This window comes from Poecilia mexicana, unplaced genomic scaffold (assembly GCF_051168715.1).
Source record: "Poecilia mexicana isolate PSO_F unplaced genomic scaffold, ASM5116871v1 scaffold_21, whole genome shotgun sequence".
NCBI classification, from domain to species: Eukaryota; Metazoa; Chordata; class Actinopteri; order Cyprinodontiformes; family Poeciliidae; genus Poecilia; species Poecilia mexicana.
In genome coordinates, this window is record NW_028263390.1 from 19,472,374 (window position 1) to 19,544,462 (window position 72,089).

Consider the following 72,089-nt stretch of genomic DNA (forward strand, 5'->3'; position numbering starts at 1 on the left):
CGTCCGTCCACTTCCTGGGGACATTCTCTCAGCAGATGAAACAACAGAGCTCGTAGCAAGAAGGTTTGACTCTGTCTGCCCTGTCATTCCTCACAGAACCACTGTAACAAAAGTAAAGAAGAATAAAACCTTCAGCCTGTATTTTTCTGTCTGGACTGGAGTAAAAAAAACAAAAAAAAAAAACAGAAAGAGCGGGTGGCCGGATCGTTTTATGCTTAAAGATTTCCTTTTTGCAGAAGTCTCGGCCTCTGTCTCGGCTCGCTAATTCAGTGTACACTACACACATCGTTTCTTGCTCATTCTGCACTCATACAACATATATTCAAACAGCTCTGCTTTAAGAGATTACAGAGATTACACAGGAATTACACGATCAAAGTCATTGAACCTGCATCACCCCCACACACCAAACCCACCGTGTGTACACTTACTGGGTCTGAACGTGGGAGAAGATGCTTGTGTGTGTGTGTGTGTGTGTGTGTGTGTGTGTGTTTTCACAGAGACCAGAGTGTTAATCTCCCCTCGGGCTGCATGGCCCAAGTGGCGCCCTCTGCTGGCAGGGACGAGAAGAACAAGCGAGAAAAAAACTGAAGAAACTACAAAACAGAAACAAAAACCATAAAACATTCATAGTTTTATATAGTAAACACCTTTTATATCAAAACAAGAAGGTAAAATGAGTGGCTAACAGGAAGGTTGCTATTTAAAAACATACCAACTTCCTTGGTTACAGTATAAAAATCAATTCTTAAAAATAATAAGGCAGCATTTCACTTGTAGTGTTAAAGTTATCATGGAAAAAGCAACAAAAACAGAGGCAGGCATTTGGATAAATGAAAATACAAACCAGTTTATTATTTTTCTCATATTACAGATGTTTTAATGAGTTTATCAGAACTTTCAAGGCTGCATTTATAAATACTGAAAGAAAAAAAACACAAGTAACTTATTTTAGTTTGAATTTTTATTACAAACAAAACAAATTAAATTAAAATTAAAGTTTATTCTTTAAAGTCCAACTGTTTTCAAAAAACAAATGTGTAAAAACTGGAGAAACGAGAAGAAAGGTTTGCTTGAAAAAAGCTGGAATCCACAGGAAAGTTGTTGCAGTGGCAGATTTAATGAAGTTGATGTTGGTCGCTGCCCAGGGCGACATCTGTTTGGGAGTGGCAAAAACCCTCAAAAATGTAAAAAAATAAATAAATAAGGATATCCATCAGCTTTCCACCAAAACACCTTTTCTTTTTTATTTATTTCCAATAAAACAGCACCGATTGGTTTATGATGTCCAGCTTCAAATGACAAAATAAGGGAATATTTCAGTTTTTCAGTTTTGTTTTGTTTTTGTAAGAAAAGTCAAACAAACTGAACGTGGTTTTAAATGTTTGATCGATCACATCCAATAATCAGAAAGATGCACAAATTGTTTCCCCACATGTAACATTTACTCATGATTAGAAAACCTAAAATCCACACTTACAAACACCAACCACTATATTATGCACAGATATTGTTATGCAATATTGAAATGAACCTAATGAAGTCCCTTTGGAGTCAAAGTTTAAAGCACATAAATAAAAAAGTAGCTTATTGAGATCAACACCAAGGTGGAAGAATCAAAGGAAAAACACATCATAAATATAATTAATCACATTTATGCTCATAATTCTAATTTTCTTGCAGTTTTTCCCAACATGTAAGTTTAAACATGCAAAAGTAAAAAAAATCCTTTAACAAAATGATCTAATTCTTTTATTTCTGGTTTAAAAAACTAAATATAGTTTGGGATCAGATTCCAGCGTTTTCTAAAAACGGACTTTGCAGAGTGAACTGGACACTGAGTAGCACCTGATGTAACTCAAATCTTTTTCACTTTTTCAGCTTTCTTAAGCCTTCTTTGGGTTTCTGTGTTCTTTCTAAGAAATCTGCACTGCTTTAAAATGTAAAGCTCTTAGATGCTAACAGGATCATTTTTGCAATGAGCTTCTCTAAAGCTCACTTTCAGAAAAAGAAAACAAAATATAAGATTTTTGGCATTAAGATCCCTCCTTAGATTGAGACAAGAATGAAAAACCAACAATTACCAAATCTTTAAATTATTCTACACTGATTTACTAAAATGGTTCTTAATGCACCATTAAAGCAAAACCATCACTGAGCTGTTAGAACAGGTTGAACTGGGCCAGAACTAACATATCTTGGCACAAAAATCGACTGAAACACAACATTACACCCAGATTAAAGGAAGCTCGTCTGATTGGATTGTTTTCCAGCGTATGCTGGATTTATACATCCTACAGATGCCAGGTTTCAGTTAAAAACCTCCCAACGTACTGAAAATTAATTCAACCCTCAAAGATCCATTTAACTCTTGGCATTGAAGCCTCCATTCAGAGTAAAGCCTGGAGCCACTTCTGAAGCAATAACGCGCACGGATATCACCATTATTCTGCTTTTAATGGGGGTAATTATCCGAATGGATCTGAAATCCCACCGACACAATGGGAGAATCATCAGTCTAAATAAACAGACACGGAGCAGATTTTTACATCTTGTCTGAAACGCTGAAGGATCTCACTTTGGAGGAGAAAAAACAACAACCCAGGATCATAAGAGAGGTGATGAAAATCTTAGAGCGTTGCTCTTTTCCTCCCATCTGCACGGGAAATAGTCGAAAGACTTTTGGCTTTCGTGTGATCTTCAGGAGCACTTCAGAAACTCTTGAAAAGAGAAGTTAATGAACTTCGATCGACGCGCACGGACGCGCGCACACGCAGCAGGCTCACACTAATCCAACAGCTGCTGGAGTTAAGTTTTCCAAATCAATTTTACAGCTTCGCTCCTGCACGGCTGATGCTTGTAATCGTTTATTAACAGTACTGTTAATCATTCCGCGCAGAAGACCATTAATTGATGGCTTGGAAGCAACTAAACCCACCAACCGAACACTCATTAGCAGTCGATCGCGATCCTGCTGCCTTCTCCAGATTATTACTTTAATAAATCAACGTCACACAGGAAGAAAAGACGTCACTGGGCTCCTTTTCTTAAACTCTAAAAGCTTGTTCATAATTACCATCGCCATGTCCGTTGGGAGCAGATTGGCCTTTTCTTTCTTCTGTTTATTCGCAGCAGATGACACGTGTTTGACCTGGATTCAACCTCTCCGCTGACTTCCCGAGTAATTACGGCAACAAAGAAGCAACAATTAAACGCGCTAATTGGCAACACAGACCGGCAATGATACTCGGTTGTTGCAGGTAACCAAAGGACGCGTGTTGTTCCTGTTTTCTGGAGGGTCCGTGGAGTAAACAAAAAGTCCTGACTGGTGGTTGTAAAGGGGAGGGTTGGGGGGGGGGCACCCCAGGTCACGTGATTATTAATATAATATACCATGTGCAGCTGACAGGAGATTAACATGGGCGATAATGTGATATTAACATATTAACAATAACGCAGATTTAACATGAGCAATGGCGCCACCAACAGGGGGCAGCACTGAATGTTTGTTCATTTTGATGCAAATTTAAAAGAGCAAAATGTGAGCTTCAATGATTTTTTTTGTTCTTCCTTTTGTATTTATTTCATGTATTGAAAACAATCTGGCTACTACCTGCCTCATAAGTATGTTATTATTTCTGAATATGTAATAAGCATTAATTTATTATTTGGTGTTTGTCTTTCCATTATTTGGAGAGTTTGTGTTGTTTTTGTATGAATGTGAAGCCTGAAATAAGATAAAAACTAGCTCATTGACTTTTAACTAGTTAGTTAGTTAGTTAGTTAGTTAGTTAGTTAGTTAGTTAGTTAGTTAGTTAGTTAGTTAGTTAGTTAGTTAGTTAGTTAGTTAGTTAGTTAGTTAGTATCCCATAAATGGACTGAGCTGTAAAAACATATTTTCTGACTCAACTTCACTTGTTGCTTTAACTCAATTAATTTGTATCAACTTTAACTGTGGAGCTCAACTTAATAAAAGTTTTTGCTACAACTTGAATTACATGGACTTAACTGTCTTTAGCTATTATATTAAGCTACAATTTAGTATGTAAGAGATTTTTTAAAAGGTTGCCCTAACTTATTTATTCATGCTTTTACAGTATCACATCCATTAAATTGTTAATGTTTTTTAAACTTAACTAATTTCTAAGGCAAGTCAGCTTTGTAATGTTCTTTATTTTTTATTCTTGCCACACATTTTCTCAAAAAAGATAATTTGTTCATTTAAATGTACCTTTATTGTTTGTTTGTATTTTTAGGAAGCTATCAGAGGGAAAGTCTTTCAAAATGTTGCAGAAGCTAAAAAACTAAGACATGAACTTGTGAAATACAGATTTTAAACGACCTGATTGCATTTTTTAGGGATTTTTTTTATTGGTTTGATCTGTTTTGGGTTTTTTGTTGTTATTTTATTATTTTTTCTACAGACCTACATTTCAGAGTTCAGTATTTCCTTTCTGGCCACCCTGACCAAACTTTCTGGAAACGCCCCTGGACCCTTCAGCGGTCTGTTCCTCCTTCAACACCTGTTTCCTGCCTCTTCTGCTCTCCTCGCCCCATGAAAAGAAATTAATTTGCTGCAGATCTTGAAGGCTTAACCGAGGCAGTGACGCCCCCCGCGCCTCCTCCCCTCCGCCGAAACGACACAGTAAATCCCCACAATTAGCAGATCCATATTAGCATATTAACCTGCGCTTCCTTCCGAGGCGCTTCCTTTATGTAGGTCAGACACAGTTTTTCTTAATTACTTTTTTTTCTCTTTTTGGCCAACAGGCTCCGCGCCGTTTGTTTTGCGTTGCGCTTTTATTGTGTCAGACGTTATTTTGGCTGGAGAAAGGTGCAGACGCACCGACTCAACGGACGCTGGTGGCCATATGAGGCCGGCCGGAGTCTGACCGGGTTCATTAGAGCCCAAACTGACCCATAAACCAGGCCAACACATGTGCGCTCACACTGGAAGCAGGCTGGGAATGTTTTTGACTTTCTTTCTCTTCCTGCTCGCAAACTGAAACATGGCTTGTTTTGGTGTTTTTTGTTATTTTTACTTTTGATTATAAGCAGCATTTTGAGGTTTCTGAAAGCATCCGGGGCATTTTTAAACGCAGCATGGATCCGTCTAACCTTTGAATGTATCCTGAGTTGATCTAAGTGTTAGAATCTGACACAATGTGCTGAAAGTTGTGTTAAAGCCTCGCCTGTAAAGGGGATTACACGGCAGTAATAGGCTGGATTAAATGACTGCAGGCTATGTAGTGATCTATTATGGATAAGTTGTGGCTCTGTATTAAACCGTTTACACCAATCCGGTCTGATCATCGTGATCTCCTGGTGTTTTCTCTGCCTCTTCTAAGCCTTGTGGTGTTTTATACAGGTGGTCTTTAAATGAAATAACTAAAAACAATTAGAAATAGTCTCTAATGAGATTAGCGTCACCACTTCCGTTCAGCAGACAGAAAAAACGCCTACTTCCGTCTAAACAACGGGAAATGGTTGTTGAAGATGTCTACTGATGTAATACTGGAAAATGTGGGTGTGGTTAATCAGATAAAAGCTCACCGGAGTTTAACTTAAAGAAAACTGGTTAAAGAAAACAAAACATTTTGAACAGAGTTACTGGATTAAACTACGTAAAATACTTCCAGTGTCTGAGAAGAAGCTCTCAGAGAGACACGTAGACTGAATTTCAATGAGTATTATTGTTGCTTTTCTATTTTTAAAACGAAATATGGTCAGAAATGCTGAGAAATCAGGGATGTTTCCAAACGTCATGTGATTTCATGGTACTGTGGGGAGCTTATTATGACGTTTTATGCAGATGCTGGTGAAATGAAATACGTCCAGTTTGTTAAACTATCTAAAAACTAATTCATTAATAAACAATAACATGATTTTATCCAGGGAAATAGAGGCGATGATGTTGTTTTCTGTCAAAACAAGGTAACATTGTAGATGAAAAGTTTAAAAAAAGACGTCATGGGTCTGATAAATACGCAACTGATTTTCTTTTTTTGTTTTTTTAATGGATGAGAGATACGCGCCAAAAAGTAAAAACAATAACAATAATAACTGAAATAAATAAAACGGACACCATTAGACAGTCTGGATTTTTCGAAATATTGATGAGAAATTACAATATTAGGTCACACACGCGTTCAAATCCCAACCGTGAAGTTATTTTTACTTCCTGTTGGCCCTTAAAGATGACGGGCCCCCTCCACGCACCCCGCCGCCCCCCATCGCTCCCAGTCGGTCCATCCAGAAAACCTCGGGGCTGATCTAAATTCTCGCCTCTGGGCTGAACTACCGAGCGGGATTCGGGCCTTTCCCTGCCTCGTCAGGCGCCAGATGGACTGGCTCCTGTCCGGAGATCAGTGCACATCTGCTGCGGCGCGCTCGGCCCCCTGGTAAAAGAAGGGCCACTCGCAGGCGTTGAGCCCCGTTACGCGCAACTGGTGCCTCGGTTCGGCGATGGACTGTAGCCGCAACGTACCTCATTATCTACTATAATAATAATAATAATAATAATAATAATAATAATAATAATACAAAGGAAAATGTGAGTAATGTGCTTCGTAATGTAGAAATTAAGATCTGTGGGATTCCCTTCTATATTATTTCGTTTTTTGAGTTTTTTTTGGTTGTTTTTTAACTCATAAAACAGTAAAATATATTAATATAATTTCTATTCAACATGTCTCTTTCATGTTTTAAATCAGAAAAGTACGTTGAAATACGGATGGTTGATTGATGCTTTGAATTTACATTTTTGGGAGAAGAGGCACGATTTCTTTTCTTCAAAACTTATTTTGTTTATGTCAACATGCGGCATGTTCATTTTAGACTGTAAATTCATGAAATAAACAGACAATAATAGCATGAAAGAGAAGATAAAATATTTGAATGATAAATAAAATAAGTCTTAGGATTGTTGATGATTTACTTATGTCATTAATGAATGAAATGAATAATTTGGGACCAAACACTCACCCCTGAGGAACACCACTCACAATGTCTGAACATCCACACTGAAATTTATGATAACTAAGTGCATATTACATAATATATAAAGTGGAAAGCTACTTATTTTTGTTCTTGGTTATGTTTCTACATGTTTCATTTAGTCATATTTGTTTTCTTTGTTTTTAAAAACCTATTTGAAACAAATAAATAAATATTATTTTAACAGGAATGTACCATCAAAACAGAGCCGACCCAAGATTTTACGCGGCCCGGAGCTGAATTTTATCTGGTGCCCCCATTTCCACTTCAATTAACTAATTAAGATCCAGGAAGATGATTTACTCTGTCCCTTTTATGTAACTCCAACACAGAAAAAACTGCAGAAATTTTTAACACCTTTAAATTGACATAACCATCAAACTATGACCAATTTCACACAACTAGATTACAACTAGAGCCATAAATTTACATTTTTAGAGCATAGTTTGCTGTTAAATGTCTTGGCTTGGTTTGCCCATTTAATCCACAATAAGCACATTATTACCACATTTATACCTCATTTAGAAGTGAAGTCTTTTCTGTCTATATAATGTAATCTTGTTACACATGGAGCCTTTCTCCATGTGTCATCATGATTTGTTTAAAAACACAAAATCAAATATGTTGCTGTTCTCATGAAGGTTTTGTGTCAAATGACAATTAAAAAACGATGCATCGCCACATTTAATCACTTTATATAGACGCTTTCTTGCTCCCTTCACCTCTCTTTTCCTGCTGGCCTTCCTGTTCATCCCTCCTCCTCTTTTCCACTCTCTCCACCCTCTTCCCTCCCTCTCTTCCTCTTTCCTTTCTTTTTTTTTAATACCTGGCGTACGACAGCCGGCCTTCACCGGTCTGGTCGCGCAGAGGTTTCACGTCGAGCCTCCAGGCAAAACAATCGGTATCGGTTAATTAAAATATAAAAGGCCTTGAGAACTTTTTAAAAGAGGGTATTTACGGCGCCCCCGATGCACCACCGCGTCTCTGCCAGGGTCGCTATTTGCTTAATGTGATGATTTTTTTTCTTTCTTGTATTTGAATGTAAAAAAAAATGGGACAAACTGTCTTTTTGATCAGGAAGAAAGTGAGCGGCGGCACACATGACTCGGTAGTAAAGAGCAAAACTGCAGCTACACATTATTTTCTCCGTCGTGATTATTTAATTGCGGGTTGTTGCTTTTGTTCATTTTGCAACCGATATTTGGGCTGAGATTAAGTGGGATGCAGGAACAGATGGGAGGGGAAATAGTTACTTAATTAAAGCGCAGAGTCAACCGCGGCGTCAGCGCGGCCACAGTCTGCACTTTAATAATATCAGCGAGTCGCTTTGGTTGCAGTTACAGCTGAGTAGGGAAAAAAGAGACATCCAAAACAAGACTGATTAGGGCTTATCTCTGCTCCGACTGAGAGCCGCTGCCCCCTCCTCACTCTTCATCTCTCTCTCTTTTTCTCTCTGGTTTGTTTTTGAGTGGCAGGAAATCTGACAGACAGTAGAATAGCTCTCCTCTCCTCTCCTCTCCTCTCCTCTCCTCTCCTCTCCTCTCCTCTCCTCCGGTTTCTATCCCTCTCCTTTATTTCTATTTGCTCCTCGCCAACAGGCTCAGACCACAGAAACTTCCGCGTTTGTGTTTATGTGTTTCTATTGCTTTTACCAGAAGGCCTGAGGGCAAGTCACTGTCTGTTTTCTGTATGTTTGTCGTGTAGCTTGTATTGTTTTTTATTGCAGGTTTTATTCACCTGTTAGTGTTTAGCTGCGTTTATTTTCCTATCAGATAAAATATTTCATTTTTTCCCCTAGTATATACTCTTAAAAAAAATACATATATTTTTTTAAAAGTAAACAAAAACACCATAATTTGTATGACGGCACCGCTGAGCTGGGCAGGACCACCCCGGGCGCTCAGGTGAGTTACAGCAATAAGAGAAAGGAAAATATGAAGAAAAACACCATAAAATAAAAATTGTATTCACAAAATAATAATAAACACGTTTGAAACCAGACATGCGCGTCTACAGCATTAGTAATGAGTTCATTATTAACAAAGAAAACATTCCCAGACTGCGGAGAAAAACGGGAAAAAATAAATCAAATGCATCAGAAGATTAATGTAGAAGTTAGAAAAAGCTGAAAATGTGGAAAAAAACAACAGATTTGTACACAACAAATAAACATATAAACATGAATAAATTTCCAACTGTCTGCAAAAATATGTTATTCGAATCGTTTATTGCAGTAAATTAATCTGTGAAAATATTATTTGAGAACGCAAACGGATAATACGCGAAAACAGTATTTAATGTAAAAACAATATAAAGGCTAACGGTGCATGCAGAAAGCATAAAAGCATCCAGTTTCATGAGAACATGACCGCTTTCAGCAGAAATATAAGCATGTTCTTACAGTCAAAGCTTATTCCGAAACATTGCAAATTAAACTTACAGTTTTCGTTGAAAATCCGCACGGTTTTCGTTAAAACGACTATTGCAGCTGCGAGTAAAAAACAATAATATCACGACGAAAAACCGAGCAGCGGACCTCGTGGAAACACAAACGAGTCAAAAACGGGGAAAAAAATGTCCACAAAAAGCGTCGAAAACGTTGAAAGAAGCTCTCGGTTCCTTATTAGGGCGAAGATACAATATTTATTCCTTGTCTCCTGGGATGCTCCTTCTCCGTCTATTGTCCTCCCATTCCTCAGTGCTGATGCTTAATTTTCAAAACTTCTATATTACCAAGGGACCTACGACATCAGCCGAGAAATACCCTGCAAGTACAAAATCCGTGCGCCAGCCCCGTCCGTGCAGAGGGGAGACGCTCGCGTTCCGCCAGCTTTCTACCAAAACCGAGAGCGCGCAAAAGGGGAACTTTTCCATCTCTCTCGCTTTTTTTGGAGGATTTTAAAGCACTTTTTAAATTATTATTATTATTATCATCGTTATTGTTACTATTATTATTCGATCGGGTCGTATAGGAGAGTAAGACCAAAATATTACGGGTTATTTTGGAGAAAGAACAATGTCAGCGACCTTCCCCGGACTTGTCCACGACGCAGAGGTAGGCTGCTTTATTTCATTTAATAGGATTTAATTTATAGAATAAAAGCGAAGGGTGCCGAGTTGGGAAAAAATGGTTTTGGTTAAACTGTAAAAGAAAAGTAGTTCATGGAGTGCAAGAACAGAAAAGGAAGTGGCTAAAAGAGTCTTATTTGGGTTTTATTTTTATTATAAATGTGAGTGATTAGGACATTTCAGGGCAGAACTCGCCTTTGTGTCTCCTCCATGGCGAGCAGCAGGGCTGGGTAGTGAATTTGCCAGCAGCTCGGTAATAATAATAACATATAAAAGCACGCCTTTTTAAATGCTGCACAGAGAGTGACAGGCATGCCAAAAGGAGGGAAAAAAACTACCTATTGCTCCTGTTGCAGCGCGATCGTTCCCCTCCCAGGCGCGTTGAAATGACATCTCCTTCAGGTGGTTTAAAGTGAGGAGGAGAGAGGAAGAAAAAAAAACCGCTTTGAGAGTGTGTGAGTTGTGTTTTGGAGTGTGTTTGGGAGGCAGAGAGGAGACACCGGCTGATGCTAAATGACACTGCTCATATCTTTCCCTGTCTCTTTATTATCTTCCAGATACGTCACGACGGTTCAAACAGCTACCGGCTCATGCAGCTCGGTTGTCTGGAGTCGGTGGCCAACTCCTCGGTCGCCTACTCCTCCTCGTCGCCGCTCACCTACCCAGCGCCGGCGGGGACGGAGTTCGCCTCGCCCTACTTCTCGGCCAACCACCAGTACACGCCCCTGCACCACCAGTCCTTCCACTACGAGTTCCAGCACTCCCACCCGGCCGTGGCCCCGGAGGCCTACGGGCTGAACTCGCTGCACTCCGGCCAGTACTACCAGCAGATCCACCACGGGGAGCCCGCCGACTTCATCAACCTCCACAACGCGCGCTCGGCCCTCAAGTCCTCGTGCCTGGACGAGCAGCAGCGGCGAGAGCTGGGCTGCCTCGACGCTTACCGGCGCCATGACTTGTCGCTGATGACGTCACACGGCTCTCAAGCCTACGGCGTAGGCATGCACCACCCGGACCAGAGGCTGCTGCCCGCCGCCGGCCTGGGCCTCCCTCCGCCGGCGGCAGACGACCTGCAGGTACCGGCGGCCTCCGAATCCAGACCCAAAACATAAAAAACAAACAAACAAATCTCCATTGTGATTGCTTTAACAAGAAGTAGTAAACACGGATATATCCCTGCCCCACTGGCCCACTAATCAAAAACCTCCCCCTCTTGTTCCACTGCAGTTCCGAAATGCTGAACAGATTAACAGACGTCTGTCTGTGAGACTCGACGCTTTCCACTCAGGGACTGTAACTTTACTCACATTGGATTTGATCTTGAGATAATTTTGTTTCCGAAGCAAAACGTGAGCGTACAAAAAGCGGGCTAAGTAAATGTCAAGTCCACACGGCACGACGCCTCTGAAAGGCAGGCCCGTTTCTAAAGGTTAATTGACTGGCAGTCTATACCGCCCTATTGTGAAACCATCCCTTTATTTCTCCCAGAAACACACGTGACCCATATTTTACATAATTCCTTTCGATGTAAAGAAATGGCCAAGTTGAAAAAAGGGTGTGTGTGGGTGTGTGTGTGTGTGTCTGCTGGGGCAAAGAAAAGCCGCTGGTTGCTCCATTCTCCGGTAAAGGGCGGATTAACGGATCGGGCTTCGGGACACAATAGCCGACTCGAGCAGCATAAAGCACCGTAGTTTATCCAATTACGGACTTAACGTCAATCAACTTTGTTACTTATGCAGCGACATCTGAGCCGGTTTTAAAGACGCGGCGCTGGTTAAACAAACTGACACGTAATTTCAGTCGCGTAAAATGTTTTTTTTTTTTTTCTCCAAAGCAGAATTTGTTCAACTGGTTAAAGTCTCATTTTTTATTTTACTTTTTTTTCTTTTTCAAAAGTTGTAAATCCAGAACAGTAAATATGGTTTTAAATATGTATTTTGCATGAATTACAAATGATATTATCTAAATAGAAATTATGATGTCTTATTATAATTTGATAATATAATTGTAAGGTTATAAAATATAAAATAGGTAATTACGCATGGACTGTAAATATTATGGAATACTTTGTATCTATTTTTTAGTTATTTTTTAAGTGTCGGGTATTTCTAATTTTAAAATTAGCGCATGTGATTTAATTTATATTTTGACGTAATGAAAATATATAATATCGATGCAAATAATTTTTAGATTGATAGATTTCATTTTTTCATTCAATTTAGAATTTTTATGATATTCTTCGGCTCCTTTTAGTTGTTTTTTACATACCGTTTCACTGGAGGCTTGTGGGATTTTAGAGGGCGCACTTTGACCTTTTATATGCCGAAAAGAAAGGAGCGGCTTGTGAACCTGAGCTTGCACGAGGCGGATGCATGAACCCAACAGATGCGCCCTGCCTTGGTCTCCCGCAGCCCCGTCGCATCTTTGAGCGCGTTAAAGAGATTTTCATGGCGAACAAAGCAGCTGCCACACCTTTCCCCGTCAGCGAGCTAATTCATGCAAGACCTCTGCGTTTTGTATATTGATTTTATAATCACTTTAGCTCCGGAATAAGAAGAAAAGAAACAGAGCAGGAGCTGGTTAAGAAGGCGCTCCATAAACCTTCTATCTGTCTTTTCTTTTTATTATTTTTTTTACCCGTCTCCTCCCAGTTTATTTTAATCAGAGGGGGTTCTGCGTGGGCCAGGCCTGGAGGCTCGCACAGGGATTAAGTGTTTTCTGAATAAAAATCGCGTGTTCTCCTTTTTGATGACATTGTTGATAGCACGCGAGTCTGATCCGGATCTGATGTCAGATCTCCATACATGCAGGCCCAGATCTGCGTTTACCTCCAGATTTCAACAGGTATCAGGATGTTGCTGCCAACTCTGGACACTCAGCGGATTTCTGAGTCAGGATGAGTGAAATTAGGCTCGTTTCTGAGCGAACCGTGAGCAGCATCTTTCATGATACTGTGACCTCAGATTTGCTCCAAGCCTCCTAAGTGGTGTAGTGGTGTGCACTTTCTAACAAAATGGCTTCCCTCTATTTGCTATAGCCCAAAGCTATATATATATATATATATATGTGTGTGTGTGTGTGTGTGTGTGTGTGTGTGTGTGTGTGTGTGTGTGTGTGTGTGTGTATAACCTAAAATTGTCTTAGAATTATAAGTTTTCTGATTTTACTTTTTATAGGTTTCTGTTTGAGTAAAACAAACAATGTACTTTTATTCTATGAACTACTGACAACATGTCTCTGAAATTACAAGCAGAAATTTAGTATTTATTAGCAGGAAATGAGAAACTGTCAAAATAAAAATAAAAAAGATGCAGTGCTTTCAGAGCTCAAATAATGCAAAGAAAACAAGTTTATATTCATTTAGAAACAACAACACCAATGTTTTAACCCAGGAGGTTTTCAATGGACTCTTAATCTTTTCCAGAGCTTTATATTTATGAAGTTGAATTGATGGAGGACAGGGGCGCCTCCAGAAAGTTTTGGACAGGGGTTGGGGGGCGTTAAAAATACTAAAATTAAAGATGATAACAGAATGTCTTGAGTTTCATTAGACATTTTGTTCTGACAGAATGTAAACATTTGGGTCTGTTTTTTTTATTTAAACAAGAATATTAATACTACTTTGTGTTTTTTTTCTCTCCAAAACAATATTTTCACCTTTATAAAAGTGACTTTTCTTTAAACCAAAAGTGACAATATTTTAGGAAGGTGACGACACTCTATTTGTTTTTATGTTTTCAAAAGTCGCCTGATTTTATAGTTTCAGCAAAATCCTAACTTTTAAAATATTTCCCACCTCTTGATTTTTGACTAAAATATGTGATCTTTCAGTTGACACAATGTGGATTAATGTCACATTTTAACTCAGTTTTTTTCTATTCTTTCTGGGATAAAGGGAGATAATGGCTGGGTTTTGAGTGAAATAATTGGATAAAATATTCATCTTTATTCCTCTTTGTTGATATTTATAAAAAAAATATTTTGCACATAAAATTTGTAGGAATTACATTTCCCCCTTTGATGTGATATTGTAAAAGAACAAAAAAAAAAATAGTCATGTCCTGTACTCTAAACTGAAGTGTTCTTGGTTAGGCTAAACCTGGACGAGCAAAAAAGTCACATTTTGGATATTTTTTATCCAAACAAATTAAAAGCAAGGATTTGTAAACTCTTAAATAGTCTTTAAAAAGCTAAAATGTGTAAAAAATTCACTTCTAGAATCTCTCAATTAATTTTTTGTTTTATTTTCACTTGCAAAGTTGGGAAACTCATCCATTAAAACAAATATTCACATGAAATACTTTCCTCACATGGCGGATTTTCAGTTCACAGCTGAATGTTTTGCGCACCTGCGCGTAAAAACAACAAACATATTACAGGCTTTTGCAGCAGCAGGCGTGTTTTTACAGTCTGCCAAACTAATGAGCGCTTGTCTCTGCAGGGCTCCGTGGAGGCGCAGTGTGGGCTCGTACTGAACGGCCAAGGGGGCGTCATCCGGAGAGGTAAGGACCCCCCGTTTATTTCCTCTCTGTGTTGTTGCACCGGAGGCCGTGGAAAACAGTCACGGCTCGACACAAGACAAGACAGCGAGCAGATAGACAAACAGGCGGAACACTCCTCTCTTGTCTGCTGTCAACATGTTACAGCAGGAACGGCACCGCTTTTCTCGCCTGTTTAAACACTACACGCACACACACCCGCACTGCTCCCCACTTCCACCGTGAAACGAACTGTCACTCAACACCTACGTTTTTTTTTTTTTTTGTGCAGGCTCACTAAACTCTCCCAGACAATTAAAATGTCAACAAAGTCACGAACTAATGCGTAGTAATAATAATAATAATAATAATAATAATAATGCTAAATGACACATCAAAAGGCAATGCTAGGCTACCTGTTTTGTTTACCGTTTATGCTAATCCGAATTACCATTATTAGCTGCGTTGTTAGCTGTGAGCACGATCAAGGAGTTTTACTTCCGTTGTCACTCAAATTTTACAGACTTTACAGGAAATAAAATACTAATAAATGATCAACATATGATATAATACGATATGTTTGCAGCCGATGTTTTTGTTGTAAGAAAGGATTGTAGAGAAGCTAGCTGACTATGCTAGTGCCTTAAAAGCAAGGAGAATTTTTCAGTCACATTCAATAGAATAAATAAAAGTTGCTTTACAAATGGAATATTTAGTTCCATTTTGTTGAATTTAAAAACAAAAAGTGATTAAACATTGCTAAGATTTCTTACAAATTAGCGTATTGGGGCTTTAATTTAACAGAATAACCCAGCTTTGCTGTTATCGATATGTAGATTTTGATCAAATTTGTATTTACACTATTCACTGGAGCTGGAGATGCCTTATTGAGTTAAACAAATAAGCAATAAAAAACTTGTTTGTGCTGCCCCTTATAAAATGGCACCTTGGGCAGTGAGCCATAAAAAAAGTCAGTCAGTTATTATAATAAATAATAAAAATACAATTTCTAATCTGTTCAAGTCTTTTATCTTTAATTTTCAATCACTTTAGTAGCTCACCATTGCAGTAATCTAGCATTTATCAATTAAATTTATTTAAAATTTATACAATTGGGTCTACATTTGATTCCTATTGCTTCCTAAATATGCTGTTTACTTTAGATATTATTATTTATCAGACTGGACTGCAGAGCGCAGATTTAGCCTGTGGGTTTGGAGGATGAAGGTGTCTGAATCTACCTGTGCGCGTGTTGTTTGAGCCTGAATAAACACGTAGCAGGCCGTCCTGTTTCCTCACGAGTGGGGCTTAAAACACGCTGCGGATCTTCTTTTTGCTCCATCAAAGCTCGCTTGTGTTTCTTTTCCTGCATGGTGACTGTGTGTAATTTTCCACACAGAGGCAGAAAGGAAGGCTGGTGTCTTTTGGGTTTAATTTTTCATCAGCCCTGCCCTGCCTAGGTGTTGGGGCTTTTCTCTCGGATTGACGCGGGAATCCCTCCGCCATCACTTTCGGTTAATGGTGCGCCGTATTTGGCCCTGAGCTCAGCCGCTGCAACCATCACAACCAATAATCTTTGCTTTACCTCCCGCTCCCGTATCGATAGCTTCTCTCGCCTCGGGCGCACGCTTTGATATGCTAATGCCGAGCGGGGCCCCCGGATTCAGCCGAGATCATATTAATGTTGTTCTTTCTGACTGCGGCTTTGGCGGCATGAATATTCACATAACCTTTTTCAAAAGAAAATCACTCAAGAAATGCGGATCCTACTTAGGAGGAGTCGTCTGTGTTTTTAATCACGCTGCTTTCCCTTTTCCCACTTCTTCAGCCTAACAGCAGCCCGGAAAGATCAAGCTGATCTGTCTGACGCGCGCCCCCGCTACGTTTCCCCGCGCACGCACGCACGCACATCAGCTCTTCTTTTTTTCCCCCCCTTTCTCTTTTTGCAGCTATAAACATTGTTGTTAAAATATGAGGAGAATGGCATTTGGCCCTCGTCTCTTTTTCTTTAATTTTCGTGGCAAACTCGTAAAAGGCGCTTGATTCCGCGTGTGATCCCGCCCGCCGCTCGCGCCGCAGCCCGAGGCTACTCTCCGTTGCTTAAATACCGTTATCGCCTCTGGGCCCGCGCGCTCCACTGACTGCACTACCGGCAATAGCTCTTTTCGATCGCCCTTGGCAACATAAAATACAAACTACTTTGAATCAAAACATTTTTAGGGGAATTAATATGATGTGAACCGCGCGGCTTTCAGAGACGCGCGCCCCCCTGTCAGAGCGCGTGAGCCTGACGGACAGGTGAGCGCGGGTTCGTGTCACATCGTGCCCAGACACGGGGCCGCGCACGCGCCAGCTTAACGAACAGCAGCCTTATCTATCGATTCCTTGAGCCTCCAGTCGTCCATGTTTGACAGGCTGAGTGGAAGTGGATGCTGGTACAAATGGTGCAGCTGGAGTCCAGCCGGCCTTTGTTTCCACTGCAGCGAGGTGTTCCAGGTATGAAAGCTGCAAAGCAGCTGGATGACACCTCTTCTTTATTTATATAACAGTCTTCCTGGAGCCAGAAAATGAGGAAAAGCCACAACATTTCTGCTGACTATGAATAAAAGATTGTCAGTGGAGGAGGAAGAAGAAAAAAAACAGGGTACAGCTTGTTTAGTTTAGTTTATGTTTATTTATTTGTCATCCACAAGAACGGTTTAAAAAGATTTGGCCCCCGGCTAATTTCTATCTGTTCTCCCAAGGCAGGTAAACAAAATGCATATAAGATACAAATAAAAACACGATTAATCGTCTTAATTCAAATTTCCCTTTATTTCATTTGGACGCCAACAGATCTGAGGATAATTTCAACCCACTAACAGCATCAGTGCAGCATTAATAATAATAATAAATAATAATAATAATAATATATGATGCCAATTAAAGCTTCAAAAGTATCAAACTTCAGTATCTAATATGTTGAGGATGGTTACTTTTAAGACTTTTGTTCGTTTTGTTTTGGTAATTCAAAGTGTGGCGGGTCTGGCTGCTGAGCAGCGTCAGGTCAGATTTACTAGCATGCACATTTCTATAGCTAAGCTAAAAAAAACTCATAACATAAAAGTCAACAAACATAAAAGCTCATATACGTTTATTCAAATTTCCTACTACAATAAATTGCAGCTTAATGCTAATCCTGCAGCTCCAAGAGGAAAGTTTTTACCGAAATGATCTTATCTAGTTCTCTACCTTTAGCCAATACATCTGATTACTTCATTGATGATCAGCTTTATAGTTGATTGCTTTAATCCAGAGAAAAGAGGAATAACTTTGTTTAAGGTTACAACTTTTTTAATGACGATATAAAACTTGGGGTCAAAACAGAAAATCACTTCAGTTTTTAGAAAATATTCAATTTTCCTCTTAAAATTCTCATCTTCTGGAAAATGAGAGGTTATTATTTGAGGCAGGAAGTTTCAGGTGATGTGGGACAGAATCTGAAAAGAAATTTATAACTGATGAATTCATGCAAGATCAGGCTGGATTCAGAAAATAACTAAAAAGTCAACACTTTACTACTAAAGGCAGCGCAAACGTTTTAAGAAGCGAGAGGGAAAAACATTTTATCGAGACTGAAGTGTAAAAAGAGAATATTCTGAAAATGCCTTTTAAATTTATGTATAAAGTTTCATTCCAGGACAAAAAACACACATTAATCACCGTCATGCTTACAATTCACTTACATTTTGTTTTATTTTAACTACAAAAAACAAATTTGTTTTTTGCTTACACTGAATCAACACTTTGTAAAGTTCAAAACTTAGTGCATAAATATCATCAAAATATAAAAACAAACCAAATGTTCAAGTCTACATGATTCAAATCTCTTATTTTTTAAGGTTTTTCCTGTTTTATGTCGTCTTCGTCTCGAATTCAACATGTTTTATCTGATTGCTCTGCAGTGAAATTAGATGTAGAAAACGAGGAGATTGAGACGTTTGCAGTTGTTAAAAATATTATATATCAAACATGAGTCAAAAGTAAATTTATTTGGTAATTTAGTGCTTTGAAATTGGGCCTCATTGGTCGAGTTCCCAACTCGCCCGTCTTCCTACATTTAGACAAACTATATAAATTATTCTTCATAAACGAAATAAACATTTCTCTACAATCACATATTGCTACAGATGTTCAGCAGGAGTTGCACGGCATCATTTGTTAGCTTTTAAGTTACAATTAGATTAGTGCAAAATAATTAAAATTTAAATCAAATGTGCATGGAAAGTTTTTACTTTGTTTTTTATTTGTGTTTTTGTGTCATGAATGCAAGTTTGCATTGATGCCAATGAGCTGAGCTTATTTTAAAAGCAAGAAGTAATTCAGATGATTTAATTCTGTTCTGAAGTTGACAAAGTTACTTGATTTTGGTGTAAACACATAATACCGGCCCTTTAACGAGAAAAACCCTGATTTTGTAAAGCTTGTGGATCTGCTTCATTATTATATTTCATATTAGGATAAATATTTTCCTTTTAAAACTGAATTAGATTTACCCAAAAGACACAAAAGTATCTAACAGTAGATGCACTGATGCTTCTACAGTGAGTTGTCATGCAATAAAAACCTTGTTGGTGGTCAAATTACCTCCAGAAAGGATCGTCCGATCTTAGCCTGCAGTGCCGCTCCATCAGCCTAAAAGGCGTCTTTTTATTTCACTTCATCACTTCCAACGCGGCTAATAACAAAGCGACACACCCTGCTGTTAGATCTGATAACGAGGCGGATAAATAATAGAACATAGCCCACAGTGGATCGACAGAAACCTTGCATTTCAGCCACTTAGGCTGTTCGCTCCAGTGAAAGCCTAATAATGAAAACACACACCCAGAGAAGTCAATACATATTTTACATCTGTACATAAATGCATCTCGGTCAGGACCTGCTGATGCAGGTGTGATTAATAATGCGAAGCCGCTTTCTGCATCTTGAAGGCTTCGCTTTTGTTTTTCCCCTCCTGGAAGAAAAACTCTTACATAAACTTTAATTCTGAGCCGAACCTGGAACACGAATACATGCAGATGATGTTATATTTAAATGTCTGCTTGAGGTTTGCCTTCCTTTCTGTGAGGATTTTCCTGAGATGATTGGTCAGAAATGATCTGATAGATAAAAGTTTTGCTTCAGCGCTTTAGAAATGAGTTTGTTTTTTTTTACGATTTAAATTTTCGGGGAACAATGGGTTCAGGCTGGAAAGAGTCGATTTGAAACATGCAGACCTGACTGGATGTTCTGGCTTTAGGGTTCATGTTGAAATGCAAAAAGTTTTCTTCTCATGCGCCAACTTTCCACCCGTCTGACTCTTTATAAATCATTAGAAATGAAACCTGAGCGAGAAACGAGATAAAAGATTTTCTCATTGATCCTGTCACATCTGCACATTTCTTTTCTTTGCTTTGCCTTCAGGATTAAACCAGATTTCACACAGATGAACATGAGGATCATCTCAACGAAACAACAAATCTACACGTTTCTTTTAAACAAATATACATTTACCCTCAAACAAGCCTCTTGCTAAGTATTCTTCTTTATTTTAAAGGAATAATATGTCAGTTTATGACCAGAAATGAGTTTCCTGAATGCAAACGGAGCAGAAGGAACATCCAGATTTCTTTTAATATTAAAATGTCCTTGTGGGCTCCCGTAGCTCTTCAGATCCTTTAAAACACACCAGATATATTAGGTACATTTTATTCTGTCCCTGGGAAAACAAAGCAGGCTGATGGGGTTGTGTTAAAGCTGCAGGGGTTTAATACTTTCATAAGTTGCTCCATTAATAATAATCAAACATGAAAATATTTTCTGCTGCTGTAATTATTTAGGACTGGAAGTGAGTAACAGGAAGAAACACATAAATACGTCTCAAATTGATAAAACACAAAATATTACTCATATATTCATAAATAAGTTGCACAGTTTAACAGATTTACTGGCCTTAATTCTGCTTTTGAATTACATATTTCACTTTTTTGGACAAAATTCAAACATCTCAGCAATTAAAAACTATCAGTTAAGTTAACATGTTGATAAACATTGAAATGTCAAAGACTATAATCTGTCCTAATCGGTTAGTATTAGGGCCATACTATGAAGAAAATGAAGTAGTATGAGAATAAAATCAAAATAATACAAGATTAAAATCATATAATAAGACAAAAGTCAAAATATTAAGAGAATAAAGTTGAAATAATGAAAATAAAGTCATATTATGAGAATAATGTGAAAATATTCAGAGAAAAAGGTTGTAGTATGAAAAATAAAGCAATATATTACAAGAATAAAGTTGAAAAAAATGAAAATAAAATCATAATATTACAAGACTAATGTGAAAATATTGAGAATAAAGTCGAAATAATACAAGAATAAAGTTAGAAACTTATGACTTTATTCTCATAATTTTATATATGAGGTAGCTCTCCCTGATAAGAGCTATCAGGGAGAGCTCTTATCTGGCTCTCCCTGATAATCCTGCACTAATCACATTTATTCCCAAACGTTGCCGTTTTTGCCCCTCTGACCTCTGACCTCTGCGTGTTTGCAGGCGGGACGTGCGTGGTGAATCCCACAGACCTGTTCTGCTCCGTACCGGGTCGCCTGTCGCTGCTCAGCTCCACCTCCAAGTACAAGGTCACCATCGCCGAGGTGAAGAGACGACTTTCCCCGCCAGAGTGCCTCAACGCCTCCCTGCTGGGCGGCATCCTGCGCAGGTCGGTGCAGAAACACAACCTGAATGGGCAAAATGTCTTAATTTAACCGTTTAAATCCTCCCACAACGCGCAGCAGTGGACGAGCGAGGACTTTTCTTTTTGGTGGAGAGGGATTTTTGGGTAGCAGAAGCTCTTGATTTTCAGGCCTAAATCTGGCTGCTGAGCTTCGGAGAGTCTTTGTAGCCCTCAGATAAAACGGAGGATATATTTCTGCGCCCACAAGAAGGCCGGGGCTGCACGCGCCGCCATGCCCAGGGAGCCAGAGGGAGGCGAGACCAGGCCAAAGCACGCCAGGATCACAGGCAGCAGAGGAAGGCAGGAGTTGCCAGCGCTGTATTATTGATGAGCTGGAGAGAAAAGGAGAAGAGAGGAGGGAGAGAATATGGCTACCAGACGAGGCATCAACAAAGGCAGAGGGAAAAAACACCAGCACAAACCGAGAGGCTTGTCTTTATGTGGATTAATATTGATTATGCTCCAAATATTGGTGCTACGTGTTAACTGTGCAGGAGTGGAGGAACTCCTCCAATCCAACCGTCACAACTCACTAGTTTAAGGTTTTATTAATGCCAAAAAGCTCAACTAATAATCCATCAATTATTCTGACGATTAATCAGCTAACTGGATAGAAACATTCTGCAGATTTTCTTTTTTATATATATATGCAGCTCTGGAAAAATTAAGAGACCCCTTCAGATGATCAGTGAAATCTAGAATAAATATACAAATATATGTGAGAGATACCATAAAACAAACTAAATTTGGATAATTTGTACTAAAATATCTGCATTTTTCTGTCTAAATATATATTTATACAGCTGTAGGAAAAATTAAGAGACAACTTAAAATGATCAGATTCTCTGATTTTACTCTTTATAGGTTTATGTTTGAGTAAAATAAACATTGTTCTTTTATTCCATGAGCTTCTGACAGCATGTCTCTGAAATTACAAGCAAAGATTTGTATTAGCAGAAAATGAGAAATGGTCAAAATATGAAAAAAGATGCAAAGAAATCAAGTTTATATTAATTTAGAAGCAACAAAACTAATGATTTAACTCAGAAATCAGTATTTGGAGGAAAAACCTGAAGGTTTTTAATGCGGCTCTTAGTTTTGTTCCAGTGCTGTTTGTAAGAAATACATTAAAAGATGAAGATAAACAAAAACATTTAAGATAAAATGTCTTTAGGCGACACTTGATTATTTGTAGCAAAGTTTGCATCTGCAGCTAAAAAACTCTTCAAACATGTGAAAGTTCAGCCTTTTCTGCTGGATTTATCAATAAATTGACTAATTTTGGATTAACTGAATAATAAACGGACAACAAAAGGTGCTTAATAAGAGATTTTTATTATTTTATTTATTTTTAGCTTTATTTGAGGAGTTTTGCACAGAACGCACTGCAAAAACACAAAATCTTACCAAGTAATTTTGGTCTAGTTTCTAGTGCAGTAAATAATCCCTTATATTGATTAAAAACCTCTAGTTCTATTGGCAGATTATTGAGCTTATATCATTTATGATCTTATAAGTTAAATTATCTGCCAGTGGAACCAGAACTTTTTCATCAATATTAAGGAATTATTTACTTACTTTTGAGTTAATTTGTCTTATTTCAAGTGTAACAAGATATTTGCATTAGAAACTCGACCAGAAATACCTGGTAAGATTTACAGACAAATGTTTTTTTAATATAATGCAAAATGTACAGTGTGTATATTTTGTGTAGTTTTGGTTTAATTACTGCTCTGATTATGTTGTTTCTTCAGAAAACAGCCTTTGTTTTTGAGCTCTACACCCACACAGTTAACGATTAATTGATTACTGAGTAAGGTGATGATTATTTCAATAATCGATTAATCAGATTAATCGTTTCAGCCCTATTTCTCAAAGAATAAGCAGTTAAATCTCAAAATTTGTTTCACAGAATCTCGGTTCAGTGCAGAATTAACTGTTTGATGTCTAAACAGTCTGAATATTTAAGATTTTGATCAAGACAAAAGCAAATAGCTCTGAAAAAAATCATAAAAAAGTTACTTATAAATCCTTTAATTTTGATGAAGGTGTAAAAAGTAAATCAGAAAATAGCTTCAGCATCGTCGGAGGTTATAATACTTCAGAGAGCAGATCAGGAAGCTTTTTTGAATAAAAACTGATTATCTGCTGATGTATTTTATATTTTTTGGCGCCCCTTAGGTCATGCCGCCCTCTGCAGAGAGCCACTTTGGTTTTATCAAAAAAGGTCACTAAATGTAAAATTTCTTTACTCATTGAGTTTCACATTCCTAAATACATCTTAAGAACGGTATGCGAGGGAAATGTGCCGCTACAACTGAATAATTGTTGCCTTCAGGACAACGAAGCGCAAAGCAAAACCTCGTTTTATGCAATGAATTAAATGTTTTCATCCTCACTTTGCCTTTGTCAAGTTAAATCAGTTCCATCACTGAAGCTCTTTAAAAGATCACCCAAAATATCGTCTCCTTCTGCAGCTAAACGTACGACTTTGTTTTGGCAGAGCAAAGTCCAAGAACGGCGGCCGGTGTCTTCGTGAGAAACTCGACCGTTTGGGCCTCAACCTGCCGGCAGGACGGAGGAAAGCTGCCAACGTCACGCTGCTCACCTCCCTGGTGGAAGGCGCGTCACGCCGCTCGTCACGTTTTTAATATTTAATCCGCTCTACTCCTCGCCTCCCTGCTCATTCCTGGTGCTTTTTGTTGGCTGCAGGTGAGGCGCTCCACCTGGCGAGGGACTTCGGCTACACCTGTGAGACCGAGTTTCCCAGCAAGGCGGTGGGAGAACATTTGGCGAGGCAGCACAGTGAGCCGAAAGAGACCAACGCACGCAAGAAGATGGTTCTGGCAACAAAGTGAGGAGGAGACAGGAACACGCTGCAAACAAAAACAAAATATTGCCAAGTAATAATCCGAGTAAAATAAGACAAAACTAATTTACAGCTGACTTTCTGCGGGATCAGAGCTTCTTTTAAGTCAATAATATTGATTTGTTTCACTTGTAATGAGACACTTTTCCCTAAAGTGAAACAATCTGCCAGTTTTTCATTAATATTAAGGAATAAAACGAGCTCCGGCTTCTGCTCCTGTAACTCAGTTTGTTCTTATTTAAACTGAACTAAGATATTTGCTGCAGAAATACTTGGTAAGATTTTGTGTTTTTGCAGTAAACATATAAAACACAATCATAAATAGTCTCATCTCACATGTTTCTGGATTTCCATGTCAGATGCATCTTTGATAAGTTTTCTTGGTGCTTAAAGTTTTTTAGTGATCAGTAAGCACATTTTTCACCTCATATCATTTATCGTAATAAATTTCTCAATAATTTTGATTTATCGCCATCACGAAAAATTCCAGCTGATGATAGTTAAAGACCTGCAAACTGTCTGGATGGTTAGTTTTGCTGTTTTCTGCACTGTTAAATGCATTTGCAGTTTAATTACTCTTCTTCGTGTGACTGGTGTTTGCTGTGACAGTCACACCAATAGTTACCTAAAAGAGAGTTCAATATATTTTACCGTCACTTTTATGATAAAGCTTTAAATCCAAATCGCCCACTCCGGTGCAAACCTCCTCTTTGAAGTGAATTTTAAAACCTGACCACGTCCTTCTCTACATTAGCAGTTTTTATTTTATTTTTTCTGATTTAAAGTGATGAAGATGGATGGGTTTGTGGGGAGAAGTGTGGGTTTGTGGTCGGGGACAGATGGTCAACCCTTCCTCTCTCCCTCCTCCTGCCTGTCAGGCAAATCTGTAAGGAGTTCCAGGACCTGCTGAGCCAGGACCGCTCTCCTCTGGGCTCCTCCAGGCCGACCCCCATCCTGGACCTGGACATCCAGAGACACCTCACACACTTCAGGTAGCATTTACACAAATTAGCACATCAGGAGAGAGAGAGAGACGCTCTATTTGTGTCACTCGTGGTTTTAAAAACTACTGCGAGAAGCTCTGCGCGTTGAGCCAGTGACCTCTTTGCTACTTTCCAAACGACGCAGCTGTGCTTTTGGAGATTTGGCACAAACAGCGAGAGGAGAGGAGCCTCATTACGGGAAATGTCACATTTGAGAAAAGTTACCAAACTGATAGAGAGGGTTGAGATATTCACTGAAGAACTCCAAGCTTGACGTCAGGAGAGTCGAACTCATGTTTGCTTTGGGCCAAATCCAGACCATGAACCCTCTTAAAGGGCCGGTTGTGTATTGATAAAAACCTGATCACTAACTGTTAAAATATCAATGAATTATTAAAATTAAATATTATTGAACATCTTTCCAGTCCCTCCAGGTTTTCGTGATTCTTTTTATGATTTTTTCCAATAAAAATCAAAGTGTTTGTGGTTCTAATTTGGAGATATTTGCTCTTATTTATGACTTTTTATTCCTCGCTGTGTAGATCCTGGACTATAATCTGAGATCAGTTAAAGCTGAGGCAGCTGTTTAGTACAAGAAAGAAAGTTTTTGACAATTTTTGAGAAAAATTTGCAATAAACTCCCAATTATGTATCAGCGCAAAAAAGTGCAGGAATTTGTTGATTTTGTGTGAATTTCCACAATAATTCTTAAGAAACTGGAGGGACTGATTGATATAATTTGGCAGTAAACAGATAAAAACTGCATTGATTTGATTGATATGATATTTAAGCACATTTAGTGTTTAGCCTAGAATCTGTAGGGCCACATTAAAAGCTACGGCGGGCCAGACTTGGCCCACAAGCCTCGAGTTTGACACATTTGCTTTAAGTGATTAATATGAAAGATGAGTATTTTGTTTTTGTGACTCTGCAGTGACTTTTATTCAGCATTATTTGAAATTTATCAAAGGAAGACAAATTAGATTTTAAGCTAATTTGTCCGAGACCTCATCTTCCCTGAATGGATTAAATTTTGCTGCCTGATTATTTCTGCAAATGAAGAACCACCCAGCTGTTTTTGGTGTCTGGAAAGTGAGCAGATTAAAAACCTCCTGATAATCTGATCTCCAGCATGTTTGGTCAGCTGGTTTTACTGCTGTACAATGGCTGCTGGAGAAGATATGTTTTGTTGTTGACTTACCATCCAGAACCCACTTCCTACATTCCTGTTGGTTGTGCAGAAGGCTCCACTTTTGCTTTTCAAAGATATACAGCTGTGTAATTGCGCATCTGTTTGCAGCCATTTTTTCAGGTGGTAGTGTTGACTTTGGGGGCGTGGCCAGCAGCAACCTATTTGGATTTAAAGTGACAAGACGCCCCAAAACATTCTGAAAGGAAGAACTGAGCAGATTAAAATCTCATTATCTAAGGATGATTTTGTGCAGAAATGTAAAAACATGTTTTGTATGCCCCATAGTCCTCACTTGTTCTGATGACTTTGTGAAGAAATCGCATTTCTGAGCTAAATATTTTAGCCACCTAACGAAAACGTGCAAAGTGATAATGGGGAAGGAAGGAATAGAGATGTGTAGGTCTAGAAAATTAATTAAAGTCTTACAAACCAACTATTATTGAATATACTTTGGTGACAATCAAAGCTTTTGGTGTCTAAAAAGAAGCCAGTATAAGAAAATTGACTAATTTACCAAAACCTAGAACTGTTCAAATGGAAGAAGCCAGTAAATCCTCCCACATGAAGCCTAATTTAAACATTCAGTGGACATGAAGAAGCAGCAGCAGCAGCTTTCACTGCAGTTTTGAGAGAATCTGCCGTGATTTAAGAGTCCTAAATAACCCCAAACTCTCCTCTGGCTTGTCTGGACTCGGTTGATCTCACGTTTCTCCGTCTCCTCCCTGCAGCCTGATCACTCACGGTTTCGGCACGCCAGCGGTCTGCGCGGCGCTCAGCACCTTCCAGACGGTCCTCAGCGAGATGCTCAACTACCTGGACAAAAACTCGAGCGGCAAAACGAGCGGGCCAAACGAGCAACAGATCAACAGCAGCTCGGAAAAGACGCAGCTCCGGAAAACAGCCGAATCCCAGAACAAAGACGGGAAGTCAGAAAAGACTGAGTAGCATCTCTTACCCCCGACACTCACACACCTGGTTGCCGTGCCTTGGAGCGCTGAATCTTAGGAGTGTATCTGTGTATGCGTGTGTGTGTGTGTGTGTGTGTGTGACTCCCACACATCTTTTTTGAATAACTTCTGAAGGAAATATTTATTCCTATTTATTTATCTTAAGTGGAAGTCTAACACTAATTTAAGTTTCCCGAACACAGAAAGTGAGAAATACAAAACATTACAAAGTATTTTTGGTCTAGTTTCTGGTGTAAATAACTAAATACATTTGAAATAAGACAAAACTAACTTAAAAGTAACTTTTCAGTTCTTATAAATTATAGAAAATGTATTGAGTGAAACTGATTCTTGATTTAAAACGAGCTCCTTCATCTTATTGGAAAGTTACTTATTTTGTTTTATTTCAAGTGCACTAAGATATTTTCACCAGGAACTCGACCAAATATACTTGGTGATATTTTGGATTTTACAGTGAACATTTAATTCTTTATTTATTTATTCTGAAAAAGTTTTATTTTTCCAGGTCAGGGTGTGAAGCTCTACAAATCAGTGCATTTGTTCTGCAAAACTGCAAAAACTCAAAATGTTTTCCTGCTCTGATAATTGATCTGTTCAGATCGCTTGAGGAGCAATTGATTACAAATGTTTACATTTTGTTTCTCTGCGTTTTTAGCAGATCAGGTCTGGATGCAGAACTCTCCTGACCTCACAGCTCTTGAACCTGTCAGGGTTTTTATGTCAGAATCGTCTTGCAAACGTTTTTACACCGCTTGAACTTTTTCACTTTTTTTGTCTTGTTGCAACCACAAGCAGAAACGTTTCATTTGGATTTCATGTGAAAGACAAAGTTAAGCATAGTTGCAAAAAGAAAAAAAGAAAGCAGACATATATTTTAGTTTTTTTATTATATCCTGTAAAGAGATTCCCCCAAATTATTTCCACAATAATTCTCAAGAAACTGGAAGGACTGATTGATATAATTTGGCAGTAAGAAGATAAAAACCCATTGATTTGATTGATAACATGGCATTTAATCATTTAATGTAGAATCTAGAGGGCCACATAAAAAGCTACGGCAGGCCAGATGTGACACATGTGACAATGCAGTGAACGTCTTTTCAGATAATTATGAGAAAACGGAAACTGTGTGTCATGACTGCAAAGGGCATTAATCCAAGAAAATATAACAGTCAAAAGGTCACAGCAAACGTAAAAAAATAATTTTCTTGACAATTTGCATGAGTTTGCGTTGCGCCTCATTCTGAACACCATGGTGGTGGCAGTGTTATGCTGTGGGAAGCACAGGAAATAAAAACCAGTCAGAGCTAAATATGCAAAGCTGGTAGAAACTCAACACCAAAGATTCGCTGCTGCTGCAAAAACAAAAAAATTTACTTTAGTTTCCAGTGCAAATATCTTAGTACACTCGAAATAAAACAAAACTTACAGGAAACTTCAGTGAGATAAAGGAGTTTGTTTTAAGTCAATAACATCTGATGTAGGAAATAATCTGAAATAATCTGCTCCACTTGCAGATTATTTCATTATTTCATCGATATTATTGACTTAAAACAAGCTCTTATTTTTGCTAAAAGGTTTTGTTTTGTCTCATTTCATGTATACAAAAATATCTGCACTAGAAACTAAACCAAAACTACTTGGTAAGTTTTTATGTTTTGAATATTTTTCACATTTTTTTTCGTCTGTGAAACATTTATTTTCCATCCAATTTGTGCTTTGTTGTGTTGATATAAGTTTGTGGTTGTAAGTTAAGCAAACGTGAGAATGTTGGCGGTATAAACACTTTTGCACGGCGTTCTCAGCTCAGCAGGCTGCACTGGGGTGTGTGTGTGTGTGTGTGTGTGTGTGTGTGTGAGAAAGAGAGAGAGTGAGCTAAAGCAAGAGAGAAGGGTCCAACTCAGCCATTTTGTAAAAGAGTGACTTTGCTTTGTGCATGTCTGTCTTTGTACACGATCCAGATTGCAAGTTTAGCCGACACGAGCTCTCCGACTCGCTCATGAACATTTGTACAGATATATATAAATATTTAAATAACTTTTCTTGTAGGCTTTCGACTATATAAATGTTAAATCTCTACCTTCTAAAATGCTGGTGTTCAATAAAGACAGTTGTGTTCTACAGTTTGTTTTTTAGTTTGATTCTGTCACGCAAACATACACGCTTCATATATAAACACGTGTGTGCAAAACGTCAGGAAGCAACAGAGTGAGTGGAGACGAAAACTCGCAGATCAAAGCCAGAGAGTGTGAGAAATCCAAGCGAGTTCACAGTGTCAAAATTATGAAAAGCCAGAGTTCTCGTCTAATGTTGCCACAGAACGCTCTACCTACAGGAAACTTCAAACGCCTGTGTGTTTTCCTCCGGTTTGAGCGACTTCTGTCACGTTCCCTGTTTATTCTGATTCTCCAAAAATCTAATGATAAAACAGAAGGAAGAGCAGCTGCCTGCTGGCGTCTCCATCCGGGCTGCGCCGCTTCTGTTTGCTCGTTAATATTCCAGTCATTTAGAAAGGAGGTCACGTTCGCCGCACAATGCAAGAAGAAAAACACACACACACGCAGTCAGAGAGGATGCATTTACACTGATGTCTGCACTGATTTGTCACCCACAATTGGTGCAAATGGAGCCTCGGGTGGAGAAAACCGAAGGAGAAGGAAGGAAGTGACTCAGGTGGAGGAAACCAGTTCTGTTTTTCCTGCAAGATTATCCAGAATTATTCAGCAGATTGTTGCAAATATCTGCAGATTATATTCCTTAAAGCTGCAAAGGGCTGGAAAACCATTACATTTATAACACATTTACTGGTTTCCAGTCGATTTTGTGTCTTTTCAAACTTCAGATTCTGCTGATTTCATTCACTAGATGATTAACAGGTCAAAATGCCTAAAAACTATTTTAAAAAGATCTACATAAATGGCCATTTTTACAGTTTTTACTCCACAAGATGCAAAATATTATTTAAAATTCTACAATATTAACCCCAAACCTTCTGCAGTTCATCGATTTAAAAACTTAAGTTACGTTCTGAAAGATTCCTGCTTGATGTTTCTGTGCTGCAGGGCAAAAACCATCAACACACAGTGATTACAAATTACCAACCAAACTGGACAAAAAAATGAACTTCAACAAAAATATTTTACTTCCTGCATCTGTGCAAACACAAAGATGCACAATGTCAAAAAAATAAAAGTTTGTATCATTAGGGATGGAACTGACTTGTTGGAAAATCTCACTTTAGTCAAGTTTTGGAGTCAAAAGAGGTGGAATAAGACGGAAAATTAAATTTGAATTCTGAATTTATATATTTTTTCTGTTATTCTTTGCAAATGAGCTCAGAAATGTCTGGTGTTTTATTCCACAGTGATTTAAAGGACCATGTGGAAACTTTTCTGCATCTTTAATCACTTTCTTTTCAAGATTCAGTTCATGTTTAGTCTCGTCAGTTTTAATTTAATCTATATTTAGTTTGTCATTTTTGACACTACCTTTGGTAGAAACAATAATCTGAAGATACTCTGTTTGGCATCTAAAGAGGGTTTAAAGGACCTAAAGCGTTGAATATTTTTATCTTTCAATCAGTGGCCATTCATATGCTGGCGTCAGTAACTCAAAAGCCAAATTAAAAGTTAAAGATGTAAATTTAATGTAAAAAAACATTCATTCATTCATTCTTTTCTTAACATAGTAGAACCACAGATTTATTTAGCAAAGTCAATTTTGGCTGAATAAACCGGTGAGTGAAAAAACATGCTGCTGCATTTGCAACAAAAAATGGCTCCAAAAAAAAATCTGGCTGAGAGCAGATGAATAAAAATCAATGCTCTACTTTTACAAAAAAAAAAAAATTTTACAAAAATATTTATGTTCCATATTTATTAAAACCGTCAGCATGAGTTAGATAATCTGTGAAAAGATTGATCTCCTCCTTGCTGAGCTGCTACTGCCGTCTGACAATTGCATCAAAAACAACCAATCAAAGCCAGGAGGCGGGTCTTAGTGCTGTCAATCAACATCATGTACTCAATGCTGAATGTGCTAATAGAGGAGGAACAATTTATCATTATCAGTGGCTATGCTAACTAACTTTAGCATTGATATCAGGATAGCCTGTAGAGAGAAAAAAAAGAGTGATTGACAGCACTAAGTCCCGCCTCCTGGATCTGATTTGTTTATTTCTGCAAATATGTAAAAATATATATATATTTTTTTTAATGAAAGCTACATACTGTAGCTTAAATTAATTTAAAAATATTTATAAAACTGAATCATTTTGACTGGGAAATGGACATTTCCGTGCTGATCTCAGAAGCATTCAGTGATTTTCATGAAACAAAACGTTGCTTTGGTGTTGATATGTTTGCAAGATGTTGTGCAAATGATGGACAGGAGTAAATTCAGCTGGAGAATTAAATCGATGAGCTTCCATCTGAAACTGAGAAGAGGACGGGATTAATTTGCAAGTTTGACAACAGGAGTGCTTTTATTCATCGCATTAACATGCAACGCTCGTTTATGACAACGTAAAGCAACTTTCAGTTCCACCATTATTCACCTTCTATTGTAAATTTTTATGAGATCTCGCTCTGGTTTGTGAGCAGATTCTTCCACCCATGCAGGCTTTACATTCAGGATGGCTCACCATGCTGAGCACACACTAAAAATATACATTTTCAACTAAAAAAAAAAGGCATGTCAGAGTTCTGCCATTTATATGGAGGAGAATGAAACAGCCGGAGGTCTCAGAGGGACGATAACTCCCGCTGACTGAGCCCCACAGCCATGAACACCAAACTCTGCTAACTTCTAAAGCCGCGTCTCTCCTCTGAAGCTGTAACCCCGCTGCTGCTCATCTTCGCTCTGCTAAAACCCTCTTCCTCCTCTGTCCTGATCCCGCTCAGTCCCAGGAACATTCGAGGCGCTTTTTCTCTCCTCCGCTTCCATCCTGACTGTCCTTGTCGCTCCCTGTCGCACTTCAAGAGCTTTTTGCATTTAAAACCTGCAAGAATCCAAATAGGGAGCGAAGCAGCAGCTTCAGCTCGGATGATATGTTTCCAGGCGGTCAGATGTATAGAGACATTAACGTACAGTAGATATATTTACTTGGATAAACAGCAAAGTTATCAAAGATTTGGTTTCTTTCTATTTCAAATCATATTAAAAATAACTGTGGCTGAAGTGAAGACCATTAAAATATTCTCTGACATTGACGGAAATAGGAAAAAGAGTCAATAAATCCACATTGTCAGCTGTGCGGATGTTCCGTTTTGTGGGGTGTTATTGCCATCTAGTGGCCAATGTACCTAACTGCAATAAAAATGTGTTTTTTTCGGAGGGTTGGGGGCGGGGGGGGTAAAATGTATTTAAATTAGAAAACAGAATTACTTTATTGTCAAAGACACAACAGTGAATTTCGCAATTAAATGTGGAAAAAATACAGAAACATTATAAGTTTGACTATAAATACATTTATACAAATGCTAAATGTGTAGGTAAATAATAAAGTAAATGCATAAAAAAAAGCCAGAATAAATATACGAGATACCATAAAAACAAATAAAATTTGGCAAATTTGTACTAAAATCAGCATTTTTCTGTCTAAATATACACATTTAATCCTTTACAGCTCTGGAAAAAATTAAGAGACAACTGATCAGTTTCTCTGATTTTACTGTTTATTGGTTTATGTTTGAGTAACATGAACATTGTTGTCTTATTATATGAACTACTGACAACATGTCTCTGAAATTATATGCCGAAATGTATTTATTTGTAGAAAATGAGAAATGGTCAAAATAAGAAAAGATGCAGAGCATTCAGAGCTCAAATAATGCAAAGAAAACAAATTTATATTCATTTAGAAACAACAACACTAATGTTTTAAGTCAGGAATCAATATTTAGTGGAATAACCTGGAGGTTTTCAGTGGGCTCTTCATTAGAGCTGTAGATATATAAAAACAGATTGTGCTGTTCTAGTAACACATAATATAAATGATTGATTCAACATGGCAGGAAATAAGCCTTTGGATTAAAGATTTGCAGTAAAAAAGTTTCTTTTACTATGATTTTGCATCAATTACCACTAAGTACATTTGTTTCCACAAATTATTTCATATTTCTATGCAAATATCATTCATATAATTATAAAACAAGGTTTGGCTTTAACTTTATGCAGAAAGGATGCAAAGAGTTCACCAGTACAGGAACCAGGAAAGAATTTAAAGGTTCAAAACTAAGAACCACAGCAAACAAAGCTGCGTTTGTAAAGAAAAGGAAGCTCTAAACTGTGGCTCATTTGCTGCAAAAGCAACCAGATTGTGAATATTAGTGCGGCGTGTGTGTAATGTATGCTGATACATCGCGTGTCAAGGCCCTTCAGGACAAGATCCACAACTCTGCCTCCAGACTTCCAGACTGTCAGGACATCTGCTACTGCTGACAGTCATATGTCCCGCCATGTGCATGTGTGTGTGTGTGAGAGAGAGAGAGACAGAGAGACACACACACAGGGAGGAGGATGGGTGGATCTTTGGCAGTGGGTCATTGCAGAAAACATGGGAACAGCCGCGCTTCTTAAACATTCATGCTTCATATCATTAGTTTGGTTTTCTTTCTTTCTTTTTATGTATTTTTAATCATTAAACATTAGTTTGTCTTATCATATCCTCAAAACTAAACGAGATTCAAAGCAGTATGATCAAAACTCCTTACATAAAAGCTCATTAGAGGAGAAAATGGCATCCAGAAATTACATTTAAATAAACAAATAAAATCTGCTGAACGTTGGTAATCAACACATCCAGTATAAAATGTGCTAAAATGTGTAAGAAAGCAACTAAACAGAGTCTCTTTATGTTGAAATGTCTCTTCTAACTCAGACGTTGCGGCGCAATAACACCGATTCTCCAACAATGAGCCTTTTACTGGTCTTAGTCGGAACTGCACGTGTCTTTTAGTACCACTAGAGGGCGCAGCTCGCACACATTTGGGCAAACCCTCAGAGACTCGCAGCAGTAAAACTGAACCGTTTCAGTTCTTCCTCTGTGGTCATGAGCAGGAAGCTGAAGAGGAATTAAAAACAAATTGTTTACATCAGATTTGGTTTAGAGAAACGTTCATTTAATCTTTTTTAAAATATTACTTAACGTTTTTTAGAAAAACGTCCATTTATCAATGCACATTTTTTTTCCTTTCATAATATCACACAAACAGACTCATGATATGCATATTTTATTTTATTATTTCATCTTAACAGAAAATCTAATTCATGCAGGATTTACTATTTTCACAATTAACATCTAATCTTTTAATGATAAACTATTTTATCCCCAAGTAAAATAGGTAAAAATGGTCAATTTTATGTTTTATTTATTTATTGCAGTGTTTTAAAAAGAATCACAAACATGCCCCCATGTTGATTTTCAATTAAATGGGACAGAGAACAAGCACAAGAGGTGAGGAACAGCAAACATATATGTGGTGGGACACATTTCATTTAAAGTGAAATGTTGGAAGAACTACAAAACACAACAGGATCTGGATGCACTTCCAGATAATTCTTTAAAGGAGCTGTAACCTACATCATTTATGATATAAATACCACTTGGTATATTAAAATATCATTTAAGAAGTGTACTTTTGAGTTTATTTAGTTCAGTTTCAAAAGTATTTAAAAACCCTTCTTTATGCTGAGAAAATAAGATTACAAGGAAGTAATCAGACATTAATTTCTGAAGCTGAAGACAAAATTAACTATATTTAATTAGATTAATTCACTATTTCTGAATCAACAACTTATTTACATAAGAACAACTGCTCTATTTCATTATACTATGCTTAAAAAGATCATTTGTTTCTCAAACATTTTTCATGACAGATTTAATGTCATTACAAAAAAACTAATAGCATTTAAATACAATAAATAAATTAAATGCTATTAGATCTCCCCACTCAGACAAATGCAGCACATTTTTAAATTAGCTTTAACTTGTCACTCTGCTAACACAACTTTTGCTGAATTTACCAAGCTGTCCTGTGGCCTCCAGGCCAGCAGGGGGCGGCTCTACGAAGCTGTGAATCTTGCTGGTTTTCATAAGCTGCTCTGTAAGCTTTGACCTACATGACTTGTTGTTTGTTTTGTTTTTTTCATAATAACAATGCAATGTGCTATTTTTAAATAAATAACATTCATACAGTGTGTGTCATTTGAGTACAAAAATTTACTTGAATACATTTTCTTTTTCAAAACATATCAGAAATGTCAAACTGGAGAATAAACGGAATTAACAGGGAAGAAAATTGGACACTTCACATATCCAAATAATGGAAAATATTAATAAAAATAATCAGAAAGTTCAGTAAAGAGGTAGGAGGAATTTTAAGCAGACTTTACAGATGCTGCCCTCTGCTGGCCTGGCGGTCACAAAGTGCTGGAATCCAAACAGGTTTGCAAATACAAAATACATTTGCACGGTTTGCAAATGCAGTTGCACATATACAGAAAACCTTCAAAGATTGGATTTTATGATTAAAATGTAGTCATTTTATCTATCTTTTTATGCAAAAATCCTATTTTAACTCAGCAGCTTAAACACACATATTTAAATTAAACTTTGAAATGAAGTATAATTCATTGTTGTTGCATTATATTGCACTCTAAAAAAAAAAGGGTTAAAAATGTCTCAACATGGACCAAAGGAGTCCAAGAAGAAATTCTACTCCGCAAACCTTGAGCTGCCGCTGCAGTAAATATGTCTGACCCGATGCTGCATGTTTAACAGCGACTGTTGTGAAAAGTATTTATTTATTGCTTCTTTCTTCTATTTTTGATTTTTGTTATATGTTAAATGCTTCATATCATCAAATTAATCTTATTTTTACACAAAGATGGCAAGTAAAAGTTGAGTTACTTTCTTCACAACTCTATGACCTAGAGTGATTGGGCGATACGGACTTAAAGTTTTGACGTGATGATAAAAACGATTCGTTTGATCTTTTTTGTGTCTGTATGTGACAATAGCTGCATTTCCACGGACTATAACTGCGCAATTTGACATTTCAAAAATAAATTTTTGAAAAAAACTCTTGTTTTGCAATAAAACGTTTTGGCGCAAGATTTTTTTCTTTTTTCTTTGTGGCTCTAACAATATTGGATTATTTTGCAAAACTGCGATGACATTAGTCATGTGATCCACAACCGGATGTTACTACTGGCGCAAACCATGAAGAAGGGACGAAAGGAAGTAGTTGGAGGATAATGGCGGATTATGTTTTTTAGAAACTTATTCAGGTGTGATTTTAATTTAATTTCTTATTTAATGGAGACACCGCAACTACAAAATTGTGTTTTTTCAACATTAGCAAAGGTTTTTTGCATGTTTATACTGAAAATGCATCTTATGTGTCAGCAATTATAGCCCGACAAACACAAATTCTGCTCTTTAAAAACATTTCCATTTGTAAAACGCTTTTTTAGGATGCCAGTTACATAAATATGTGTGATTTGTATCACCAAGCTGCACATTTTAAATGTGTTTTCAATATTTTTGGTATTTTTTGATGCTTTCATTGAACAGACAGTGGAGAAAATGGTAAAACTATCAATTCAGACAATAGTTTAAACATTAATATTTGTACTTTATCTTGGCAACGATAAATCAAAACTCTTCTCATGTAAAGAATATTATCACGATAAATGATAAACAATACGATAATCACCAGAAGCTATTTTCGGAATGCTAAGACGGTGATAAGATGATATGGGGATAATTATTTATTGAATTATTCAGTCGTTTCAATCAATCTACTCTCTCCAGAAAATCTCAAACTCATTCCAATTCTCTAAGTCATAATTTTACAGAAATACAGCAAACAGATTTCTCTTTCTCCTTGAGCTGGCGGTGCATCGCAGACATGCGCCGTTAAATAAAACATGCATCCTCTGCAGTTCTTCGCTGCTCAAACACAAACGCACCCCGCTGCTGTCAGAACGCCCTGTAGCTCCGTCTCACAGAGCTGAAGTCCTTCCAGGGGTTCCCCATTCACAAAGCCCGCCCGGCTGCCTGACATTATTACGGAGGGCGGAGGGAGGAAGAGGAGAAGGGCGGGAGGGAGGAGAGAGAACGAGAGTTGAGACGTCCCTTCCTCACTTGGCTGCATTCGGTTTACCGACACCGGAGAAGCGACCATGCTGTGGAAACTAGTTGAGAATGTCAAGTATGAAGATATTTACGAGGTAACGTTTCCATCCAGCTGTTTGTGACGTTGGGAGCTTGGCGGACTGATTAGAAAAATGCTAAAAAAAAAACAACAACAAACAAAAAAATTGTGCAACTAAAGTGTTTTTCTGACAGGTTTTAGGCCTGCGTGGGATTTTTTTAATGCTGTAAAATTAGGACGTGAAATTTTTTCAGTTGTTGGAATATTTAAAGTATTTGCTTTCTGTTTTATATGGGATGTAGTTCGCAATATCTTTAGCGTTTGTATTTTCTTTTTCAATCTTTTACAGCTAATCACTGGTTAGTAACATCAAAAACGATTTCAGACTGAAATTAAAGACTTTAGGGTGATTAAAAGTGGTGCTGAAAAGCCAAAAATGTAGAAATACAAATAAAATGTTTAAATTAAGGTTTGGAATTTTGCTGGAAAGTAGATCTAATTTGAAGCAGCGCAGGGTGTAAGTTTGTAAAAACATGCAAATATTTTTGACTTTCATCCAAAAGCAAAAATTCGCTTTTTAATTTTTTTTAAAAATGTGACAAAAAGGAGCAGAAACGGAGATATAAGGAGGAGATTTACGCAGCGCGCGCTGGGGGAGAAATGCTTGAACCGGCTCGCGCTGAATGGACTGGAGCACAATGCGCGCGAGGCCCACTGCAGCCTCGAGCCCGGTGGGAAGCCCTTGTCTCGTGCAGCACATGTCTTTTCTCCCACGGTGCGTGGGGAGGGGAGGACGGAATGTTGTTAAACAAGTCATCCAAAAAGGGCAAAGAGCGGCCGCGAAGCCCCGCGACATCAACTTTAATCGCTTCTTTAAACTCGTGACACCATTCACGCGCCACGCCGGGTCTAGGGTTTGCAAGAAGGAAAACAAAAGAAAGGAAGAAAGGAATGCATCTGGAAGTCAGATTTAGATTTATAAATTGGTTGTTTGACATTCGGGGTAAAATTCGGGTGAGAAATCCTAAACAGCGTGAATTATGTCTGACTTTCGTTGTCCAAAATGTTTACGCAGAAATTATTGGCGCAATAATGTCTCCTGGTGCGAGAAGACGTGCTTAACTGCGTCAGATTTGTCCCCGAAGTGCCAATAGTCCGAGGGGAAATCCCCACTTTCTCCTCCGAGAGCGACTCCTCTCTTCTGTCTCCTCTCGGCTCTCCACGGGATTTCAACGTCACTCACGGCTGCGCGGACGGCTTCACGCTCCATGTGTCGCCAGTCCCCTGCCACGGCGCGCATTAATATTCCTGTAAGTCTCAGTCATGAATAACAATTACACCGAGCACCGGGGGTAGAGGCGGGAGCGCGGCGCTCACAGTCACTCAGAGCGGCGGCAGCTCCGGGCTCAGGACGGTTCTGCGTGGCCTGCCTGCAGACACTCAGGCTTCGGCTTCAACCTGGAATGAGTTTGTTTGTCTTCCTCCGACCGAACACGTCCTGGTTTGTGTCATTTCACTCTGATCGCGCATCGGCTGCCAGCACACGTTACAGATGTTAGTTCATCCCTACTCCACTGGGGTGAGTTTTCCTCCACACTGGAAGGTTTGTAAACCAGGTGTTAACAGTTCCGCTTCAGGCTTTTTCATGTGTTTTTGTCCGGGAGCGTCATGTTTTAAGATGATTTCAGTGCTTTGAAACGTGTGTCCTCTAACAAAGTGTAACTTTTTAATGTTTGTTTTATGCACGTTGTTAAAGGACCGGCATGACGGTGTCTCAAGCCACAGTTCGCGCCTGTCCCAGCTGGGCTCGGTGTCGCACGCCGGACCTTACTCCAGCGCGCCGCCGCTGTCTCATGCGCCTTCCTCGGACTTCCAGCCGCCATACTTCCCTCCGCCATACCAGCCGCTCGCTCACTACCAGAGCCAGGACCCGTACTCCCACGTCAGCGACCCGTACTCCCTGAACTCGCTCCATCAGAGCCAGCAGGGCGCATGGGGCGCGCGTCAGCGGCAGGACGCCGCCGGGGACCGGATGGAGAGCTCGGCTCTGTTGGCGCAGCCTCGGGCATCTCTGCCGCAGCTTTCCGGGCTGGACCCACGGCGGGATTACGGCGGCGTGCGGCGGCCTGACGTGCTGCTGCACTCCGCACATCCGGGACTGGAGCCCGGCATGGGAGACGGACTGCTGCACGGTCTGCACGGCATGGAGGACGTTCAGGTGAGGGGAAGAAAACTGAATGTTCAGATATACAGAACCTGGACTGCACATCCCGCCTTGTTGACGAAAAGATAAACATTTTTTTTGTATTTCAGCTGTTTAAACATTTCATTATTTATTTTGAAAGCCGCTATTTTCTTTTTTTTCATCACAAAATCCTTATGAATGCGGATAACAACGTTCTTATTTTTAAACAACCAAATACAAACCGAGATGAGGCGGTTGTTCCTGGTGTTTTCTTCCTCTTAAGCCCCGCATATTTCGCGCATCTTTGCGGGTTAAGGTGGCTGAAGTGAGAGCGGCTCCCTCAGGGCTGGACGCTTTCAACTGTAGTCTGACCCGCAAAAGGCCCGCAGCTAAAATAAACCATCTCCAGGCTGCTTGTTTCCAAAAGAGAAAGACTCGGATACCTGCGTAAAACTGGCTTCTTGCCTTAGAGCGCACAGCACAAATCTAACTGATGTGATTATTTTTCTAAATTCACCAAATTAAGAAATAACCAGTAAAATATATCAAGAACTTAAAAAGTGGGCTATTAGTGATGTTGGACATCAAAAATCACAAATTTCTGCTTCTTTTCTGACCACTGCAGAATAAATATGCCATTACTTTTATTTTTGTTATTTCATTTATTTATAGTTTTATTTCAGGTTATTTTCCTTTTATTTTGTCTTATTTTTAAGGTCTTGTGAGAAACTGGCTTCATGCTCAGCTGTGCAGGATTTCGTTTCCCCTCAGGGCGAAGCCATCATGAGCTGTTTGTCATTCCACCACCCAGTTCCCTCCACGCTTTCATGTTTTCTTATATGTTAACAAAATTATGGAACTGTATTTCCAAGCATTTATTCTTTAATTTATTGGTTGATATTCAAGACATTTTTTATGACAACAACTCACTGAAAACCCAAATTCCCCTAAATTAAAATGTTTGAATCCAGTTTGGTAATACTTTCTTGCAGATTTTCATAATAAAATGTGGTTTTATTAATTTTTAAAAGTTTTTATGACGTAAAGCACCTTAAACTGCCTCGTTGCTGAGACGTGAAACACAAATAAACTTGATTTATTTCATAAATCCGGTCTGAATATAAAAATCTCTTCCACTCGGTGCGGCTGATGGATTGTTTTCTTTACTTCCTCCAGCTAAGCAGAGCTTGACTGTTTAGTTATTAAATCGTGAGTAATTCTGTATGAAACAGGCTGTAATGGTTTGTATTTATCTCGGTTTTAACAGACCATCGAAGACGCCAACGGAACCAATATCCTGGATCAATCGGTAATTAAGAAAGGTACGCGCTCTGTTTTCTATTTTTCATTCCATAGCAGGAAAGCATTGCTTCCATACTATTTATCTAAATATCTGTGTGAACTGTAAAATTTATAAGTTGACTAGTTTAATTTAAGCAATGCGTTGCTATTTTACACCATGTTTGTTATGTTTTCGATTATTGTTGTTCTTTCATTTTTTGTGTAAGACTCGGAGGTTTCTGCAGAATGCTTTGTGTTCAGATTAGTTTTAGCGTGGCTGTATTTTGGCTCCTGAGGGCCACGGTGGCCCCCCAGTCCACGCTGAGCAGTTTGGAGCCGAGTTAACGACCCCCGGTATATTGACTGGCAGGCAGTGTGTTGCTGACAGGCTGCCGCGATGATGTGCGGTGATTTAGTTACGGGATGTTGAGTGACTGAGCTCCCCGCGGGGCATTTAAGCCGCTGATGTAATAAATGGCACCGCTCACGGAGATCTCGTGAGCTCGTTTAGAGCTAATCTGCGGTATTATCCCCCGTGGAGCCATCAGGAGGGGAAAGAAAGAAAGAAAGACAAGAAAAAGCTCCATTGCCCCGGCCGCTTCACGGATCCGGAGGACGGTTGTCCGCTTGGTTGGTTGGATGCTTGACGCCATTAACGGGGCGGAGGGGCTTCCGGTGGTAAACTGGCCGTGGAGAGGAAACTGGGAGGTGGTTAATGCGATCTGAGAACGCGAGCCAATCAACAATCGATAATACTATAATGAGAATGTCGCGCGACATTAAATAACAGCAAATGCCCGGCACGTGGGCGCTTCATTAGGCCAAACCGCCTGCTGAGCGCGCGCGGCCTCACTGGAAACGCTAAAAAACAATAATAAGACATTTAAAGCGTGTTAAACTGTCACATACGTGTTGTAACTCCGTGTCACCGTCCTCTTTCAGTCCCCATGCCCCCCAAGAACGTGGGCTCCCTGATGCTCGGCAAGGACGGCCTGATCGGCGGAGTCACCGTCAACATTAATGAGGTGTTCTGCTCGGTACCGGGCCGCCTGTCGCTGCTCAGCTCCACCTCCAAGTACAAAGTGACCGTAGGGGAGGTGCAGAGGAGGCTGTCTCCACCCGAGTGCCTCAACGCCTCTCTGCTAGGAGGCGTGCTGAGAAGGTACAAACTCCGCTATTCAATGTTAGTTTTTACTTTTTACGTTTTATTGAATTCTTGTTTTTTCTCTCCCTCCAGAGCAAAGTCTAAAAACGGTGGAAAATGCCTAAGAGAAAAGCTGGAGAAGATCGGATTGAATCTTCCAGCTGGGAGACGTAAAGCGGCCAACGTCACGTTACTAACATCTCTTGTAGAAGGTGACTGCGACACTGCTGTCTATTTTCCTTTAAAAAACTGTAACATGTACACCTAAAAATCCAACAAAACTGCAATAATCAGTGCAAAATCACCAGATGCTCCCAAAAATAAGGGCGTCCAGTTGCATGAAAAATAAACAATATTAAAAAATAATTAGTGTTATCTAATTAGCTTGTGTTCCTTCAACTTGGACAAGAGAAGCTTCGCATTTTTCACAGGTCAAAGATGTTGACTTGAACTTTCACTTTAAACTGCAAAATCCTGCTCAATATGTCGCTTGAAAACGTGTCCAAAAATATAACAACCTGAGTTTTTATCAGTTATTGAGTTCCTATGAATTACATTATTCAGAAAATTCCGAAGTTTAATGTTAGTTTTTGCACTATTTTAGATCCAGAGTGCGTGTTCGTGTTGTTGGTGCGTACGCTAACCGCTGTTCCCCGCAGGTGAGGCGGTGCACCTGGCCCGGGACTTCGGCTACATCTGCGAGACGGAGTTTCCCACGAAAGCTGTGAGCGAGTACCTGAACCGGCAACATGCGGACCCCAACGAGCTGCACACGCGGAAAAACATGCTGCTGGCCACAAAGTGAGTCCCACGGACTGGCCCTTTATTTTCACTCCACCTCAACCTTCAAAACAGGCGTTTTGGTTTCAACATTTCTTTGAACAACGTTTAAATTTAAGGTTTTAAAATGCAGGAATTTAATTTTGAGAGCTCAGAAATGTCGATATTTCTTTCTGAGTCGCATTACGTTTACAGAAAGCAGCACATTACGCGGTGCATTTATTGGTTGAGGATAATATTACATGTTAAAACGGTTCTGACTCGTATTACCTGCGTGGGCCCAAAAGCCCAGCCTGTGCAAAACTCAGATGTTTGGTGTCTCTTCAGAAGCCTGATCTACCAATTAACATTTTGGTGACATTTGGAAAGCGGATCTCACTAATAAAACCTTTTGGGCTTAATGTGGATTAAACCTGCAATAATGAGGACAAATGCCATTCTAAAAATGTAATTTGGTTGGAGCATGTTGGAAATGAATAGAAGTGTGTATTAAAATCAGGCTAACTAAAGATAAAATGAAATAGGTATGCCTTTTTCGCTTTTATTAAACTCGACCTTATTAAAGCAAAAATATGTCTATCTGATTGGAATCCAGCTGCTACAATCAAACATTTTTAAACGTACTGAACTTTAACTCCTCGTCTTTGGATAAATGTGTGTGAACTTCATTTGTTTTGGCATTTTTAAGGAAATTTAATCTGTTTTTGTTTGTTTTTGGTGCAGTTTTGTGGCAGAAATTATAAACTGCATATATAATAGATTTTCTTTTGTGGCAACATTTGGAAAGCAGATTTTACTAATAAAACCTTTTGGGCTCAAAGTGGATTAAACCTGTAATAATGTCAGTCTAAACATTTAATTTGGTTGAAGCATGTTAGAGAAATTAGTAGAATCAGGCAAACTAAAGGTAAAATGAAAAATGTATGCCTTCTACTGTTAGACTTGACCTTATTACAGTAAAACTGTATGTCTTTATCTGACAGGAATCCACTTACATCAGGCAGCTTTACATTATTTGTTTGGAGCAACGTGTCTGAACTTCATTTGTTTTGGCATTTTTAGGAAAACCTAAACGTTTTTTGTTTGTTTTTGGCACATTTTTATTCAATAGTATTGTGGCAGAAATTATAAACTGCATATGCAACAGATATTTTTCATATTTTCTTTCAAGGTTTCCAAATTTAAAAACTTCAAATCACCAAACAAAGACCCTTTCTTATATTTTTGGCTTGCATAAATAGCGCTGTCTGCAGGCTTGCACTGGATAAACCATCTGCCTGTGTGTGTGTGTGTGTGTATGTGTGTGTGTGTGTGTGTGTTTCTGCAGAACTGCCTGCACGGTGGTTGTTTGGTGGTGGATGTTTGATGCCCAGATTCAGACCTGTTCCAACAGTGTGTGTTGGTGCTGCCTGTTAGAAATTCATTATTTAGCAGTGGAGTGTTTCAAGTCGTCAGAAAACAACAGCGAGAGCCCTGAGTGTTGCCCCGGGTTACGGCTTCTCCTCTCCTACTCCCCTAACCCCAGCTGGGCTCGGCCTGCACAGCCTGTCACTCATTTAGCTCTACCCTTAGGCCACCTCCAGCCTGACTCTGTGTGTGTGTGTGTGTGTGTGTCTGTGTGTGAGTCTGAGCATGAACCTGCAACGGTAAGAAGATCTCCTGAATATGAAATGTGGGCCTCAACCAGAGAAAAGTAATAAGCAGAATGAGGTGAAAAGGTGATTTTATTTCACTGCAACGTAAAAAGTGAGCCTCAATCCATCACACCAATACAAAACTGAATTCAGTTATTAGTTTTTATTTAAATAGCTTTAATCCACAACAAATACAAAGTCTGTTTTTTTAGTCGTATCCAGTTTGGTTCAGTTCAGGTCAAATACGGTCCAGTCATGTGTTCAGTTTCAGAACCGAGTCCAGATCAATCCTCTCAAAATTACAACAAAATAAAGTCAAATTATATTAATTACATAATTCATGTAATTAAGATATTTTATAGTTAAATGCAGTCTGATGACAAAAGATTTGGTTCTTCACCTGCAGGAAATTAAAATGAAATGTAGAAATGTGGAATTTCCTTAATCAAAAAAATAAATAGCAAATAAATTTAATAGACTTAACATTCACCCTGAATGATTATGAACAAGTTAAATATGAATATCAGAATTTTTAAACTATTCTTTTACCTAAAAACACAGTTTGACAGGCAAATTGTCAGATTGCACTTATTTTTTATTACTTATTGTGGTATTTTTTCTGATTATTTCACTGTTGCTGTAAAATTTTAATTTTAGTTAGAAATGAAAGTGACTTTCATCCTCTATAGAAATGAAACGAGAATTTAAAAATGTCTAATTGAAAATTAATCGTTTATGTTGTCGAAGAAATTCAACAGCATCTTTCAATTAAATCTGGCCAAATAGCATCAAGGAAATAATTTTTATTTGTCAGTTTGCCCCCATGTTGTTCAGAAACACTTTAATGCAACAAATTGTTTTAAATTCGTGAACGAAGCTCAGTTAGCGTTAGCTTCCTTTTCTTGAAAAGACAGAAAAAGATTTCTGTCCAAATGTGTCAAATAGCTGAAAAGTGAAACTTTGAAGGCAATCAGAAAATTTTGCCGATGCTGAAATTAAAAGTTGTCAGAGATGATTAAGTTTGGCAAACAAAGTCTGACTCTCAATAACTTTGTTTAACCTAATTGTGAAAAGCACATAAAGGTTTGATTTTTAAAATATAATTTCTGTAAATAATGACGATGACTGGATGTCCTGAGATATCCCTAAAGAATCGTGATGTAGGGGACAGTTATGAATGTTTGTGAAGCTGATGACAATAAAATTCATCTTGTTTTCTGATCTGTGAAACTAAACTGAACTAGAAATATGATCTATATTCGCATTTGAAGAAAACTTAAACATTCATGGAGTTTGTACAGTTCCTAACTTCAGACAAACCTAAGAATCTTCATGAAGTTCATTTTTAAACATAAATATTCTGATTCTACAACATGTGACTTCTGTGACGCTGCATATCTTCACTAATTCCTCCAAACATTTTATCCACTAAGCGTCTCGGTGCCGTTTAGTTTCATCGTTTTGGTTGCATAACTCGGATCCGAACACCAGCGATCGCTGCGTTTCCAAACTGAACCCAGTCAGCTGTGAAATGGTTTAAGTGCAGCATTATTCAAATCTCCCACAAAAAATGACAGTAATCACATTCAGATCAAATTATGGGGCTCCAACATTTGGGGGCCTGGAGGAAATCTCAGGCTCTGGAGGACGCTGCCCATTCTGCCTGAGTGGTAATTAAGGGCGCCTGCGTTTTGTGTCAGTCGTGATTCTCATGGAAACAGTGAATAAACCTTTAACTCATCTCACAAAACTATTTAAACTACATTTTCTCACTTTACAACTGAAAACTGGCACATATTTCACTGAAATTTCATGCGATAAACTAAAGGAAAACGGTGCATAATTAAACCAATAAATCCTGGAGGGATTTCTATCATATCCCCTTTACTCTGGTACCTTAAAGTAAAATCCATATTTCTAGAAGAGTTACGTTTATTTATACTGTGATTAATAAACAGGAGAACATTTAATTTATCAGATTTAAATGTACATTTGACTTTATTTACAAGGATCAGAGTAAAGAGGTAGAACAGACATGAGAAGTGTAAAACATTTCCTTCCTTTTAGCAATTATGCTTCATATTTCATAATAAATAAAATGAAATGAATGGTGCAACGTAGGGAAACCCTAGAGGAATATGTTTCTTTACCAAAAGATATTTATTAACACGTCAATCTTTATCTGGAAAAAAAAAAAGATTTTTCCTTCCACTCCACAATTTATACTGGTCCATCACTTAAAATCCCAGTGAAACCATTTGAAGTTTGTGGCTGAATGTGACAAAGTGGGAAAAGTTTAGGAAGGGTTTATTTGTTGTTTGTAACCTTTAGGAAAATAAACTAATTGAGAATAAAAATTCTCTGTTTTGAGCTATAAAACAGCAAAATGAGACACATAAAACTGACATAGTTCCTATTTAAAGGGGACTTATTATGCAAAATTCACATTTTGTGTGTTTTTGAACTTCCCTTGGGTCTCAACTGCTTCTAAAAACAACCTAAGCATTTGAAACAAAAACACTGAGTTATTTTGTGGCAATAACTTCATGTTTTTTGGAGTCTGGAAAATGAGCAGTTTCCAAAACTTCCAGAATGTAACGTCACAAACCAGCAGGTACTGCCCCGTTACCTAGCAACCTGAGCAAAGTTCTGCCCGTTACCCAGCAACCTAAGCTTTAGCTCCAGCACTTTTAGTCAGCTGGCTTAACCACTGTACTCACTGTACAATGGCTGCTGGAAAAAGACAAGAGTTTTGTTGTTGACTTACCATCCAGAAACCACTTGCTGCGTTCTCGTTGGTTGTGCAGGAGGCTCCACTTCTGCTTTTCAAAGATGTATGGTTGTGTCATTGTGCGTCTGTTTGCAGCTGTTTTCACGTGGAAGCGTAAACCTTAAGTTAGGGGGCGGGGCCAGCAGCTTATTTGGATTTAAAGTGACAAATCTCATTATGCAAGAATGATTTTGTGCACAAAATGTAATGAACATGTTTTGAATAGACCGTAGATCTGATCTAAACTGTTCAAGGAAGTACAACAGGCACTAATGACAGCAAGTAGAGCCATATTTTGGAGAAACTGACCAGATTTCCCTGTGTCTTCCCCCGGCAGACAGCTGTGTAAGGAGTTCACGGACCTGCTGGCCCAGGACAGGACTCCGCTGGGGAACTCCAGGCCGACCCCCATCCTGGAACCCGGCATCCAGAGCTGCCTATCCCACTTCTCCTTCATCACACATGGCTTCGGCTCGCCCGCCATCTGCGCCGCGCTCACCGCCCTGCAGAACTACCTCACCGAGGCTCTCAAAGGACTCGACAAGATGTTCCTCAACAACCCGCCCAATAGCCGGCACGGGGACGCGGGCGGCAAGGCCGGCGACAAAGAGGAAAAGCAGCGGAAATGAAGCCGGCGCAGAAAGGGGGAGTGATGGAGGAGAGGCGGGAGGGAGGCCGACACGCTGACTGAGGCGTTACACCGTTTCTCGTAGCTTCTACAGCGCCACCGCCACCCTGCACACGGCTGAGGTGGAGGACAGGGGAGGCTTGGCGTGGAGGAAGACACCCGTGGGCCAGTGTCTGAACGCACTGAGGGATTTTTCATCTGTGTTACGTTCTTCTCATTCCCCCCGAGGACCTGGTGGTTCCTGTGTTCCATCCATTCTGCTCCCCCCGCCTGCATCCTGAGAGACTGAGATGCTGCGAGCAAACGACATCGTGTCCGTGTGCCTGAGTGTGTGTGAGAGAGAGACTGAGAAAGTGTGTGCGCTTGTGTTTGTCTTCACACCGAAACAGAAGAAAAAAAAAGCGTTGTGGGTTTGGAGATCCTTTTTTTTTTTTTTTGTGCTGCAGCATCTATCTGTGAAACAGGCTGGGTATTTAACGAGACTCCAACGAGGGACGGCGTTAATTTATGTGTGTAAATATTAATTTATAATTATTTAAGTTGATCAAATAGGTGCGCCAGCTGCTTTGGAGTCGACCTATTTAAGTGTGATTTGACCTTTGTGAGCCAGTGGGGAGGGAGAGGACCGGACTCGTTCAGTGTTTTTCTGTTCTTATAGAGCTGTTGTCATGGTGATGATGATGATGATGATGATGGGTAGACATGCTTCTAATTGTCCAGTGATTTCATTTCTATCATATTGATAATAAACCATGTGTTTTATAATGTGAGGTCTGCAGCCTGAGCTTTTCCTCTGACTTGAGGCTGAATCATCGTTTGGAAACTCAAATGACCAAAATAACAAAAATATTTTCATATTTTGCTCAAAATATACCACCAAGAAATAGAACAAATGGACTATTAGCTCCCACCGTTTCCCAATTTGTAAACAAACGTGACCTAATATGGTCGTTTGTATCAAGTGGACATATATTTCACTCAAGTAACCGAGAATAAAACTCTTAATCTGCTGAAAAGAAACATTATACTTTAACTTATTCTAAATCAAGTTGAGATTTGTGAAAACGTTACTTTATGCAGCATATTTGTGCCAAAGAATTGAGCTATTCTAGTTGTCGATTGAAGTGTTTTGATAATTAGACTTTACTCATGTCAAAACTTTCTATATAATTTTTTAAGTCAATATGCTTTAAACTAAACACTGTTGGCTTCCTAAAATAATGACCTAAGTCTTTGCCTAAAACACCATCAGTGAGTTTTTTTTTTTTTTTTTGCAAAAATCAATTTTGGCAAAAAAAAAAAAAAAACCTCCATTATAACACAAAAGTGAACTAAAGAAATCCCAGAGAAAACGACATCGTTATGCATCAAAGCAAACAATGTAATTATTGTTGTGTTCAGTTGAGTTACTTAGTTTTTGGAGTATCCTAGTAAATGGGTTGATAATAAAAGCATGCCACACTTTTCAGATTTTTCAAAGTAAAAAGCTAAGATTTTTAAAAGTTTGCTGTGCGTTTGTATTCTGTCCGTTTACCTTGAAAACCCAGAAAATTTTGATTTTATGATGTTATGTCCAAAATAAAACCTTCACAGAATTTATACCGTGAACAATTTGGATTTTATTTAGTGGTGTCAAAATAAAGGGGCCGAATACAAACGCACACCACAGTTCTATTTGTTTTGTAAAGATTTTTTTAAAAGCTTGTAACATAATTTCCCCTCTTCAGTTATTCTCTGTTTTGTGTTAGTTTTTCTCATAACATCCCCAACAATAAAACACGGTAGTGGCTGCATTATGCTGCGGTCATGCCTGCACTCACCTCAAATTAGATTTTAAGCTGGTTTCTGTAGTTTTATACCTCCATATTCATAGTTTATTTTAAACTGGCTTAGCAGAATGTTTTTGTTGTTTTGTTTTGAAGATAATATTAAATAAATAAAAACCGCAGGAGTTCATCAAACCACACAATCCACTAGTTATTTTATAGATTTTATATTAAAATGTGTTAAACAATGTTTCCATTTCATTTCCAGGCTTCACATCCCACTCTAAATTTGGAAGAATGAGCAGAAAAGCATGAAATTGGATTCAGTTTAAGTGTTTGAGGTCGACTTGAGTTCATTTCATGTCCCTAAAAAACTCCTCATGCAAGTGAAGCGTTTACATCTGTTCAGTCAGAAACAGCTGCAAACAGCAGGGAAATGTGCCAAATTAAGCTAAAATTCACCATTAAATGAAATATTTTAACAGGTCACAATCTGGAAAACAAAAACCTAAAAACTGACAACCTGGAACTGATTTCTCTGATGAATACAATATTGATTTTATTTTAAATGTTGTATCACCAATAGTAAGAAATGATTTGAATCTAATTAGAGAGAAAACTTTTAAAAAACTGCATGAGATATGACAAAGAATGGCTGCTTATGAAGAGGTTTTTTCTTTTTATTCTTCTAGGGAGATAATTGGCATAATTTCCCGTCAGTGGGATTTTTTTTTTCCAGGGAGAGGCTTTCCTCTGAAGCGAGGGCCTTATTTTGCGGGAACAGCATGGTGCCTTGCGGGCCTCGACATCCGCAGCCGGTGCGCTAATGACGACCCAACGCTGGGCTCACATGGGGAGGAGGGGGGAGCGGCGCGGAGAGAGAGAACATGCGGAAAGAAAGCTAATGAGAAAGGCAGAGACACGGGGAGAAGGAAAATAGGCTGACCGCAGGATGAAAGTGTCCTGCGGGCGCAGCGTGACCCGTGGAGTGGAACGCGGCGTGACGCAGGTGCAGAGTTCAGCAGCCGCGTGTCCGCGAGCGATTCCCGCTCAACAAAAGGCAGGAAGCTGCAGAGTATCAGGGGCCACGAGTCCGACAGGTTGGCTGGGAGAAAATGAGCAGAGAAAACATCTGAGGATGTTTTAACCAATCATTTTAACCAACGCTGCACTTTTTACAGCCAGACCTCATCTTTATGGCTGGGGTCAATTTTGTTATTGATGAAATAAAAATATCAATCAAAGCATGTGTCTACGAGCTGCAAGATTCCTAAAACCAGCATAAAAGGAGTGAATATTGAAGGATTTGAAGAAACTATTTCTTCCTTTAACTATATAAGTCTGAAAAATGACAAATAGGAGTTTACTTTTTACTTTACTGATTGCTTTAAACTCAAACAAATGCAAATAAAAGGGAATGGAAGTAAATGCATAGTAATCATATGCAAGAAAGTAGTTTTATATTACATAACAGAGCTTATTTTTTTAATTCCTGCTTTAGTGTGGAAAACTAAACTAAAACCGATTTCATCCAAGCAAAACTAACAGATAAAACAAACTGATATGAAAACAATCTGGACTGTAACTGAATCTTAACACGACTTTAACATTAAAATAATATTTCTCAGTGATCACAAATTATGTTGTATTATTACAGAAAGAATGCTTAAAGTTACATTAACTTTAATGTTTCTCTGCATTCATAAATTATTGTATGATTTAGTTCAAAATGGACAGAAAAGTTACATAATATTCACACTTTTTAGAATTTTATTTAATTTCTTCAAATTGTCAACACGACAGTTTAATTAAAAAACTTACAAAGTTGAAATTAGTTTTAGATTCTGAGATTAGATTAAGATAAATTTCATTACAAGCAATCCTCAAGCAGTCAACAACCAACGTTTTTTTTAATAATTGAATTTTATAGTGAATTTTTTTCAAAACACTCAATGTGAGAATCAAAAAACTAAAATAATTAAAATAAATCCACAACAAACAGTCATTCAAATGTCCTGCAGTTAAAAAATACACCTAAAAACTTTTAGCTAACAACAGAGAACCAACGTTCACCATAAATAAAAGTAAAAACTGGACAGAGGTGTATTTTATGGGTTAATCTGTATTTTAAAGTTGTATTTTCTAAGTTTTACAGTTTTTTGACTGTCCCATGCAGAGGTTGGTGTTGCTGCTCCTCATCAGGCCAGCGAAGGCCTCTCAGTTTTCTAAAAGCACAACTTGGCTTACAGCAGTTTGATCCCACATAAATCATTTGTGTTTGATGAATTGGTGATAATGAGAGGCCAAATTTATTTTTATGAAAATGTCACAGGGTGTTACTTTAATGAGAGGAGCAGGGAAAGGTAATCCACTTATGAACTGAGCTCATGAGGGGCGACGAGGATGGAGAGCAGCGGCGGCAGTCTGTTCTCCACGCAGCTACGTCTGCATCCGTCTGTGTTTCTGTCCGCCTTTTCGCCGGGAAGTGAGAGAGCAGGCCCCATCAGCAAAGCCCCTCGGCATTTTGTCACGCAATGGGCTGTAAAAATGCTTATCCAACCCACACACACACACACACACACACACACACACACACACACACACACACACACAGAGGAGATCCAGCGTGCAGGCAGGCGAGTGCCGGTCGGGAGTAATTCCTGCTCCGGGCACAAAGCTCCAGGCAAGGCAGGCGCGTGCTGGATATTTCATTATTCATTAATTTACTGTTTAACAAATCCTGTCATTACTGAGTCCGAGCTGAGTTCACACACACACACACACGCACACACACACACACACACACACGCACCGCCAGAACACACACTTCCAGCAGCAGGGGTGTCAGGCGTGGCAAATCTGCCTGTTTGATCCCGGCCTTCCCAACAAACGCGGAGAGAGCCATGAATAATAAGAACGGCGAAGCCTCGCCGGAACGAGGGAGCGTGACACCGTCTCACAAAAAGCCCTTTGGCGAGAAGCGCGGCTCCGCCGGGGCCTCAACCCAGGGCCCGGGGTTCATCACATGAAAAGACAAAACAAACAGTTGGCAGAGCCGTGATCGATATGAAAGGCAGAGCTCACACACACACACACACACACACACACACACACACACACACACACACACACACACACACACACACACACACACACACACACACACACACACACGCACACACACACACACACACACACACACACACACACACACACACACACTGACAAAAGGTGAAAGTGAATCAGTCACGTTCAACAAAAGAAGCTGCAGCGTCTCTTTCTGCAGATGGAGGCTGTTCTCAATATAGACCAGACTAATAGGATCAGGATTTAAAGCTCTGAACGCGTTTTTGGCCCAAATTCCCATAAAAACAAAAGGAAGCGTCTTCTTCAGCTTCCCATCGGAGCGCTTGTTCAGGATGAGGAACCAAAACACCAGAATAATGACTTTTACTTTCCCCTTCCACTGTTGTTCACATAATTAATTAACAGAGGAAACCTCAAGGCTACAAATATTCATTATTTCCCCAGAAGAAAAACATGATTCATAAATATTATAATAGTACTGTACAATGGAGCTGTGCAAATAAATATTTGGGGCTGAAACGATTAATCGGATTGAAATAATAGTCAGTTAGTTCAGTAGTCGATTAATCGTTAACAGGAGTATAGAGACAAACAAAGGCTTCTTTGGGAAAACAAATATTCAGATCAGTAATTAAGTCAAAACTGCACCAACAATATAAAAATTTTGCATTTATGATACAAACATCTTTGTAAATATGTTTTAGCCAAAACTCTTTGAGTGGCAGAGCTTCATCCAGTTCAAATTCACTAAAGGAATGCTGTTTACTGCATTAAAGGCAATAAAAATGTTTATTTACTTATGTAACAAAGGAATTCAATGTTTTTTGTTTTGCATCATTAATGCATTTCTAATATTGTATAAAGAAGGTTTAAGTGACGAAAAGAAAATCTGTAGAAAGGGTCATTTTTAATCCGATTAATCGATTAATCAAACGAATAATTGATTAATTCCTTTTTCTCAGATAGAAAAGGATTTTAATTATGTTTCTATTTGTATTTTTTTTTATGTACGTTTTAGTGGTGAAATGGAAAATGTGTAAAATGAGCCATTTTTTTTATCCGATTAATCAAATAATTGTCAGAATATTCTACTAATTCCTTTTTTATCATGTAAAAAATTTACTGAATTATGTTTTTATTTGTATCATTTAATGTATTTTTAGTATTGTATAGAGATGGCTTAAGTGGTGAAATGAAAAATCTGTAAAATTAGCTATTTTTAGTCCAATTAATCAATTAATCATCAGAAAACTATTCAGTTCTTTTTCTCTTATGTAAAAAAAGGAACTGAACTGATTCATGAAAAGTCTTTTTATGAATTTCTTATATTGTATGTAAACAGTGTAAGTAGTTAAATGAAAAATCTGTAGAATGTGAAAAATTTTAATCCGATTAATCGACAGATTAATCGATTACCAAATTAATGTTTAGTTGCAGCCCTATAAATTTTATTTTGAGTGTAACAAACCTGGGAGAGGTAGCCAGAGACCCGCCAGCCGACCTGCAGTGCAGTTAAGGGTTAAAGCCTTCAGGTCCTGGCAAGGAATGTCAAAGCAGAGAGATAAGACTGGTGTTCCAAGGAGAAAGGGCTTTATTTCTTAATCCGTTACTCTCAAGTGTGCAGCAGTCTGTGGGTGGCCGCAGCCTTGATGTCATTAACATGTGACATATGTAGAGCTGACTGGGAGAGGCTGGAGGCCAGAGTTTGTCTCCAGCGCCGTTCCTGTGTCTGCAGGGCCGAGCAGCAGGCAGAGTCTGGGCTTTGTCAGCACTCCAGCAGCCAGCCAGCCAGGTCGCTGTCTGCCGCTGTTGATAGTGTGTGTGAGTTATCAGTATGCATGCAAGACAGTGTGCAGGGATGTGTTTTTGGGTAGCTCAGGGCAGGAGGAGACGCTGCGTGTGTGTGTGTGTATCTGTGGTCTTGTTGGTGTTTGTAACGGGGGAGTGGTGGTAGAATGGCTGGGCAGGGACACGGGCAGTCCGAGTCCCTTAAGGTTCAACTGAAGACGCTGAGCTGATGTGACAACGTGACGCTGCTGAAGCGAGGCTGCCTCTCCAGACGGGTCAAGGTTGCATAGAGGAGACTCGGATTTTGCCACACAGCTTCTTACACTCAGACGGTAACATAGAAACGCAAGAATAGAAAACAATTCTCCCTCACAGCCAGTGTTGCAAGGTCAGACATAATGGTACATCTTCATGTTTGGTTACTTCAGTGTCTTCCTCTTCTGTTGTTAAACTTGGTGTTAAAAAGTTACATGATTTAATCTGCTTCTATTTGTTAATCCCAATGAATGTCAGTTCATAATTATAACAAACCTAAGTGGTCATGTTAACACCTGCAAAAGTTTTGGTCTATCCCTAAATTCTTAAAACTTTAAAAGTGACCTACCATGCTTCCTCGAACAGGTCACAGTAGGTCTATGCACAGTAAAAATGCCGGTGTTGAATTAACACCCACGGTGTTAATTTTAACACCAACAAAGTGTGTATATGTGTCCAAGTCAGCTGGTGTTAAAATAACACTTTTGAAAGTGTTAAAAGATTGACACCCATTTTTTTGTTAAATTAACACCAGACATTGTTAATATTCAACAATAGCAAGTGTCACATTAACATTACAACGGTGTTAGTGTTAAAATATAATGTTAAAAGTAACACCAGTGTAGTGTTGATCGCAAAACATAATGTGGTGTTAAAAAGGTAAATAATTGACCCCACAAGGTGTCAATATCAACCAAATCCAGTAGAAAAATATTCAAAACAATACACAGAAATGGAAAGTTTACCTTTTATTAAACCCATTTCAATATTACAGACCTTCAATGCAGAGCTTATACAAAACAGCAGTGGGGCACAATATATGTTCTTTCATCAGCTGAAAACTGCCTATCATAAGTCTGATAATATATCAGATCAAAGACACAAATAACAGCAAACACATCATCTCTATTCTGAAAGCATTCAGATGATCATCGGTCTCAACACTCTCTGTACCAACATTGTCCACATAAACAGAATCTATGGCAATAGTTTCTCCATGTGCTTTCATCAAGTGCTACTTGAACCCAGAATATGTGTAAAAAACAGATGAACAACTATGTTCCCCACATTTCAAACGCAATTTGTGCCGTGGATACAAAGAATGACTAAATTTCAAATGCTGAAAAAGATTAGAAGAATTTCTGTGCTGAACCTTACAAATGTAACATATTGGTATACTTAAGTGTTGTTAATTCTCACTCTGATTTCCTTGACTCTGGGGCTCTCCTTTGTTGTCACATCAATCCCATAAACTGTTGTTTGGATGAATGTGTAGAAGTTGAGGAGGGCTGCATCGTAGGACATAGCAAACACAAAGTGCGCCTTAAACAGTTCATCGAAGGCAGCCACTGCAGTCTGTGCCACACAAGGAATGGGCTTCTGATCCAGGATGATGTAGAACTTCTGAATACTGCTCTTCTTTTCTCCAACACAGAGGAGGAACGGCTGTGCAGATCCAACTTTGCCAAGGAATGTCGCCATGCTTGTCCCCACCTAAGATTGAGAGACACATTAGAAAAAATGGTTTTAGTCCCTTCACAAGCAACAAATTAAGAACACTTTCCACCTTCCTTTAGCTGTGAACATGCCACAAAAGGGGATGTGACTTGCAAGAAAACTGTTGTGAGCTTAAGTGAAAAGATTGCTTCTAATGGGCTCATACAATTCTTTGTGCCATTATGTTCCCACAACCAATTTTGTCATAAAATTAACCCTGATCCCTCCCTCCCACTCCAAAAATAGCTATAAATTCATAATACAAATAAAAAATAATGACTTTACATTATTTACATTACATTTACTTTAAGTGAAGCACAATTCATGTCAAAAACATACCTTCATAAACTTCACAACACGATCAGCTGCCTCAGTTGCACCAATTTTTACATGTTTCTTCCCTTTGGCGGTTGGAGGCAAGAGATGAACCAGCAGGAGAATGGCTGCCACGTCTCTATCCCATTCTGATAAAATCATAACACAAGCCATGTTTAGAATTACCGTATGAAAATGCACACTGTTGAAAATATTTATCTATTAATACATACCATAATCACTTGATTCCTCCTGAGCAGACAGAAGGTCATCCAGGTGAACACTCTGTCGAAGGCTTTTGCTGACAGTGATGACCTTCGGTTTGTAGAACGTTGGCCATCTTGCAATGAACTTCCCTGAGATGTCTTCTCCAAAGAGCATGATGAAGTCCTGCTCAATCTAGCAGAAGAAAAAATACCATCAAAACCCAATTCAAAAGTTCAGTTAATCAAATCTGAGACTTTCTCACCAAGCCTGGTGTATCCAAGAATCTTGGGAAGTGATCCAAGATGAGTGATGACTGGTCCAGATCATGTAGCATGTTCTGTCTATGCTTAAATGTTGCCTTCATTTTCTCCTTAACAACGTCCTGGTCTGATGCATGCTTCATTATGGACATTGCTTCTTTACATCCATCACCAAACAGCTGTTCAGATGTTGAGGTCTCCCTCTGAGTTTTCGGGCCACCTTCATGAGCAGACCTGGAGCTCCTCTTGAAGTCACTTGCAGTGCTACGCTGAACTGTTTTCAATCGATAGGCCAGGTAGCCCTGTCCACTTTGAGGATCGTAGAAATGCTCCTATCACAGAACAGAAAACACAAAATGTTGATTATATTGCGTTCAAAAGGACAATTACACAGGTAACTGACATTGTAGAAAAAAAAGAAAAAAAAAGATAGAAATCCAAATAGATTATGACCCAAGAAGAGAATCTTCAGGTACTCACGTAGCCAGTTGGTGAGCAATTATCTTTCAAATTGGGAAAGAGAGTGACAATTCCCAGGGCATAGGTAATGCGGACATTGACAGGAGGGTCTCTCCTAAAAAAACAATTCAATAAGAATATTCATGTTTCACATAGGGGTTAAACAAACTCACACCAATTAAGCAAAGGTTATGAATAGAAAACTCATTCTCAGTAATTACAAATTATTTGAATAATCATTATGTGTTTTCAAATTATTCTAAAATTTCTATGGATTTCATACATGTATGTGTTTAACTTTTAAAAGTACCATCAGTCAAAAATATCAAGGTTAAATTCTGGCCCCCAATCAGCAGGCTGAGGTTTATTGGTACATACCCATGACTTTCGATCATATCAGCCACTACAATATTGACAAGTTTCCTTCTTGTTGGATCAGAGAGACTTTTGGTCTTGTTGTATTCTTTTAATACATCTTCTCCCCCTGGTTTTTGGTGCAGAGCTACATAGACAATCTGCAACAGATTTCACATGTCATCCTGCTATGAATTTTAAAATGGATCATCATTCCATTTCCCACCTTGACACAACTTACATCTTTTGCCATCTTACTGTCAGGTGGTCCTTCAGCCAGTAGTCTTCTCTGTGCTCTGGTGTTCTCTGTGATCACTGTAGAAGATGAGCTTGAGCTTGGAGATTCAACTGACGAGGCTGACCCATCTTCAGAACTGAAGGAAGCATCTGTTACCTCACTTTCGTCAACGACGCCCACTGTATAAAGTTTAGAAGACTCATTAGAAAACAACTTAAAATGAACTTTTGATTTATATGTTTTTAAAATGCATTAGAAGGAACACTTGTTTTAATGCTTTTAAATCTTACCAAAGTGCTTAGTGACTACTTTGAAAGATACTGTAGCAGACCTCAGGAGTTCATCAAAAATATCAGCATCCACATCAACTCCAGAAGAGTCCTTTAGGTCTACACAGATTTCACTTGCCAAATTGAATTTAGCATGAACTGGAAGGAAACAAAAATACTCATCTTAACATGCTAATTTATAGCATATGGTTAGAACTGGTAAGGGCCAATTCATAAATAGAAAATATTTCAAATAATATTTTCAGACAATGAACTGGTGGTTGAAATTGTACATCTTTAATGTTGCCCATATTGTTGGCAGACAGTTTACCAAAATTTGACATGACCATTTTTATGAAAATAATAAGCATTCTGGACATGATTTCAGATAAAGAAACTACCTTAAGCTTACTTCATTTAATGCCAGCTGCCACAACAACATAATTAGTACTCAACTTACCCTCTTGTATGAATTTCAAGTAATCATAGCAGTCATCTGTCACTGGAACCCGAACCCATTTTTGGACTGTCTGATACTCCACTTGAACCAGCATTTCTGCATAACAAAAAAAGGACACGGTCGAAGTTTTGACACCTTACAGATATTTTAATCCAACCCTTTATCACTTCTACTATCACTTTGAACACGTTAGCTCTGTCCGCTATATAGAATTAGCTAGAGTGTTTGAGCTAGTTAGCTAGCCAGAGTCCGCTTCCCTAGCGGCTAGCCGTAACGTGGCTTTTTACACTCTTGCTTTGCTACTGCTATAGTCTAAGGAGCCCTCAAGGAGACACGGGGATCTCTTTTCCGCTCTCAAAAGTTTAGCTTTACCCTTACCTAGCAACACTTTATTGCTCGACGTAACGAACAACTTCGTTACGTCGAAGTTGTAACGAACAACTTCGCGAGGGAATAAAAAAAAATCCCCACATCCTCTCGGAGGCAAGCAGTTTGCAATGTTAACTTTTTTTATGCACACATCGCCAATATTTCAAATAATACCGCTTATTCATGGTTTAAAATGACAACTATAACTTACCAAATATAAGAGAATTCAAATTTACCGTTCGCCTAGATTTGGCAAAACGGCGGGACCTTGAATTTGATTAATTTTCCATGCAAAATGGGTTAAATATAGTGCATTTGTTTAAGTCACAAACTAAAAAGCACATTTCCAACGAAACAATAGTCATGTATGGATATTTAGCTTACCTTTAATGTGCGAAAAGAAGCCGTACAGATCGAGTGACTGGTGGCGAGACGACAGAAAGTAGAACGTACTCTGCAGCCGTTACGCGGAGGCGGGGCTTAAGCAACACTAACCAATTAACACTGCAATTTAACAACGCAAATATGACGGAAGTTACACCGGCAGTGTTATTTTAAAGCTGTGTGATGTTAAAACAACACTCACACTCTTTATTTAACACTACACCTGAGATTTTAACACTGGCATTTTTACTGTGTGGGCTGCACATAAAATGCTCTTTACATTTCTCCATAAAATCATTCTTAGATAATGAGATTTTAGACTAACCAGTTCCAAATATGTTTCAGAATGAGCTGTTTTAGGGCCTCCTGTCACTTTAAATCCAAATAAGCTGCTGCTGGCCACGCCCCCCAACTCACACGTGAAAATGGCTGCAACCAAATAAGCAATTATATAACCGTACATCTTTGAAAAGCAGAAGTGGAGCCTCCTGCACAACCAACAAGAATGCAGTAAGTGGTTTCTGGATGGTAAGTCAACAACAAAACATTTGCCTTTCCAACAGCCATTGTACCAATGATAAAACCAGCTGACCAAACATGCTGGAGCTCACCTGGGGTTGCTAGGTAACGGCACAGTGCTCGTTAATTTGTGGCACAACAAACATTTGAAATAACTCATTATCCAGACACCAAAAAAAAATAATTAACTCATTCCCAAAACAAACAGATGGGTGTTTTTTTTAAACACTTGGGCTGTTTTTAGATCTAAATAGAAGCACAAAATTGTGCATCTATTCCTGCCCATAATCAAGGTCACATAGTGAGAAACACTGGCAAAGGAGATGCACCCAACTTGGTTAAAGCCTAACCAGACATTAACCAGCTAGAGTGAGACTTTACGGTGGAGACGAGGCGCCTAAGCGAGAAGAAAATCATGAAAGCAGCAGTTTAATACACTGATGCTCTGGACGGTTCTTCCTTTGGTTATTTTTGTACCAAATGCTATTTAATGTAGATCAAATTGTGTTATGTTTGGTATTTATGCCCATGTAGCAGACCGACTATAGCAGAGATTTGATTCATATTGGTTTCTAAATGGTCTGTTATGAGTAAAACAACACCAGCTCATCCCTCGGGTTAAAGAACCGCTGCATTTCTAGATGATTTACGGGTCAAAGTCCTACTGAAGGTCTAGAGAACTATTGATCAATACCATTTTAAATGGTTACAGGGAGGGAAATATTACGAAGGGATTGATGTTTTTATATTAATAAATGGTGGGAACACTGTGTTTGAGACAGACTTTTATCAAGAAAGCAAATTAAATCAAGTAAGAAGTAGGAAAAAGATTTGCTTCTGAACTGGTTCTTTGGTAAGTTTCGCCTCAGGAGTCTTTTTATGGCCGAATGATTAAAGTGGATTAACAAACAAAACAAAAAGATTATCTGAAATTGGTCTGTGACTAAACACAAAGTTAACAGTCTGTAAACAAATAAAAAGAAGCCAATAAAAATAAATCTTTCTGCAACAGAAAGACTTATTTCATGAAACATGAGTCATGTGATCAACAACCGGATGTTACTACTGGTGGAAACGTCAAAGAAGACGACAGGAAGTGGTTTGAGGATGATGGGGCAGAATGTTTTTTTTATGATTTACAGAGTGATCAAACTTATTTATGAGTGATTTTTATTTGCTTTTCTTTTATATATTACTACAATTGCAAAATTGTGTTTGTGCAACTTCAGCGGTATATTACAGTTTTGAGCATATTTGTAATGGAAATGCAGCCACAATATCAAATTGTTAAATGGCTGCACTTGCTTGATGGGATAAATCTCCAACATTTAATCAATGACCAATTAAATAAGTTCTGATGGAGGTTAAATGGAAATAAAACATGTAAAGTCGTTCATCTTTAAAATAGATCGTATGGATTTTACATAAATTAAAGCAATATAGCTCTTATTGAGTTTGAGGATGAGAGTGTGCATCATCACCTCTCATTTACAGATATTTCCCTGCAAACACTCCCCTGACAGCTGGATATGAGCCGTTTTTATTGACGGAGCCGTGCTTGGGTCAAAACGGTTCCAGAAACATAAACACAGAGCCTGGATCTGTGAATCAGAAGAACGACGGTCACAGCAGGAGGTCAGGAACATCAATAACCGACACAAAGAGGAAAATGAGAACACTACAAAAATACTTCACTAAAAAAAGAAAAAAATGACCCGAGAGAATAAAAACACTGAGTAAAATTCCAGGAGGCTCTTAGAAATACAATATCTGACTTCCAGACGAGGGAAGAAATAACTTTTCAAGGTTTTATTGAAGGACACTTTGTCTCAATAACCCAAATATATGAGTCCAACATATTCACAGTTTGTGTTTAATCTCTGCTTAAAGAGACTTTACTGGCACTTTCATGAAACTACATCGTGCTCTGGTAAATACACGATTCCCATAAGGTGACAAAGTGGTAGAGATTGTATTTATTCGCCTCTTATCCCTTAAAACATATTTATAAATTACTGATAGAGCTGTAGTTTAACCTTGCTGTTGTAACCAATGCATCTAGGAAGTGGGAACTGGGTTTGACGTTACACCCAAAGTAACAGCGTTTCAGCTAAGAAGTCAGAATTTCAATATGTTTGCAGTATCTCTTACAAATTTAATTTTTATCCCCAATTTTCAGTTTGTTCAGTTTGGAGTTGCAGTTGACACATAAAACAGATTTTACCCACATTTTTACATTTTTGCCTTGTAAATTAAACATGTTTCCACCACGTCTTGCTACTGTTGATGTGAGGAGCGGCCATATTGAAACGCAAAGTCTGCCTTAATGGTCGTAACTGGGGGTAGTCGGAGCTGCTCCCAGTTCCCAGTGGGAAATCTAGGATGTCGGAGGGCATTCCAGTTGATTCTTCCCTACTGGGAAGTTGGAATTTCCCAGTTCAGAGTTCAACTGGAAAGCAGCATTAGCTTCACAAGCTATTTCTGTCTCTGTGTAGATTGAGTAGTTTTGGTTTAATCTGTTTTATAATGGTGCAAACTGATGAGGTTCAGGTGTTTCTCTATAAAACCAGTCAGATTTTAGCAACTGAGAGCTGAAGATGGAAAATTGTGAGATAATTTTCGTTGGCTGAACTGGAAACGTCTGTGAATAAAAACCACCAAGAAGAAGCTCAAGACGTCTTTTCATGATGTCCATTTGTTCTACATCTCACACCTTGACTAAATTTCATCTTACAACTATTTCCAAGTTTGGGTCAGTAATTAACGTGCTAACTGAATCTGAAGAAACTCAGAATATTAAGATTTTATATAACTTCTGTTACAAGATAAAAATCTGCAAAATAAGAAGCTTTTTGCTGCAGTTTCTAATTTATCATTGACCTTTGACTTTGCTCTACTATACCAGCACTTGGGTCTTTCTCCAAATGATTGATTATTTTGGTGGTTTTTTAGTTGCGAACAGATAAACACAAACATACAAAGACTATTTTGTGTTTTTTTGTTTATTATTTAAGCTATAAGGTGAGAACGCACCAATCAATCAGCCTCATTTTGTCTTAATCAGCTTTGACCAGTGATTGACAAGTCAATATGTAAAAACATATTTTTTGTCCTATTTATTACACTTTAACCAAAAATCAAAATTTTTAATGGACATTTGAGTTAATTTTGAGACAGACTAAAAACTAGAGCTACGTTTAAGAACATCACTACATTTCTTTATCTTATAGTTAATAAAATACCAGAATTAACTGATCAGACCTTTAAAAAACTTAAACTGGCATCAGGCAGAAGAAGGTTTATTCATTACCCAACATATCAATCCTCACAATGTGATCGAGGATTTTAATAAAGCATGCAAAAAAAAGTGAAGAAAAATAAAGGAGGCTGAAGTGGGTTTCATCCTGAGAATGGTGAGAAAGAGTTAAAAAAATAATAAAAAACCTGTCAGTTACAAAGTAAAATAGAAATTCAGCTCCAGTTTATCTACTGGCTGTGTGAGGGAGTTAAAGATGGATTTGGCCTCAGGGCAACAGAGGTTTCTGCTCAGAGTCGGAAGAAAAAGCCTCGTCTGATTGAGTGAACAAGGCCATGATCTAGCCATCGACCTTTTTTAGTATCCGACCCAACCTCCCAACACGCCTGACGCTGAGCGAGGAGGAGTGTGTGTGATGGGCAGGCAGATATAAGAAATGATTCAAGAAACTAACATCTGACGGTGGCCAAAGTGGGACAGGACTCACCGCTGTTCATTCCTACAACGTCTACACTCATCTTTGGCGTATTTCTCATGAACCTGTTTTTATTCAGCATTATTATAACCAAACAGGAGCTGTGTTCATTTGATATAAACGACTTGCTATAATATATATGAAATCAGCACCATTTACTGAAAACAGGAAAGACAAAAGTTGCCGATTGGAAAGTTGTCAACTACAATCTCCCCAAATTGCCTGAAGTGAGCAGGAACCTTCATCAAGACATTGTATGGAGCTCTGGTTGTGCCAAAAAAAGGTACACATTCTGATTTTACTTTCTTTCTTTTGCAGTAAAATATGCCTAAATTTGTTATAATTATTTTTTTATTTTTTACACAGGATTCCCAAAAAATACACTTCAATTTGAGTCAAACATAATTTCTTATTGTTTTGTTAGAGTTGAATAAAAATGTGGGTATTAAAAAAAAATAAATCAAAAACAAGCAACTTCATACACATAAAAATAAAGTTAAGTAAAAAAGCAAGAGATCTCCAGCTTGTAGATGGTGCCAGCCATCAAAGGCAAAACTTCTCGCCATTTCTTTAATAAAACGTCTGGAAATTTATACCAGCTGCATCAATCTTTGCACAAGTAAAGCTGCAAAAGTCTCTAGCCTTATTTATGATATTTCTAAATACTCTTTAATGCTAATAATTCTGGAGAGGGACAAAAAAAAAATCTAAATTATTTTTCGTTTTAATTTTCTCTGAAACTCCAGCAGCTGTTGCGATACTTACACTTCTGAAGGCGTCTCCCAACTGTTAGCTTTATTTTGATACCAATATTATTGACATAAAGTTTGTAATTGTTGAGAAAAACTAAATTAGATTTGGGTATGTTATTTTAAACAAACTTCAGAAAACCCTGTGGTGTTTAATTAATTGATGACTCGTCTTCATCTGATTGTACTTTTAAGTCATTTGTATTTCTTTGCTATGAGCGTAACAGTTTGATTCTGCAAACTTTTGTGTAGCTTTAAATGTTTTCATGGATCTCATGGTTTCCCTCCTTAGAATGCTGTTGCAGCTTTTAGCATGAGCTAATCAAAGTGTGTGTGACACAGGGACAAGGAGACAAAGGGGACCGTGGTCTGGCCGATGGGCTGCTAATGTTAGCCCTGACGGCGGCGTCCGGGCTTCTTTTGACGCTGAACCAAGAGGACAGGAAGAGGGTCCAGCAATGACACTCATCACTTCTGAAGCCCCCATCTGTACTGGTGTCTCCCCACCAGTCAACTAGCAAACACACGCGCACACACGCATACACACGCGGCTCTAATCCTTTCTGACAGTGCTCACATTCAGTTAGGCCCCACAGTGCTTGTGCATGTCACTGACCATAAACAAAACATACACTCCTCTGCAGGAGCCACACCGCAGGACACGGGGCGTGGATACCCGAGAAATACCAAAAGACAGGGGTGTGGGGAGTGTGTGTGTTGTAGAAATGTATGCTATGTTCGCATGTGTGTGTGTGTGTGTGTGTGTGGAGCTTCTAGGGAAGGAGAGCAGATGCCTTCAGGTCACATCATTTCTCTGACATCAGGGCAAAGTCAACCGCCGCCGCACCAATAGGAACAAAGAGAGTTCGTAGGCATGGAGTCGGGTTGGGGGCAGCAGGAGGTCACGACATCATATCATCCTTTTATCTGCTTTTTATTTACACCAATAAATAAATTAGAGCCAATCCAAACACATCAAGCCTCTGATGCTTTTCAGTCCAACCATGTGATCCAATTTAAATCCAGTTCAGAGGGAACAAAACTATAACTTGTTTTTTGTTTTATTAAAGGTGACCTACTGTACTTGCTTCAACAGGTTAGGATAGGCTATTCAACACATCCTCACTATATTTGTTTAGCACAAAATCATTCTGAAATAATAAGATTTTAGTCTCATTCCTTTCAGGATGAGCTGTTTTAGGGCCTCCTGTCACTTTAAATCCAAACAAGCAGCTGCTGGCCACGCCCGTTTACACTCTCACATGACAAAGTCTGCAAACAGATTTCCAGTTATACAACTATACATCTTTGAAAAGCAGAAGTGGAGCCTCCTGCACAACCAACAGGAATTCAGCAAGAGATTTCTGAATAGTAATTCAACTACAAATCACTTGTCAGTTGACCAAAAGTCCTGGTGCTCATATGGGGTTGCTAGGTAACAGCACTGGACTCAGTCGGTGTTGCTAGGTAACGGTGCAGTGCCGGTTAAATGTGACTCTACAATTTGGAGGTTTTTGAAACTCCTCGTTTTCCAAACACTAAAAAACATTAACTTATTGTCCAAAACTTGGCTGGGTGTGTTTTAAGTACTTAAGGCTGTTTTTAGAAGCAGTAGCGACGCAAATGAAAGTACAAAAATGTGCAATATGCGAATTGTGCATAACATGTTCCCTTTAAAAATGGTTCATTTTTGTAAACCACTGAATGAATTCCAGCCTTTTCCAGGAACTTAGAGAGCTTTTATGGAACCATATTTTAACAAATGAATAAATATCCAGGTAGAAATTTATTCCAGAAATTAATGTGATATTAGCCTGGAAGTTTGGAGAGAAGCTTCTAGAAAAAAGTGGACTTAGCATTTCTAATTAACTCAGTTTTCTCAGCATTGTGTTTCAGACATTCCAGTAAAGTTTAGATAAGTTATTGAGAGAGCTGTGAAATAATCATTCAGCTTCTTTTCTTTTAAAGTTCTGCTCTACGTATGCATAAACTTAAACAACGACACTTTTTACCAGTTTGGTTGTTTTTAAACAATTTAAATCAATACTGTAAAAATAACTTGTTAGTGAATATATTTCTCCTGTATTTGAGAATGTAAGGAAATACTACTGCTGATAGTTTAGTTCCAGTCTCTCTTTGCAACAAAAATTAAAAGAAGTGACATCGTGAAGTTGAAGTAGAAGGAAAACATATTCATCCTTCTCTGAAAAAAGAGAAATATATCGACACACAGTCCCCTGAGGTTGTTCCTCCTATTGCAAAGCTACTGTCAAAAATTATTACTTTAGAGTTTCTGGGTTGTGTTTTGTCTTGATTAGCTTTCAGTGGGAGTCCCTGGAGAAAACGTTTGAATCGCTCTGCAGCAGTTTTCTGTGCTGCTGGCTGCTCAGTGTCTGAGGAATGTCAGATGTCCCCACAAGAGTAATTGCTGCTTACAGACAGTCATGGAGCAGTTTTAGCTTCTCAAACCATCAATATGAACAGGAACACCGAGGGAAGGTGGAGATCGCATGACGATTAAACAGAATGAAAAATATAAAATAAAATGTCTCCTCAAGTTGGACTGAATACATTTTTTTGTTTTGCTTTCCTCAATTTTAAAGGTGACCTATTGAACAGCTTAGGATAGGTTGAAGGGAATGTTTTGCAAAAAAGTTTTCTTAGATAAGATTTTAGTTTTGAGCTCCTTCCAGAATGAGCTGTTAGGGCCTCTTGTCACTTTAAATCCAAATAAGCTGCTGGTGGCCACGCCCCCAAACTCAACGTTTACACTCACACCTGAAAATGGCTGCAAACAGATTTGCACTTATACAACTGTATATCTTTGACAAGCAGAAGTGGAGCCTCCTGCATGACCAACAAGTGGACTCCAGATGGTAAGTTAACAACAAAACACTTGCCTTTTCCAGCAGCCATTGTACAGCGGTAAAACCAGCTGACCAAACATGCTAGAGCTCTGCTTGGGTTGGGCTTCAGCAGGGTTGCAAACCCCTCAGTAGATGTGTTTCTCAGAGAAATACAGTAATTTCGAATCCTCAAAGGCTTTTTAAAGACACTTAAGAAGGTGAACATTTGTTTACATTTTAGAAAATTAATGGCTCATTATGAGTAATTTAATGAAATCCTTCTGACTGCATCACAGATCTGCACATAACTTCCCACACAATGGAAACTTACAAAAGGAGAAAGTTACTCTGTTTTTAGCAAATCCACATTTATAGATATTTTATTTGAAAATATTTAGTCAAATCAACCTTGAAACTTATGATGTTTTTATGCCATATGTCTATTTTTTTCAGAAAAAAGCAAACACTTTTATTTACTGGAACAACTTGGAATTATAATCACTAATAAAACCTACTGTAAGAGCTACAGCAGTAGGAGTTCAGTAAAAGCGAAGGTTGCACAGACCTTTCTGCAGGGCTAATGGACAGAAACATCTCTGAACACAACTAATGCTGGTTTAATGTTACATAAAAAATAGAAAAAACATTTAATACCCACACATACAGTCACAAACAGAAATGTACACAACTCTGGACTCTGATTGATGAGTTTGACCTGAATGTTCATGTCTCCACTGCCTCAAGCTAAAAGTGAGCATGTGCATAAACACACACATTCAAAATATTCAAAGATTATCGCAAGTATGCATGCATATGCCCAGTGACACAACCATCCATTGTTTCATCTGCTTAGCATGTGTTTATGTAATAATACTGTATGTGTGTCCTTGTAGTAATGCAGTAAAGCTGATTTATTCATGCATTTTTTGCATGTTTTTCAGAAGCTAGTTGTCACAATAGAAAGACATATTTATACTTTCACAGGAAACGTAATAACAAAATGTTATGATAGGTTTTCTTAAGCTACACTAGATTGCCCTGCTATTGACTTTATAGACAATACTAAATGGTAATTATTTACCATTTAGTAAACCCTTTGGCTTTGGAAATGTGACATTTCCAAAGCCAAAGGGTTTCCCCGAGTGCAGTATAAGCCTGGCGGGCCATCAGGCTTTACTTATGCCCCCACCAGGCTTAGCGTTGTTTATTTTAGTTTCTTTTAATTATTGCCTTTTTAAAAAAAAGACTTTATAGTTGGTGTTTATGTGTTAAACTTTCAGTTTTCCAGTAAAGTATAACTAACAAGTGATATTTACAGATTTTTTTTCAACTTTAAATATGTTTTAACTCAAACATGGCGGGCGGCTGGATGACTGTTCCAGCACCCCGAGCACCGAGCTCAGCAAGTTTTCTGGGGGAAACCCTGATTCTGAGATATTGCTTAACCAATCTGTGTGCAGCACAAAGAAGGCAGATAAAACAAACTGATATCACATTAGATTAAAACATTACCTTTAAGTTCCTCAGGTAGCTAAACCTGTATAATTCTATATTTAAAAAAAACAATTTTTGTTTTGCATTATGTAAGGCAGCGGTTCCCAAACTGTGGGGCAAGCCCCACTAGGGGGGGCGCCGTGCCATTGCATGGGGGGCGTGGGAAGCCATCTGAATTAAAACAAAAAACAAAAAAACAAAACATGAACACTGTATGCGCTGGGTTTTTACCTTAGAATGGCCAACTCCCTGTTATTCCTCTGTAAATTTGATACAGTAGAGGCTTCCGCACTTCCCATATTTGTGTCCTCTGTCACTTTTATCAGCAGTTAAAACAGTTTAATCCGTTGTTAACATGTCGTAACCTGTTTTTCCGAGCCGCCTTTAAACGCAACATGAGCTCTAGACGCTCGCGCTGGGTTTACACCTGTGAAGGAGACCTGCTGCTGCTGTGCAGAGCTACAGGTTTGTGTTAGAATCATGGCAGCAAACCAGCAAAACGTAAAGAACTTTTCACAGTTTTCCCCCAAACTAACCGACTGAGTTGAGTAAAGCTGTTGGATGCAGGTAAAGTTAGCTACAAGATGACTAGCTAACTAATATCAATACAGCACCTTAAGTTTAACAAGTAGCTTGAAGGCTACTGGTGTTGTTGTTTATGTCCAGCTACGTACAGTCATTTTGCCCCCAAAAAAGTCGATTCTCCCCACCATTTCCCCCCAACACACACACTTCGTTCAACCAGACAGCTACTTGTAATCCATAGGGGGGGACCCAAAAAATGTTTGGAAACCACTGGGGGGGGCACAGGAGAAAAAGTTTGGGAACCACTGATGTAAGGGATGTTGCAATATGTCCATTTTTTTTACTTTAACTCTGGAATTCCACTTGGGTTGCTAGGTAATGGGCTTGGCTGGGGTTGCTAGGTAACGGGCTGGGCTTGGCTGGGGTTGCTAGGTAACGGGCTGGGCTTGGCTGGGGTTGCTAGGTAACGGCACAATGCCAGTAGGTTGAGAATTAACATTTGGAAGGTTTTTGAAAAGGCTTATTTTCCAGACACCAAAAAAATATTAATTTATTGAAAGTAAACTGTACTTTTGCACACTTGGGCTGATTTCAGAAGCAGTTAAGATCCAAACGGAAGTACAAAAGCATGCAAAATGCTAATACTGTATAACAGATCCACTTTGAAATTAGCCTCTTACAGCTAAAGTTAACTGCTAAATTTAACATATGAAGATCATTTGGTGATCTTGAACAACTCAAAGCAAGCCTGACCTGTCCCAAATTCATATAAATTGAACAGTTAAAGGTAAATATACGTTTCTCTCTCTAACGTTCGGTTCTTTAGCCTCCCATAAGAGCTAGATGCCATAATTTTAAATAATACCCAAACAAAAGTAAATAATTATTTTCACTTTCACATTACCATTACCTTTTAGCAATTCCACTATCAGGGTTGTGTATGGTTAAACTACAGTGTCCACATTTGCAGTAATGAAGGAAGATGTTACAGAGCAGCAGCGTCGCTCTTTGATGTTTTAATTGTTTTTGGACAACAATAGGTTTATGCCACCGGGTACAAACTCTCCCAGGAACCGCAGACACTTAAGAGGAGGCTGAATTCTCAGTTGGATACAGACTTTTCACGGCATTTGTTCACAATGAGGACTCTATTCACATTCGTACATATTTTATATATGGCTATAATAAGTCAAATTTTCAGGTTCCTGTTCGGATGGAGCATTGTTCTCTCTCAGATCAGAAAATGAGCCACAGGCGAGTCAGAGTGAGTGTTAACAAGAGGAGTAGCAGCCACTTCCAGCGCTGAAGCGGCCCGCCCGCTGCAGCCAGCAGTGGGCGAATATTCATCCCTGCGCTCATAATCATGTTGACTTCATCCAAGGGGTTGTTCTTCTGACCTGCAGGGCCTCAGGGGAGCTACCATGCAGCGGCTTGTTTGGATCATTTGAGCTACAACGAGGGGGGTGTGCATATATACAGCACATAATTTATATACGAGTTATGTCCATTGGGGAAAATATTTCTTTGGTCTTCCCCACTGTGTTTAAACTAAAGTTTTAAGTTCTTGAAGCAAATGTTTACGTGTCCTGACAAAAAATTAGAGCTTAATACTTTTCTTTAATTAGCATTTTTATTACCCTGCTGTATGTTTAGGGAGATTTAAAAAGGAACGGATGCAAACATGCTCTCCATGTATCCCAGTTTTTTAGGCAAAAAACTGAGAAAATTACAGGCTCATTATCCAGAAATCAGTTTTTAATTTGAATGAATTGACTTAGGCATAAAATATTACTCAGTGTGTTGCGACTGTGTCATGCAAAGCAGCGATAAAGTGTAATAAAGCAGACATGCCCTATTTCAAACTTTTTTAAAAGAGGAAAGTGTTGCGGTGTAGACACACACACACACGCGCACACACACACACACACACACCTACACACACTGATAGCACAGGCGTAGCAGAGAGTAGCAAAGCAGAAAGCGAGAGGAGTGCTCACCATCTTCTCCGTTAAGCCTGGCTGACTAATTCTTGCTGCTAATTTGCGTTTGGTTAATTAACTAATTACTGAGGATGTCTGAGGGCGAGGCTGTCTGTCAGCCTGTATCAGTAATTATTTTCATCGTTTTAATTAGAGTCACACTCCTAGACTCCATTTCTCCCTCCCCACAAAGCGCACACATACACACAAACTCACACACAGACTGAAGCATCTGACTCTGTAAACAGTTTGTCACAATCAAGAGAACCAAAAACTTCAGCAATACTCGTGGGACACAGGTTAGAGATATTCTGCAACTATCAGCTTTGATTGATGGTTGACTTGTTTTGTTCTGTCCATCCCATTTGAACTCAGTTCATCTCCAGTTCCTGACCAAGAACCTGAGATACTTAAAAGTGGCCTATTCTGCTTCTTTTAACATGTTAGGTCTACAGGTTTTACAAAACATGTTTTTTTTACACAAAATCATTCATAGATATTGAGATTTTAATCTGCCTATTCTGAGCTTCTTTCAGATTAACGTTAAATCCCAATAAGCTCCTGCTGGCCTCGCCCCCCAACTCAACGTTTACACTCACATCTGAAAATGGCTACAAACAAATAAGCAATTATACAACCT

At 38.6% G+C, this 72,089-nt stretch overlaps 3 protein-coding genes and 1 long non-coding RNA gene across 4 annotated transcripts in view; 2 read left to right on the forward strand and 2 right to left on the reverse strand.

Moving 5' to 3' along the window:
• Nucleotides 1-472, reverse strand: part of LOC106926892 (uncharacterized) — a 651-nt gene extending 179 nt beyond the window's left edge. Inside the window, exons 1-2 of the long non-coding RNA XR_015761831.1 lie at nt 432-472; nt 1-101 (exon numbers count right to left, since the gene is read on the reverse strand). The exon at nt 1-101 is cut by the window's left edge and continues 179 nt beyond it. This is a non-coding gene — a long non-coding RNA (uncharacterized LOC106926892). The remainder of the gene's footprint in view (nt 102-431) is intronic.
• Nucleotides 473-10,568: 10,096 nt separating this feature from the next.
• On the forward strand, nt 10,569-27,293 carry tfap2d (transcription factor AP-2 delta (activating enhancer binding protein 2 delta)). The gene is made up of 7 exons (XM_015002068.2): nt 10,569-11,141; nt 14,507-14,567; nt 21,124-21,289; nt 23,808-23,926; nt 24,017-24,158; nt 25,052-25,165; nt 27,077-27,293. Exons 1-7 carry the CDS (start codon nt 10,572-10,574, stop codon nt 27,291-27,293), a joined length of 1,389 nt encoding a protein of 462 aa, XP_014857554.1. The 5' UTR covers nt 10,569-10,571.
• An 11,735-nt stretch (nt 27,294-39,028) lies between these two features.
• On the forward strand, nt 39,029-48,668 carry tfap2b (transcription factor AP-2 beta). Its single transcript, XM_088002139.1, has 7 exons — nt 39,029-39,079; nt 39,233-39,694; nt 40,929-40,983; nt 41,852-42,104; nt 42,180-42,298; nt 42,746-42,887; nt 47,608-48,668. Exons 1-7 carry the CDS (start codon nt 39,029-39,031, stop codon nt 47,897-47,899), a joined length of 1,374 nt encoding a protein of 457 aa, XP_087858265.1. The 3' UTR covers nt 47,900-48,668.
• Nucleotides 48,669-55,530: 6,862 nt separating this feature from the next.
• Nucleotides 55,531-59,852, reverse strand: LOC106919223 (uncharacterized). Its single transcript, XM_088002110.1, has 9 exons — nt 58,854-59,852; nt 58,415-58,552; nt 58,128-58,303; nt 57,911-58,047; nt 57,554-57,647; nt 57,076-57,405; nt 56,840-57,005; nt 56,631-56,755; nt 55,531-56,288 (listed from the first exon to the last, which is right to left on the reverse strand). The coding sequence occupies exons 1-9, from the start codon at nt 58,945-58,947 to the stop codon at nt 55,974-55,976; spliced, it is 1,575 nt and encodes a 524-aa protein (XP_087858236.1). The 5' UTR covers nt 58,948-59,852; the 3' UTR covers nt 55,531-55,973.
• Nucleotides 59,853-72,089: the final 12,237 nt, after the last annotated feature.

Excerpts from the sequence above, each read along its gene's own strand:
- tfap2d (XM_015002068.2), top strand. The coding sequence starts at position 10,572 with ATGCTAAATGACACTGCTCATATCTTTCCCTGTCTCTTTATTATCTTC. Across the intron at positions 11,142-14,506 it reads CGGCGGCAGACGACCTGCAG|GGCTCCGTGGAGGCGCAGTG; the intron begins GTACCGGCGGCC and ends TTGTCTCTGCAG. Across the intron at positions 21,290-23,807 it reads CTGGGCGGCATCCTGCGCAG|AGCAAAGTCCAAGAACGGCG; the intron begins GTCGGTGCAGAA and ends TTGTTTTGGCAG.
- tfap2b (XM_088002139.1), top strand. The coding sequence starts at position 39,029 with ATGTTAGTTCATCCCTACTCCACTGGGGTGAGTTTTCCTCCACACTGG. Across the intron at positions 42,105-42,179 it reads CTAGGAGGCGTGCTGAGAAG|AGCAAAGTCTAAAAACGGTG; the intron begins GTACAAACTCCG and ends CTCTCCCTCCAG. Across the intron at positions 42,888-47,607 it reads AACATGCTGCTGGCCACAAA|ACAGCTGTGTAAGGAGTTCA; the intron begins GTGAGTCCCACG and ends TTCCCCCGGCAG.
- LOC106919223 (XM_088002110.1), bottom strand. The coding sequence starts at position 58,947 with ATGCTGGTTCAAGTGGAGTATCAGACAGTCCAAAAATGGGTTCGGGTT. Across the intron at positions 58,553-58,853 it reads CTTGAAATTCATACAAGAGG|TTCATGCTAAATTCAATTTG; the intron begins GTAAGTTGAGTA and ends GTTTCCTTCCAG. Across the intron at positions 57,648-57,910 it reads GATATGATCGAAAGTCATGG|GAGAGACCCTCCTGTCAATG; the intron begins GTATGTACCAAT and ends TTGTTTTTTTAG.